Raw genomic sequence first — 72,089 nt, 5'->3', positions numbered from 1 at the left:
TAATAATTTCAATTCAATTATTTTTCATTTTATTTCATATATGATATGAAAGTATTCGAGCGTAATAATATAAATATTTAACTTTATTGAATTTTATTCTTTACCCACATATATTTTATGTAAATAGAAGAACAAACCCCAAAAAAAGTTAAATTAAAAAAAAAACGACTACATTATGTTAGGTATAGAAGAATAATCTCAATTAATAACATTTCACTATTAACAAAATTATTTCTATTTAAACCAACTGTAGCAAACCATGAATAAATTGTTTTGCTCTCTTTTATATATTACACTTAAATACTTTTATATTTATATGAAAAAATTTTCATATAAGTACTAAGTATGCAATTTCATACAAGTATTAAAATTTTCATACAAGTACTAATATCAAAGTTTCATACAACATATATGTTTTCTGCCACGTACACCTCACCAACCCGAAATCGTATGGAAAAAATCTTTTTAACCATATAAAAGTTTTAAATTCATATATACACAAGTAATTTATATCATTTTCTACGAGCATTATGCTTATAAGAAATATTACAACATCAAAAATAGCTTAACATTTTTTTATTTTTTTTTTTTTTTTTTGCATTTATATGAAAGTTATTTAGTTGTATGAATTCATACACTTAGTACTTATATGAAAATTAATTACTTGTATGAATTCATAAACTTAGTATCTATACGAAAATTATGTAGTATTTATATGAAAATTAATTAGTATTTACTAGCTGACCCGGCGAACTTCGCCCCGCCCAATTTTTATTTGAAATAGTTAAAACGCTTTTTGAACTCTGTTCAAGGCCATTTATTTGTATTGAATGTTAATATATTCAGGGAATAACGTCTCTGATCAATTTAAATATTTTTAGCGAAGTTCGTTCTTTGTTTCGTTTTGTAGCGTGTAAACAAATAAAGAAGATGGCTCTCCAACACGCGAACATGACACATACATACCTATGTATGTACATATAAAACTGAAAAATTTTGAACTTAAACGATAAATCGGTTTGAATCATTCGAATTCTCAGAATGAACATTTCCTCAATTTTAGATTTGCTGTGTTGTAGTAAACTATTCACTACAGTGAAATTATTATTTATGAATAAAGACGGAAACCTTAGTATATATCTGGTATAAAAATCCACGGGATTGAGATTTGAACTTGAGGTCAAAATTTTTAAAATTATTGATGAAAATTTTCGTAGAGTTGATAATACGCACAAATTTTCATAAAATAGTTCATTTTTGATTTTATATTCAAGTTTTTAACAAATAAGTTAATTACAAAATTGTTAGTTGATAACATGTAACATTTAATTTTATAATCTTAGGATAGATAATTCTTAATTTTTAATAGTAGTATTTATTTTTTTGAATTATAAACATTTTAATTTAACTTAGCACTAATTGGTGCACAATATTTTTGGTTAACCTGTCTCGAGCTAACACAAATAGATTTGATGGTTTTCCCACACGTGAGCATGCAACATATAATTGCCCATGGGATAAACATGGATTATCCAAATCTAACCCACAAATGGACATTTATTTATAATTTTACTCCATACTTATGTTGTGCTTAAGATAAAACAGGAAAATAGTGTTCAGTTCATACTTAGGTTATGCTTAACTGAAAATGGAAGGCTTAAGCAATGCTTAAATAACAGCTGATTTTTGTTTTGAATTTGCTTTGAATTTTCAGCGACATCTTTCGTAGCGTAGGGCAAGTGTCCGTTCGTTTGAACTCAATAACAGCTTATACTTTTCCTTCAGTTCCCATAGGTGCTCCGACTCGCTAGTGACGAAATTTGGGGTTCTTTTGTTGTTTTCATCAATTTTTTATATAATTTTCCTCGCAAATTTATGTATTGTCTGTTATAATTTAAATATTTCAAACATATTTTTATGAATGAATTTGTAAAACATATGTTGCCCATAACGTTGCCATATATCATAATAAAATTTTATAGAAATTAAGCATTGACTGTGAAACGCAAACGACTACTCAGTTTGCAACAATACTTAGCTAAGATTTTATTTAGGCACAACTTAAGTATGGACTGTGAAACCGGGCATTAGCCATACAAAATTCTATACCTAAATGCAAATAAATGAAATTTTCTTTTTGCATTTAGGAAATACATGCAGAAATCAACTCTGCGATTTCCTAAATTCCTCTGAAATCTCCCAAATTCGAGGAAGATTTACTGGAAAAGAGTGGCAGCATTACTTATTTGTCTGACCATACATATGTACATAACTTTATTTATTTCACGGATTGTATGTGATTTTTTCTTAAATTTAGAAAATTGGAAGTCATAGATTCGTATAACTTTACCACAAATAATATAAACTTCAAACAACGCATTTTCATTTAATGTTTTTAGCAAGTGGCAGCTTTTGTTATGACAGCCTAAATCCATGAAAATTTAGAAAGAAATGTAGCGCCATCTACTGTAACATAGCGCACTTAGCGCCACCAACTGGTGGATAGCTTTGCTAATAATAAACAAATAATTTGCAATATATAAATAATGCGACTATAAGGAGAGTTATAAACTATCCTATCTTTCAAGTTGGACCAAACTGCACAACAGTGTTAAAAATTTCATTAAAATCGGTTCAGTAGTTTAGGAGTCCATCGAAAACAAACAACGTGACACGTGATTTTTATATCTTCTTCTTCTTGACTGGCGTAGACACCGCTTACGCGGTTATAGCCGAGTCCAAAACAGCGCGCCACGCATCTCTCCTTCTGGCAGTTTGGCGCCAATTGGTTATTCCAAGCGAAGCCAGGTCCCTCTCCACCTGGTCCTTCCATCGGAGTGGAGGTCTCCCTCTTCCTCTGCTTCCACCAGCGGGTACTGCATCGAATACTTTCAGAGCTGGAGCACCTTCATCCATTCGAACAACATGTCCTAGCCAGCGTAGCCGCTGGTTTTTTATTCGCTGGACTATGTCTATGTCGTCGAATAACACATACAGCTCATTGTTCCATCGTCTGCGGTATTCTCCGTTGCCAATTCTTAAGGGACCATAAATCTTCCGCAAAACCTTTCTCTCGAAAACTCCTAGTGCCGTCTCATCGGATGTTGACATCGTCCACGCTTCTGCACCGTAAAGTAGGACGGGAATTATGAGAGACTTGTAGAGTTTGGTTTTTGTTCGTCGCGAGAGGACTTTACTTTTCAATTGCCTACTTAGTCCATAGTAGCACCTGTTGGCAAGAGTGATTCTGCGTTGGATTTCCAGGCTGACATTGTTATTGCTGTTAATGCTGGTTCCCAGGTAGACGAAATTATCTACAACTTCAAAGTTATGACTGTCAACAGTGACGTGGGAGTAAAGACGCGAATGCGCTAACTGTTTGTTTGATGACAGGAGATATTTCGTCTTGTCCTCGTTCACCACCAGACCCATTTTTACTTGTATGAATTCATAAACTTAGTACCTATATGAAAATTATTTAGTATCTATATGAAAATTATTTAGTATTTCTATGAAAATTATTTACTTGTATGAATTCATACAATAAGTATTAATATGAAAATTATTTACTTGTATGAATTCATACAATTAGTATTTATATGAAAATTAATTAGTACTTATATGCAAATATATCACCATGTGGTGTCGGCTCTTTACAGATGGGGACATCTAAAGCCAATATTAACGTGAGTACCTGCCGACGACGGCCTTACCTCACGGTGCTCAAAAGCACAGCGGATCAAATCAATGCGATGATCAGCGCCCCGAAAAATGCAATGCATTATTCAGTACCAATTGGCGTGTGGAATGGACACACTAAGCACCTTGGAGAGGTTCGAGGCCTATCTAAAACCTCTGCCGTACTTTGGGTCCGGCACCCGATTGCAACTCCACATTGAGTGACAAATATCACTCTCCCCGCATTCGGGTATTAAACCACAACCACCACGATACTCCCCGAGGGGCCAGTCCGCACGAGTAGGTTGGAGCGAACTCCAAGGGCTCCTACTCCCCGTGGTACCAGAATTAAGTCTCCGGTCAGACCTCGTAGCCAAAAAACTACTACCAGTTGAGCTTCCATACTGCTCTGGACTGGTGACCAGGGGTTGGACCCCATTCTCTCATCCAATACACACACAATACACACACCATTCACACAAAGAAACTATACTTAGTTTCCAGCTAATTGTCTTCGCCGCTTAAACACCTCACGCGCAAACACACCAAATAATTCTAATCGTTCGGCATCCCAACTAGTGGAGATCACACCACTAACATCTAACCGTCCATCAGTCCAACTAATCAATAACATGCACCCGATCCTCAACACGCGCCCCACACATACATTCCATTCCATCAGAGAGGTGCCTCTGATGCAAAAAAGCATTCAAAGAGGCCCATGCCCCGTAAGTAGGAAACCCAGACTCAGACAGAATCTGAAATCTGGGTTTTCCCCAACAAACCCAACATCCCGAATGTACTCATAAGTCACACGACCGTTAGGACTATTATCCCAACGGTCTTGCCACCTACTCCTAACCCTGTCATCTAGAAGCCTCTTGCTTCCTAGATATCCCAACCTCTCCACATCATCGTCAGAAATCCATTCATTCCGCAGCAATAACACACTCAAACCCCTCCTCAACCTGAAAGAAACAGCACGCTGTAAAACAATCAGGTCAAGAGGGGGCACACCCAATAAAACCTGCAACGCATCCGTAGAAACGGTGCGACATACAGGCAAACAGGCAAGCATCATGCAACGCTGTATAGAAAGAAGTTTTCGACGACGCGAAACCATCGTAGCCACCTTCCACCATATAAGAGATCCATAAGTGGCACAGGCCACAAACAAACCTCGATATATAGAGCGAACAGCCCGAGACCCCAATCACTCCGTAAAACGCGCCTGACACTACCAACAATCGCCTGCAGCCGCCGCTTCACATTCACTAAGTGTGGAGTAAAACACATTCTTTCACTCATGGTCAACCCCAGATATTTGACTTGCGTCACATACCTGATGCTGACCCCATTCACACGGACAACCGGTGGACGACCCGGTGACAGTCTACCCTTTAAGAGCATTGTCACCGTTTTATCCATCGATATGTCAACCGCCACACCCACACCCCAATTATGAGCAATCTCCAACAATTGCCCTCCTACCCTTTCAATCTCAGACCTCGAACAGCCTTCGACCAAAAGAAGTAGGTCATCCGCATACGCACAACACCTGCAGAGTGGTTCGAGCTGTCCAAGCAATGAGTCCATCATGAGGTTCCAAATATATGGACCACAGATGGATCCCTGCGGGCAGCCACGAACCACTCCAATCTCCACACTCCCATTCATACCAACGATAGAGGCTTTCCTGTCCGAAAAGGAGCTCCGCCAGAGACTAATTTCCGAACAGTTAAGTTCCTCTAGCCGTTGAATCACTCGATCCCAGATTAGGTAATCAAACGCCCCCTTGAAGTAAACAAATATGCCAAGGACATATTTGTTGGTATTCTCCCTCACAGCATTCTGAACATACATCCAGGCATCTTCTACACTGCTCACGTGGAAAATATCCCTCACAAATGCACTTATCATAAATGACCTCCATGTATTCCGGAATGAACTTCCACAAGCATTTGCACATCTCTCCGTTCAGACCATCAAAACCTGGAGACCGTTTAGACCTGACCAGGCCAAAGGCATATCCCAGCTCCCATCATCTAATGGAGGAACAGGTACCTCATGTGCATGGGGTGCCTGAACCTCAGCCCTGGGAAAGAACGCTCCTAACAGAACCCCAGCACACTCTCTCCACGTTGATAACACAGTGTCACCAACACGAAGAGAGGTGATATCCTCCCTCTTACGACCCCTGCAGATCTTATAGACCTGACCCCAGGGGTCATCCCTATTGTCATTCACAAAACTCCTCCACTGTTCTTCTTTAATTTTCACAATCATATCTTTATATTCATTCATCGCACAACTAAAATCATACCTAATCTGGGACAGCCTATCAGAATTGAACCGCCGAGCACGTTGAAACTTTCGTCTCAACCGCCGGACAGTCCTCCTCTTCAAGGTTAACTCATGCGTCCACCACTTAATTTTTCTAACCCTAAAACTTCCACACTTCCTGAACAATCTGTCATTCACACCCCACACCAACTCACACAGCCGAGCAATTTGCTCATCCAACTCCAGATCATCAAACACTCTAAGCGGTATTTCTAACACCGCTTCCCTTACACTCTGTCCATATCGGTTCCAGTCAATACCAGAGGTACGCCATCGCCGCAATGGACTCACACACACCAAAGGAGGGGAACGAGGAGCAACCACAATTTGGATCAAATTATGATCACTCAGACCCCACCCTCCTCTAACCTCCCACTTAAAATCAAACACTCTACTTGCTGCCTCATTCATAAGCGTCACGTCAATATCACTCACACCCCTAGGCCTATCAAACGTATACCACTCACTCGGCTCATTCAGAATGTGAAGGCCCTTAGCCAACACCCATTCATTCATTACCTCGCCTCGAACGTGGCTTTGATATCCAGACGAATGTCTGGATACCTTACTAAACCACATCGAGGACGAGGCATTCGCATCCAACCCTAGGACTAATGGGCTACCACTCGCCAGAAGTAGTAACTTATCCATATAGCCCAGGTAGGGCTCTAGGGGCTCGCTAAATTTGCAATACAAACTAGCGACAATCATTCTACCGTACTCCCCCTCTATAGACACACACACCCCCTGTTGTGACAAATCCAAGACTACACAATCGTAGCCGGAATCATTCACAACTATTGCAGCATTAACCCCAAGGTACGTAAAGACCCTAAAACCTCCAGGAAGACCCCGAACCACACCATTGGTGGCGTAAGGCTCCTGAAGTAAGGCAATGCCACACCCCCCCTCAATCATACAACCCCCCAACTCACACATAACGGCATACGATCAATGACAATTTAGCTGAAAAATCCCCCCCATCAGTGTCTGGAGAGGGCACGCTCAAAAACGCCACAGTAAATCGGGCAGACAGCTGACATCATAAGATGCCCAGCTGGCCTACCCTTAAATGCGCAGTTGCGACAATGGGGGGCATTGCCACAACCGGCAGCTCTATGTCCTTCTTGACCGCACCGCCTACAAACATCTGATTTGGCCCTACACTCAGCCACTCTATGGTCAAAACCCATACACCGGAAGCAGCCAGCAACTGGGCTATCCGGTCGAACCCTGAAGGAGAACCACTTTATGTAGCACCTTCCCGCCTCCAAAAGGGTGGACATTAATTTGTCCGACCCCTCAAGGACAACGTTGGTGCTACCATCAGCAGCCACCTTCCAGGGCCGACTGACCATCCGCACATCTGACTTTCGTGCCTCAGGGCTGATGTCCTGAAGGTTCAACCGAAAGAGCTCCTCCATGAAGTCATCATGAGGGATTTCGGTGTGAACCTTCTGAACCACAACCCGCGGACCCAACTTCCGGTTCACACTCACATCCAACCCCACCTCCCCGAACTTGGCATTATTCGCCACCTTTTCCCTCTCTAAAACAGAGGGGGTGTGAATAACCACCCCACCACCCTTAATCGGCTTCACCTCGTGTACACGCACTCCGAGGGAAGGTCCCACCTCCTTCACGACCTTCTTAATCACCTTCTTAGAGGAGGTGGTCGGGGCCTTGCTTCTCACCACCACCGACCAAGTCTCAACCGGCTTCGGCAATGCCGGAGCAATCGCCTCCAACACTGGCGCTGGAGGCGCACGCACCGACTCAGCCGGAGCCAAACCCACAACCGACCTCTTCGATTGGGGAATAGATCCCCCACAACCCCCCCTGAGAGCGTCAACCTGACCGCGAAGATGGGCATTCTCGGTTACTACCGTCATCAGAAGCGCCTCGTACTTCGAGGCAAGCTCCATCAGCCCCTTCGCAGTAGTGATCTCAAAGTCTTTAACCCCAAACACCAATGCGTTTAATTCCGCCGTCACTGCCTTCATGGCAGCAACATGGCTGATAGCGCCTCCCCCAACCACACCACCGTTTTCTCCACCCTCCTTAACAGAGCTAACAGGACACTCCTTTGCAGAAGTTAATGCGCTTCTTCCCCTTAATCCTCACTACACCTCCACTCTTGCTGACAATAGGGTGGACAACCACTTCTTCAGCGGTGTCACCCATATCAGCACAACTACTCCCATCCCCTAACATCACCAACGATGGCGATCCTATCCTAACCTTCCAACGCGGCGGGGACCCAACCGAAGGTCCAGTACCTTCATCAGCCGACGAGGTCTCCACTGCTAACGCTAGCTCTTTCCCCTCATTCCCAGCAGGGTGCTTAGCCCTTCTCCTCCGTGAGGGAAGCATTTCTACTTCCGGCCTTTCACCAGGCAGGCTGATCCGCCGGCAAAACACTGGCACAGAAGCCACTCGACCAGACAAGACTTGGAACAGCTGCTCTCAAGACACGTGTGACTGAACGCACTGAAGGAACTAACTATAAGAATAGAATCGTCCAGTAGCTGCTACCACCTAAGCTGTCGATTATTGCGATATCGCAAGGGCACAACTCACAACTCCAGCCAACGGTCTGGAACTGGTCACCCAATAAACCGCCGGACAGAACAAAGTCCCCGTAACGGCTCCAAGCCAACCGATGTGGAGCTGAACCAAATCGCACTGTAGGTCTAAGGTTAACAGCTACGAACGCAGTCTTAACAAAAATCAGCACCTTCAACACTCGGACAGACACCGGTACCCTTTGAGCAAAACCTGCCCAATCCCCCCGGAAACAAATGGCAACTCAGTACCAGACACTCAACACAACACTCACTGGCAGAAAAACCAAAAAGCAGAAAAACAACAAACACAGAAAACACTGAGACTCTATGAGAGTCAGCACCCACGCTAACAATGTGGGTAAACCACGTAAACCCCAAAAGGTACTACCTAACACGCGCCTACACACAAAAACTACTGTGCTCAAAAACACCTGTGCTCGAAAACACCTGTGCTCGAAAACACCTGTGCTCAAAAACACCTGTGCTCGAAAACACCTATGCTCAAAAACACCTGTGCACGAAAACACCTGTGCTCAAAAAACAACAAACGAAAAACAAATTATGTCACACAAAAAAAAAACACTTGCTCAAACAAATTTTCTTTTCACAAAAACAAATTCAAATTTCCAAAAATACACTCAACTACACGTATATAAATAAACACCTGCCGCAATGTAAACATTTTCAAAAGCCAGCTATGATATGCACACACAAACTAACAAATGAGAAAATCTACATACAATTGTATATATATTCAAACACTTGCAGTAATGTAAAAATACACAAAGCCAACTACAGAAAAAGTATACACGTACTGACAAACTTTATCTACACATACAATCGAACATATATTGAAAATGAAAATTTTTTATGAAAAACACACATATATACACACACGTATATATTAATATGTATGTGATTGGCGTTGCAACCGTTTAACCGGTTATAGCCGAATCGACGATAGTGCGCCACCTGTCTCTCTCCTTTGCAGTTCGGCGCCAGTTGGAGATCCCAAGTGTAACCAGGTCGCTCTCCACCTGGTCCCTCCAACGGAGTGGAGGCCTTCCCCTTCCTCGGCTTCCTCCGGCGGGTACTGCATCGAACACTTTCAGGGCTGGAGTGTTTTCGTCCATTCGGACAACATGACCTAGCCAGCGTAGCCGCTGTCTTTTTATTCGCTGAACTATGTCAATGTCGTCGTATAACTCGTACAGCTCATCGTTCCATCGTCTGCGGTATTCGCCGTTGCCAATGTTCTGAGGACCATAAATCTTGCGCAAAATTTTCCTCTCGAAAACTCCTAGTGTCGTCTCATCTGATGTTGACATCGTCCAAGCTTCTGCACCGTAAAGTTGCACGGGAATGATAAGCGACTTGTAGAGTTTGATTTTGGTTCGTCGAGAGAGGACTTTACTGTTCAATTGCCTACTCAGTCCAAAGTAGCACCTGTTGGCAAGAGTGATTCTGCGCTGGATTTCGAGGCTGACATTGTTCGTGTTGTTGATGCTGGTTCCCAGGTATACGAAATTATCTACGACCTCGAAGTTATGACTGTCAACAGTGACGTGGGAGCCAAGACGCGAATGCGCCGACTGTTTGTTTGATGACAGGAGATATTTCGTCTTGTCCTCATTCACCTCCAGACCCATTCGCTTCGCCTCCTTATCCATGCGGGAAAAAGCATATTAATATACTAATGCGTAAATATATACACAAATACTCAAAATGAATGTACTTACATCCAATGCTGAGGGCTCCCACACAAAAAACACCAATTCACAAAAAATTCACGACACAGAAAACGCACAGAAAGCAAAACACGTCTGAACAATCTGAAATTCTACAATCGAATGACAGATAGGGACAACGTCCGGTGGGATTAACGTGGGTACCTGCCGACGACGGCCTTACTCCACGGTGCTCAAAAGCACAGCGGATCAAATCAATGCAATGATCAGCGCCCCGAAAATGCTACGCATTATTCGGTACCAATTGGCGTGTGGAATGGACACACTAACCACCTTGGTGGGGTTGGAGGCCTATCTAAAACCTCTGCCGAACTTTGGGTCCGGCACCCGGTTGCAGTGCAACTCCACATTGAGTGATCAAAACACTCTTCCCGCAATCGGGTATTAAACCACAACCACCACGATACTCCCCGAGGGGCCAGTCCGCATGAGTAGGTTGGAGTGAACTCCAAGGGCTTCTACTCCCCGTGGTACCAGAATTAAGTCTCCGGTCAGACCTCGTAGTTGAAACTACTACCAGTTGAGCTACCATACTGCTCCGGACTGGTGACCATTTAAGTTAATGGTATAAAAAATTATACCTCCCCTACCCGATTTACAACTAATTGCCTACGCCGACTGAACAAAGCACGTGCAAACCTATCAAACGACCCTAAATGTTCGGCATTCCGACTATCCGAGATCACACCACAAACATCTAGCTGTCCATCAGTCCAGCTAATCCCCATACCCCCAAGGTACCTAATGTCCGAGTACATCGGGCATTCCGTTATGACATGCATCCAGTCCTCAGAGAGTGCCCCACATATACACTCCGGACTTTCGGAAATATTCCTCTGATGCAAGATTGCATTCAGAGGTCCATGCCCAGTAAGCAAGAAACCCAGACTCATACAGAATCTGAAGTCTGGGTTTTCCTCTACAAACCTAACATCCCGAATGTACTCGTAAGTCACTCGACCGTTAGGGCTATTGTCCCAACGGTCTTGCCACCTACTCCTAACACTATCATATAGAAGCCTTTTGCTCCTTAGATAGCCCTTCCTCGCAACATCCTCATCGGAAATCCAATTCGACAGCAATGAGACACTTAAGCCTCTTCTTAACCTAAATGCAACAGCACGCTGTATAACAATCAGGTCAAGAGGAGGCGCACCTAACAACACCTGTAACGCATCTGTAGAAATGGTGCCACATACAGGCAAACAGGCAACCATCAAACAATGTTGTATGGGGAGAAGTTTTTGGCGACCCCGGGCCTTAGATGCTAATTCCCACCATATAGCGGCTCCATATGTGGCACAGGCCACAAATAAGCCGCGATATATGGTACGAACCGCACGACGTTCGAGACCCCAATCACTCCTTAACACACGTTTGACCTTGCAGACAATTCCTAACAGACGCTCCTCCACGCTAACCAAGTGAGGAGTGAAACACATCCTTTCACCGATGGTCAATCCCAGATATTTGACTTGCGTCACATACCTGATATTGACCCCATTCATTCGGACAATAGGTGGACGAGCCGATGACAGTATGCCTTTTAAGAGCATTGTCACCGTTTTGTGAACCGATATTTCAACCCCCACACCTGTACCCCAATTGTGAACAATTTCTAAAAATCGTTCACCCTTTCGCTCTAACTCCAGCCGTGAACTACCTTCAACTAAGAGAAGGAGGTCGTCTGCATATGCACAACAACCACAAAGTACTTCAAGCTGGCCAAGCAGAGAGTCCATCATTAGGTTCCAAATATATGGACCACAGATGGATCCCTGTGGGCAGCCCCGTTCTACCCCAATATCCACGCTACCATTCATTCCAACGATAGAGGCTTTTCTGTCCGAAAAGTAGCTATGCCAGAGACTAATTTCCGGACAGCCCAGTTCCTCTAACCGTTGTATCACGCGATCCCAGATTAGGTAATCAAATGCCCCCTTGAAATCGACAAATATGCCAAGGACATATTTGTTGGCATTCTCCCGGACAGCACGCTGAACATACATCCAGGCGTCCTCTACGCTACGTCCCTTCCTAAAACCATACTGCCTATCCGACCTCAAATCCCGCGTTAGTTCCTGAAGCCTATCCACCATAACTCTCTCCAGTACTTTACCAAGCACTGGAAGAAGACTGATGCCCCGATAAGATCGTGGATCACTCCTAATCTTATCAGGTGACTTCAGGAGAGGAACAACCATAGCACTTTTCCACTCACGTGGAAAATATCCCTCACAAATGCACTTATCGTAAATGACCTCCAAGTATTCCGTAATGAACTTCCACAAGCTTTTGCACAACTCTCCGTTCAAACCATCAAGACCTGGGGACCGTTTAGACCTAACCAGGCTAAAGGCATATCCCAACTCCTCATCATCAAGTGGAGGAACCGGTACCTCTGTGCAAGAGGTGCCAGCTCCTCAGCCCTAGGAAAGAATGCTCCTAACAGAACCCCTGCACACTCACTCCATGTTGATAACACAGTGTCATCAACACGAAGAGAAGTGATGTCCTCCCTCCTACGACCCCTACAAATCTTTAGGACCTGACCCCACGGGGCATCCCTATGTTCATTAACGAACCCCTCCACTCCTCTTCTTTGATTTTTATAAGCATGTCCTTATACTCGTGCATCGCACAACTGAAATCGTTCCTAATCTGGGCCAACCTATCCGAATTTGACCGCCGAGCGCGTTGAAACTTCCGTCTCAATCGCCGGACAGCCCTCCTCTTCAGGGTTAACTCCTGCGTCCACCACTTAATTTTCCTAACCCTGAAATCTTTATACTTCTTCAACAACCTATCGTTCACTCCCCAGACCAATTCATACAACCGAGCAATTTGCTCGTCCACCCCCAGATTTTCAAACTCACTGAGCGGTATATCCAATACCGCTTCCCTAACACACTGTCCATATTGGATCAAGTCGATACCAGAGGTACGCCATCGCCGCAATGGACTTACATACGTCGAGGGAGGGGAATTAGGAGTAAACATAGTTTTAATCAAATTATGATCGCTCAATCCCCACCCTCCACTAATCTCCCACCTAAAACTGAACGCTCTATTTGCTGCCTCATTGATTAAGAACACATCAGTGTCGCTCCCCCCTCTAGGCCAATCAAATGTGAACCACTGGCTTGGCTCATTTAAGATGTGGAGACTGTTAGCAGCCACCCATTCGCCTAATGCCTGTCCCCGAGTGTAGCTCGAATATCTACGAGCCCATCGGGGAAACTTGCTACACCACATCGAGGATATGGCATTCGCATCCATCCCTAGGATAAATGGGCTACCACTCGCAAGTAGTAGGAGCTTATCCATGTATCGCAGATAGGGCTCTAAGGGTTCCCTAAACTTACAATACATACTAGCAACAATCAGCCTACCGAACTCCCCCTCTACAGAAACACATACACCCTCAATTAGAGGGACATCTAAAGCCAATATTAACGTGAGTACCTGCCGACGACGGCCTTACCTCACGGTGCTCAAAAGCACAGCGGATCAAATCAATGCGATGATCAGCGCCCCGAAAAATGCAATGCATTATTCAGTACCAATTGGCGTGTGGAATGGACACACTAACCACCTTGGTGAGGTTCGAGGCCTATCTAAAACCTCTGCCGTACTTTGGGTCCGGCACCCGGTTGCAATGCAACTCCACATTGAGTGACAAATATCACTCTCCCCGCATTCGGGTATTAAACCACAACCACCACGATACTCCCCGAGGGGCCAGTCCGCACGAGTAGGTTGGAGCGAACTCCAAGGGCTCCTACTCCCCGTGGTACCAGAATTAAGTCTCCGGTCAGACCTCGTAGCCAAAAAACTACTACCAGTTGAGCTTCCATACTGCTCTGGACTGGTGACCAGGGGTTGGACCCCATTCTCTCATCCAATACACACACAATACACACACCATTCACACAAAGAAACTATACTTAGTTTCCAGCTAATTGTCTTCGCCGCTTAAACACCTCACGCGCAAACACACCAAATAATTCTAATCGTTCGGCATCCCAACTAGTGGAGATCACACCACTAACATCTAACCGTCCATCAGTCCAACTAATCCCCATACCCCCAAGGTCCCTAATGTCCGAGTACATCGGGCATTCAGCAATAACATGCACCCAATCCTCAACACGCGCCCCACACATACATTCCATTCCATCAGAGAGGTGCCTCTGATGCAAAAAAGCATTCAAAGGCCCATGCCCCGTAAGTAGGAAACCCAGACTCAGACAGAATCTGAAATCTGGGTTTTCCCCAACAAACCCAACATCCCGAATGTACTCATAAGTCACACGACCGTTAGGACTGTTATCCCAACGGTCTTGCCACCTACTCCTAACCCTGTCATCTAGAAGCCTCTTGCTTCCTAGATATCCCAACCTCTCCACATCTTCGTCAGAAATCCATTCATTCCGCAGCAATAACACACTCAAACCCCTCCTCAACCTGAAAGAAACAGCACGCTGTAAAACAATCAGGTCAAGAGGGGGCACACCCAATAAAACCTGCAACGCATCCGTAGAAACGGTGCGACATACAGGAAAACAGGCAAGCATCATGCAACGCTGTATAGAAAGAAGTTTTCGACGACCCGAAACCATCGTAGCCACCTTCCACCATATAAGAGATCCATAAGTGGCACAGGCCACAAACAAACCTCGATATATGGAGCGAACAGCACGACGCCCGAGACCCCAATCACTCCGTAAAACGCGCCTGACACTACCAACAATCGCCTGCAGCCGCCGCTTCACATTCACTAAGTGTGGAGTAAAACACATTCTTTCACTCATGGTCAACCCCAGATATTTGACTTGCGTCACATACCTGATGCTGACCCCATTCACACGGACAACCGGTGGACGACCCGGTGACAGTCTACCCTTTAAGAGCATTGTCACCGTTTTATCCATCGATATGTCAACCGCCACACCCACACCCCAATTATGAGCAATCTCCAACAATTGCCCTCCTACCCTTTCAATCTCAGACCTCGAACAGCCTTCGACCAAAAGAAGTAGGTCATCCGCATACGCACAACACCTGCAGAGTGGTTCGAGCTGTCCAAGCAATGAGTCCATCATGAGGTTCCAAATATATGGACCACAGATGGATCCCTGCGGGCAGCCACGAACCACTCCAATCTCCACACTCCCATTCATACCAACGATAGAGGCTTTCCTGTCCGAAAAGGAGCTCCGCCAGAGACTAATTTCCGAACAGTTAAGTTCCTCTAGCCGTTGAATCACTCGATCCCAGATTAGGTAATCAAACGCCCCCTTGAAGTAAACAAATATGCCAAGGACATATTTGTTGGTATTCTCCCTCACAGCATTCTGAACATACATCCAGGCATCTTCTACACTGCTCACGTGGAAAATATCCCTCACAAATGCACTTATCATAAATGACCTCCATGTATTCCGGAATGAACTTCCACAAGCATTTGCACATCTCTCCGTTCAGACCATCAAAACCTGGAGACCGTTTAGACCTGACCAGGCCAAAGGCATATCCCAGCTCCCATCATCTAATGGAGGAACAGGTACCTCATGTGCATGGGGTGCCTGAACCTCAGCCCTGGGAAAGAACGCTCCTAACAGAACCCCAGCACACTCTCTCCACGTTGATAACACAGTGTCACCAACACGAAGAGAGGTGATATCCTCCCTCTTACGACCCCTGCAGATCTTATAGACCTGACCCCAGGGGTCATCCCTATTGTCATTCACAAAACTCCTCCACTGTTCTTCTTTAATTTTCACAATCATATCTTTATATTCATTCATCGCACAACTAAAATCATACCTAATCTGGGACAGCCTATCAGAATTGAACCGCCGAGCACGTTGAAACTTTCGTCTCAACCGCCGGACAGTCCTCCTCTTCAAGGTTAACTCATGCGTCCACCACTTAATTTTTCTAACCCTAAAACTTCCACACTTCCTGAACAATCTGTCATTCACACCCCACACCAACTCACACAGCCGAGCAATTTGCTCATCCAACTCCAGATCATCAAACACTCTAAGCGGTATTTCTAACACCGCTTCCCTTACACTCTGTCCATATCGGTTCCAGTCAATACCAGAGGTACGCCATCGCCGCAATGGACTCACACACACCAAAGGAGGGGAACGAGGAGCAACCACAATTTGGATCAAATTATGATCACTCAGACCCCACCCTCCTCTAACCTCCCACTTAAAATCAAACACTCTACTTGCTGCCTCATTCATAAGCGTCACGTCAATATCACTCACACCCCTAGGCCTATCAAACGTATACCACTCACTCGGCTCATTCAGAATGTGAAGGCCCTTAGCCAACACCCATTCATTCATTACCTCGCCTCGAACGTGGCTTTGATATCCAGACGAATGTCTGGATACCTTACTAAACCACATCGAGGACGAGGCATTCGCATCCAACCCTAGGACTAATGGGCTACCACTCGCCAGAAGTAGTAACTTATCCATATAGCCCAGGTAGGGCTCTAGGGGCTCGCTAAATTTGCAATACAAACTAGCGACAATCATTCTACCGTACTCCCCCTCTATAGACACACACACCCCCTGTTGTGACAAATCCAAGACTACACAATCGTAGCCGGAATCATTCACAACTATTTCAGCATTAACCCCAAGGTACGTAAAGACCCTAAAACCTCCAGGAAGACCCCGAACCACACCATTGGTGGCGTAAGGCTCCTGAAGTAAGGCAATGCCACACCCCCCCTCAATCATACAACCCCCCAACTCACACATAACGGCATACGATCAATGACAATTTAGCTGAAAAATCCCCCCCATCAGTGTCTGGAGAGGGCACGCTCAAAAACGCCACAGTAAATCGGGCAGACAGCTGACATCATAAGATGCCCAGCTGGCCTACCCTTAAATGCGCAGTTGCGACAATGGGGGGCATTGCCACAACCGGCAGCTCTATGTCCTTCTTGACCGCACCGCCTACAAACATCTGATTTGGCCCTACACTCAGCCACTCTATGGTCAAAACCCATACACCGGAAGCAGCCAGCAACTGGGCTATCCGGTCGAACCCTGAAGGAGAACCACTTTATGTAGCACCTTCCCGCCTCCAAAAGGGTGGACATTAATTTGTCCGACCCCTCAAGGACAACGTTGGTGCTACCATCAGCAGCCACCTTCCAGGGCCGACTGACCATCCGCACATCTGACTTTCGTGCCTCAGGGCTGATGTCCTGAAGGTTCAACCGAAAGAGCTCCTCCATGAAGTCATCATGAGGGATTTCGGTGTGAACCTTCTGAACCACAACCCGCGGACCCAACTTCCGGTTCACACTCACATCCAACCCCACCTCCCCGAACTTGGCATTATTCGCCACCTTTTCCCTCTCTAAAACAGAGGGGGTGTGAATAACCACCCCACCACCCTTAATCGGCTTCACCTCGTGTACACGCACTCCGAGGGAAGGTCCCACCTCCTTCACGACCTTCTTAATCACCTTCTTAGAGGAGGTGGTCGGGGCCTTGCTTCTCACCACCACCGACCAAGTCTCAACCGGCTTCGGCAATGCCGGAGCAATCGCCTCCAACACTGGCGCTGGAGGCGCACGCACCGACTCAGCCGGAGCCAAACCCACAACCGACCTCTTCGATTGGGGAATAGATCCCCCACAACCCCCCCTGAGAGCGTCAACCTGACCGCGAAGATGGGCATTCTCGGTTACTACCGTCATCAGAAGCGCCTCGTACTTCGAGGCAAGCTCCATCAGCCCCTTCGCAGTAGTGATCTCAAAGTCTTTAACCCCAAACACCAATGCGTTTAATTCCGCCGTCACTGCCTTCATGGCAGCAACATGGCTGATAGCGCCTCCCCCAACCACACCACCGTTTTCTCCACCCTCCTTAACAGAGCTAACAGGACACTCCTTTGCAGAAGTTAATGCGCTTCTTCCCCTTAATCCTCACTACACCTCCACTCTTGCTGACAATAGGGTGGACAACCACTTCTTCAGCGGTGTCACCCATATCAGCACAACTACTCCCATCCCCTAACATCACCAACGATGGCGATCCTATCCTAACCTTCCAACGCGGCGGGGACCCAACCGAAGGTCCAGTACCTTCATCAGCCGACGAGGTCTCCACTGCTAACGCTAGCTCTTTCCCCTCATTCCCAGCAGGGTGCTTAGCCCTTCTCCTCCGTGAGGGAAGCATTTCTACTTCCGGCCTTTCACCAGGCAGGCTGATCCGCCGGCAAAACACTGGCACAGAAGCCACTCGACCAGACAAGACTTGGAACAGCTGCTCTCAAGACACGTGTGACTGAACGCACTGAAGGAACTAACTATAAGAATAGAATCGTCCAGTAGCTGCTACCACCTAAGCTGTCGATTATTGCGATATCGCAAGGGCACAACTCACAACTCCAGCCAACGGTCTGGAACTGGTCACCCAATAAACCGCCGGACAGAACAAAGTCCCCGTAACGGCTCCAAGCCAACCGATGTGGAGCTGAACCAAATCGCACTGTAGGTCTAAGGTTAACAGCTACGAACGCAGTCTTAACAAAAATCAGCACCTTCAACACTCGGACAGACACCGGTACCCTTTGAGCAAAACCTGCCCAATCCCCCCGGAAACAAATGGCAACTCAGTACCAGACACTCAACACAACACTCACTGGCAGAAAAACCAAAAAGCAGAAAAACAACAAACACAGAAAACACTGAGACTCTATGAGAGTCAGCACCCACGCTAACAATGTGGGTAAACCACGTAAACCCCAAAAGGTACTACCTAACACGCGCCTACACACAAAAACTACTGTGCTCAAAAACACCTGTGCTCGAAAACACCTGTGCTCGAAAACACCTGTGCTCAAAAACACCTGTGCTCGAAAACACCTATGCTCAAAAACACCTGTGCACGAAAACACCTGTGCTCAAAAAACAACAAACGAAAAACAAATTATGTCACACAAAAAAAAAACACTTGCTCAAACAAATTTTCTTTTCACAAAAACAAATTCAAATTTCCAAAAATACACTCAACTACACGTATATAAATAAACACCTGCCGCAATGTAAACATTTTCAAAAGCCAGCTATGATATGCACACACAAACTAACAAATGAGAAAATCTACATACAATTGTATATATATTCAAACACTTGCAGTAATGTAAAAATACACAAAGCCAACTACAGAAAAAGTATACACGTACTGACAAACTTTATCTACACATACAATCGAACATATATTGAAAATGAAAATTTTTTATGAAAAACACACATATATACACACACGTATATATTAATATGTATGTGATTGGCGTTGCAACCGTTTAGCCGGTTATAGCCGAATCGACGATAGTGCGCCACCTGTCTCTCTCCTTTGCAGTTCGGCGCCAGTTGGAGATCCCAAGTGTAACCAGGTCGCTCTCCACCTGGTCCCTCCAACGGAGTGGAGGCCTTCCCCTTCCTCGGCTTCCTCCGGCGGGTACTGCATCGAACACTTTCAGGGCTGGAGTGTTTTCGTCCATTCGGACAACATGACCTAGCCAGCGTAGCCGCTGTCTTTTTATTCGCTGAACTATGTCAATGTCGTCGTATAACTCGTACAGCTCATCGTTCCATCGTCTGCGGTATTCGCCGTTGCCAATGTTCTGAGGACCATAAATCTTGCGCAAAATTTTCCTCTCGAAAACTCCTAGTGTCGTCTCATCTGATGTTGACATCGTCCAAGCTTCTGCACCGTAAAGTTGCACGGGAATGATAAGCGACTTGTAGAGTTTGATTTTGGTTCGTCGAGAGAGGACTTTACTGTTCAATTGCCTACTCAGTCCAAAGTAGCACCTGTTGGCAAGAGTGATTCTGCGCTGGATTTCGAGGCTGACATTGTTCGTGTTGTTGATGCTGGTTCCCAGGTATACGAAATTATCTACGACCTCGAAGTTATGACTGTCAACAGTGACGTGGGAGCCAAGACGCGAATGCGCCGACTGTTTGTTTGATGACAGGAGATATTTCGTCTTGTCCTCATTCACCTCCAGACCCATTCGCTTCGCCTCCTTATCCATGCGGGAAAAAGCATATTAATATACTAATGCGTAAATATATACACAAATACTCAAAATGAATGTACTTACATCCAATGCTGAGGGCTCCCACACAAAAAACACCAATTCACAAAAAATTCACGACACAGAAAACGCACAGAAAGCAAAACACGTCTGAACAATCTGAAATTCTACAATCGAATGACAGATAGGGACAACGTCCGGTGGGATTAACGTGGGTACCTGCCGACGACGGCCTTACTCCACGGTGCTCAAAAGCACAGCGGATCAAATCAATGCAATGATCAGCGCCCCGAAAATGCTACGCATTATTCGGTACCAATTGGCGTGTGGAATGGACACACTAACCACCTTGGTGGGGTTGGAGGCCTATCTAAAACCTCTGCCGAACTTTGGGTCCGGCACCCGGTTGCAGTGCAACTCCACATTGAGTGATCAAAACACTCTTCCCGCAATCGGGTATTAAACCACAACCACCACGATACTCCCCGAGGGGCCAGTCCGCATGAGTAGGTTGGAGTGAACTCCAAGGGCTTCTACTCCCCGTGGTACCAGAATTAAGTCTCCGGTCAGACCTCGTAGTTGAAACTACTACCAGTTGAGCTACCATACTGCTCCGGACTGGTGACCATTTAAGTTAATGGTATAAAAAATTATACCTCCCCTACCCGATTTACAACTAATTGCCTACGCCGACTGAACAAAGCACGTGCAAACCTATCAAACGACCCTAAATGTTCGGCATTCCGACTATCCGAGATCACACCACAAACATCTAGCTGTCCATCAGTCCAGCTAATCCCCATACCCCCAAGGTACCTAATGTCCGAGTACATCGGGCATTCCGTTATGACATGCATCCAGTCCTCAGAGAGTGCCCCACATATACACTCCGGACTTTCGGAAATATTCCTCTGATGCAAGATTGCATTCAGAGGTCCATGCCCAGTAAGCAAGAAACCCAGACTCATACAGAATCTGAAGTCTGGGTTTTCCTCTACAAACCTAACATCCCGAATGTACTCGTAAGTCACTCGACCGTTAGGGCTATTGTCCCAACGGTCTTGCCACCTACTCCTAACACTATCATATAGAAGCCTTTTGCTCCTTAGATAGCCCTTCCTCGCAACATCCTCATCGGAAATCCAATTCGACAGCAATGAGACACTTAAGCCTCTTCTTAACCTAAATGCAACAGCACGCTGTATAACAATCAGGTCAAGAGGAGGCGCACCTAACAACACCTGTAACGCATCTGTAGAAATGGTGCCACATACAGGCAAACAGGCAACCATCAAACAATGTTGTATGGGGAGAAGTTTTTGGCGACCCCGGGCCTTAGATGCTAATTCCCACCATATAGCGGCTCCATATGTGGCACAGGCCACAAATAAGCCGCGATATATGGTACGAACCGCACGACGTTCGAGACCCCAATCACTCCTTAACACACGTTTGACCTTGCAGACAATTCCTAACAGACGCTCCTCCACGCTAACCAAGTGAGGAGTGAAACACATCCTTTCACCGATGGTCAATCCCAGATATTTGACTTGCGTCACATACCTGATATTGACCCCATTCATTCGGACAATAGGTGGACGAGCCGATGACAGTATGCCTTTTAAGAGCATTGTCACCGTTTTGTGAACCGATATTTCAACCCCCACACCTGTACCCCAATTGTGAACAATTTCTAAAAATCGTTCACCCTTTCGCTCTAACTCCAGCCGTGAACTACCTTCAACTAAGAGAAGGAGGTCGTCTGCATATGCACAACAACCACAAAGTACTTCAAGCTGGCCAAGCAGAGAGTCCATCATTAGGTTCCAAATATATGGACCACAGATGGATCCCTGTGGGCAGCCCCGTTCTACCCCAATATCCACGCTACCATTCATTCCAACGATAGAGGCTTTTCTGTCCGAAAAGTAGCTATGCCAGAGACTAATTTCCGGACAGCCCAGTTCCTCTAACCGTTGTATCACGCGATCCCAGATTAGGTAATCAAATGCCCCCTTGAAATCGACAAATATGCCAAGGACATATTTGTTGGCATTCTCCCGGACAGCACGCTGAACATACATCCAGGCGTCCTCTACGCTACGTCCCTTCCTAAAACCATACTGCCTATCCGACCTCAAATCCCGCGTTAGTTCCTGAAGCCTATCCACCATAACTCTCTCCAGTACTTTACCAAGCACTGGAAGAAGACTGATGCCCCGATAAGATCGTGGATCACTCCTAATCTTATCAGGTGACTTCAGGAGAGGAACAACCATAGCACTTTTCCACTCACGTGGAAAATATCCCTCACAAATGCACTTATCGTAAATGACCTCCAAGTATTCCGGAATGAACTTCCACAAGCTTTTGCACAACTCTCCGTTCAAACCATCAAGACCTGGGGACCGTTTAGACCTAACCAGGCTAAAGGCATATCCCAACTCCTCATCATCAAGTGGAGGAACCGGTACCTCTGTGCAAGAGGTGCCAGCTCCTCAGCCCTAGGAAAGAATGCTCCTAACAGAACCCCTGCACACTCACTCCATGTTGATAACACAGTGTCATCAACACGAAGAGAAGTGATGTCCTCCCTCCTACGACCCCTACAAATCTTTAGGACCTGACCCCACGGGGCATCCCTATGTTCATTAACGAACCCCTCCACTCCTCTTCTTTGATTTTTATAAGCATGTCCTTATACTCGTGCATCGCACAACTGAAATCGTTCCTAATCTGGGCCAACCTATCCGAATTTGACCGCCGAGCGCGTTGAAACTTCCGTCTCAATCGCCGGACAGCCCTCCTCTTCAGGGTTAACTCCTGCGTCCACCACTTAATTTTCCTAACCCTGAAATCTTTATACTTCTTCAACAACCTATCGTTCACTCCCCAGACCAATTCATACAACCGAGCAATTTGCTCGTCCACCCCCAGATTTTCAAACTCACTGAGCGGTATATCCAATACCGCTTCCCTAACACACTGTCCATATTGGATCAAGTCGATACCAGAGGTACGCCATCGCCGCAATGGACTTACATACGTCGAGGGAGGGGAATTAGGAGTAAACATAGTTTTAATCAAATTATGATCGCTCAATCCCCACCCTCCACTAATCTCCCACCTAAAACTGAACGCTCTATTTGCTGCCTCATTGATTAAGAACACATCAGTGTCGCTCCCCCCTCTAGGCCAATCAAATGTGAACCACTGGCTTGGCTCATTTAAGATGTGGAGACTGTTAGCAGCCACCCATTCGCCTAATGCCTGTCCCCGAGTGTAGCTCGAATATCTACGAGCCCATCGGGGAAACTTGCTACACCACATCGAGGATATGGCATTCGCATCCATCCCTAGGATAAATGGGCTACCACTCGCAAGTAGTAGGAGCTTATCCATGTATCGCAGATAGGGCTCTAAGGGTTCCCTAAACTTACAATACATACTAGCAACAATCAGCCTACCGAACTCCCCCTCTACAGAAACACATACACCCTCAATTAGAGGGACATCTAAAGCCAATATTAACGTGAGTACCTGCCGACGACGGCCTTACCTCACGGTGCTCAAAAGCACAGCGGATCAAATCAATGCGATGATCAGCGCCCCGAAAAATGCAATGCATTATTCAGTACCAATTGGCGTGTGGAATGGACACACTAACCACCTTGGTGAGGTTCGAGGCCTATCTAAAACCTCTGCCGTACTTTGGGTCCGGCACCCGGTTGCAATGCAACTCCACATTGAGTGACAAATATCACTCTCCCCGCATTCGGGTATTAAACCACAACCACCACGATACTCCCCGAGGGGCCAGTCCGCACGAGTAGGTTGGAGCGAACTCCAAGGGCTCCTACTCCCCGTGGTACCAGAATTAAGTCTCCGGTCAGACCTCGTAGCCAAAAAACTACTACCAGTTGAGCTTCCATACTGCTCTGGACTGATGACCAGGGGTTGGACCCCATTCTCTCATCCAATACACACACAATACACACACCATTCACACAAAGAAACTATACTTAGTTTCCAGCTAATTGTCTTCGCCGCTTAAACACCTCACGCGCAAACACACCAAATAATTCTAATCGTTCGGCATCCCAACTAGTGGAGATCACACCACTAACATCTAACCGTCCATCAGTCCAACTAATCCCCATACCCCCAAGGTCCCTAATGTCCGAGTACATCGGGCATTCAGCAATAACATGCACCCAATCCTCAACACGCGCCCCACACATACATTCCATTCCATCAGAGAGGTGCCTCTGATGCAAAAAAGCATTCAAAGGCCCATGCCCCGTAAGTAGGAAACCCAGACTCAGACAGAATCTGAAATCTGGGTTTTCCCCAACAAACCCAACATCCCGAATGTACTCATAAGTCACACGACCGTTAGGACTGTTATCCCAACGGTCTTGCCACCTACTCCTAACCCTGTCATCTAGAAGCCTCTTGCTTCCTAGATATCCCAACCTCTCCACATCTTCGTCAGAAATCCATTCATTCCGCAGCAATAACACACTCAAACCCCTCCTCAACCTGAAAGAAACAGCACGCTGTAAAACAATCAGGTCAAGAGGGGGCACACCCAATAAAACCTGCAACGCATCCGTAGAAACGGTGCGACATACAGGCAAACAGGCAAGCATCATGCAACGCTGTATAGAAAGAAGTTTTCGACGACCCGAAACCATCGTAGCCACCTTCCACCATATAAGAGATCCATAAGTGGCACAGGCCACAAACAAACCTCGATATATAAAACGCGCCTGACACTACCAACAATCGCCTGCAGCCGCCGCTTCACATTCACTAAGTGTGGAGTAAAACACATTCTTTCACTCATGGTCAACCCCAGATATTTGACTTGCGTCACATACCTGATGCTGACCCCATTCACACGGACAACCGGTGGACGACCCGGTGACAGTCTACCCTTTAAGAGCATTGTCACCGTTTTATCCATCGATATGTCAACCGCCACACCCACACCCCAATTATGAGCAATCTCCAACAATTGCCCTCCTACCCTTTCAATCTCAGACCTCGAACAGCCTTCGACCAAAAGAAGTAGGTCATCCGCATACGCGCAACACCTGCAGAGTGGTTCGAGCTGTCCAAGCAATGAGTCCATCATGAGGTTCCAAATATATGGACCACAGATGGATCCCTGCGGGCAGCAACGAACCACTCCAATCTCCACACTCCCATTCACACCAAAAGTAGAGGCTTTCCTGTCTGAAAAGAAGCTCCGCCAGAGACTAATTGCCGAACAGTTAAGTTCCTCTAGCCGTTGAATCACTCGATCCCAGATTAGGTAATCAAACGCCCCTTTGAAGTCAACAAATATGCCAAGGACATGATTGGTATTCTCCCTCACAGCATTCTGAACATACATCCAGGCATCTTCTACACTGCGTCCTTTCCTGAACCCATACTGCCTATTCGACCTCAAATCCCGCGTTAGCTCCTGAACCCGTTCCACCATAACTCTTTCCAGCACTTTTCCAAGCACTGGAAGGAGACTGATGCCCCGATAAGAACGAGGTTCACTCCTGATCTTATCAGAAGACTTCAGGAGAGGAACAACCCTGGCACTTTTCCACTCACGTGGAAAATATCCCTCACAAATGCACTTATCATAAATGACCTCCAAGTATTCCGGAATGAACTTCCACAAGCATTTGCACATCTCTCCGTTCAGACCATCAAAACCTGGAGACCGTTTAGACCTGACCAGGCCAAAGGCATATCCCAGCTCCCCATCATCTAATGGAGGAACAGGTACCTCATGTGCATGGTGTGCCTGAACCTCAGCCCTGGGAAAGAACGCTCCTAACAGAACCCCAGCACACTCTCTTCACGTTAATAACACAGTGTCACCAACACGAAGAGAGGTGATATCCTCCCTCTTACGACCCCTGCAGATCTTATAGACCTGACCCCAGGGGTCATCCCTATTGTCATTCACAAAACTCCTCCACTCTTCTTCTCTAATTTTCACAATCATATCTTTATATTCATTCATCGCACAACTAAAATCATACCTAATCTGGGATAGCCTATCAGAATTGAACCGCCGAGCACGTTGAGACTTTCGTCTCAACCGCCGGACAGTCCTCCTCTTCAAGGTTAACTCATGCGTCCACCACTTAATTTTTCTAACCCTAAAACTTCCACACTTCCTGAACAATCTGTCATTCACACCCCACACCAACTCACACAGCCGAGCAATTTGCTCATCCACCTCCAGATCATCAAACACTCTAAGCGGTATTTCTAACACCGCTTCCCTTACACTCTGTCCATATCGGTTCCAGTCAATACCAGAGGTACGCCATCGCCGCAATGGACTCACACACACCAAAGGAGGGGAACGAGGAGCAACCACAATTTGGATCAAATTATGATCACTCAGACCCCACCCTCCTCTAACCTCCCACTTAAAATCAAACACTCTACGTGCTGCCTCATTCATAAGCGTCACGTCAATATCACTCACACCCCTAGGCCCATCAAACGTATACCACTCACTCGGCTCATTCAGAATGTGAAGGCCCTTAGCCAACACCCATTCATTCATTACCTCGCCTCGAACGTGGCTTTGATATCCAGACGAATGTCTGGATACCTTACTAAACCACATCGAGGACGAGGCATTCGCATCCAACCCTAGGACTAATGGGCTACCACTCGCCAGAAGTAGTAACTTATCCATATAGCCCAGGTAGGGCTCTAGGGGCTCGCTAAATTTGCAATACAAACTAGCGACAATCATTCTACCGAACTCCCCCTCTATAGACACACACACCCCCTGTTGTGACGAATCCAAGACTACACAATCGTAGCCGGAATCATTCACAACTATTGCAGCATTAACCCCAAGGTCCGTAAAGACCCTAAAACCTCCAGGAAGACCCCGAACCACACCATTGGTGGCGTAAGGCTCCTGAAGTAAGGCAATGCCACACCCCCCCTCAATCATACAACCCCCCAACTCACACATAACGGCATACGACCCCTGACAATTAAGCTGAAAAATCCCCCCCATCAGTGTCTGGAGAGGGCACGCTCAACAACGCCACAGTAAATCGGGCAGACAGCTCGCTCAACAACGCCACAGTAAATCGGGCAGACAGCTGACATCATAAGATGCCCAGCTGGGCTACCCTTAAATGCACAGTTGCGACAATGGGGGGCATTGCCACAACCGGCAGCTCTATGTCCTTCTTGACCGCACCGCCTACAAACAACTGATTTGGCCCTACACTCAGCCACTCTATGGTCAAAACCCATACACCGGAAGCAGCCAGCAACTGGGCTATCCGGTCGAACCCTTGAAGGAGAACCACTTTATGTAGCACCTTCCCGCCTCCAAAAGGAGTAGATAGGGTAGGAATCTCGTTAATCCATTCATGCGCGTCACTAATTAGATGACGAGGCATTTGGCTACCTTAAGAGAGTCATAGTTACTCCCGCCGTTTACCCGCGCTTACTTGAATTTCTTCACTTTGACATTCGGAGCTCTGGGCAGAAATCACATTGTGTCAACACCCGTTAGGGCCATCACAATGCTTTGTTTTAATTAGACAGTCGGATTCCCCAAGTCCGTGCCAGTTCTGAATTGATTGTTAATTGATAATCGTTATAATTAAATAAGAATATATATCTTGCGATATAATTCTTATAAAATTTTAGCAAGAAAGTTCTCAATTGGCTACGTAACTACTATCCGGGGAACAAGAACCGAAATTCTCTATTTACCCAGAACGAGTACATAAACCATGGTATTGCTTCCCAATCAAGCCCGACTATCTCAATCTTCAGAGCCAATCCTTATCCCGAAGTTACGGATCTAATTTGCCGACTTCCCTTACCTACATTATTCTATCGACCAGAGACTCTTCACCTTGGAGACCAGCTGCGGATATTGGTACGGCCTGTTGAGAAGTAAATGTCATGCTCTTCTAGTCCATCTACCATATCTCTCGTCGAAAGACTTGCATGGTAGTACGACTATAAAACAGAAAAGAAAACTCTTCCGATACCTCTCGACGGCTTCTTTATGGTCGTTCCTGTTGCCAGGATGAGCACAAGGCCCATTTTTAATAACAAACGGATACTCAACAGGTTACGGAATTGGAACTGTATTCCATTTCGTTCAAAATTATTCAAGTGTTTAATTACTATGAAGAAAACATAATATATTCTCAACAATTCATTAAAACTTTGAAAATTTTCGGCTTTCGCCTTGAACTTAGGACCGACTAACTCGTGATCAACCACTGTTCACACGAAACCCTTCTCCACTTCAGTCCTCCAAGGTCTCATTCGATTATTTGCTACTACCACCAAGATCTGTACCAATGGCGGCTCCATGCAGGCTTACGCCAAACACTTCTAAGCACACCATTATACCCTCCTACTCACTAAAGTTTCAAAATTTATAATCCAACCGAAATTGTATTATAAATCATGTACTTTAGCGGTAATGTATAGGTATACAACTTAAGCGCCATCCATTTTAAGGGCTAGTTGCTTCGGCAGGTGAGTTGTTACACACTCCTTAGCGGATTACGACTTCCATGTCCACCGTCCTGCTGTTTTAAGCAACCAACGCCTTTCATGGTATCTGCATGAGTTGTTAATTTGGGCACCGTAACATTACGTTTGGTTCATCCCACAGCGCCAGTTCTGCTTACCAAAAGTGGCCCACTGGGCACATTATATCATAACCTCAACCTTCATATCAAGAAAGGTGAGGTTCTTACCCATTTAAAGTTTGAGAATAGGTTAAGGTCGTTTCGACTCTAAGGCCTCTAATCATTCGCTTTACCAGATAAGATTATTTTACATAATATTTAAATGCACCAGCTATCCTGAGGGAAACTTCGGAGGGAACCAGCTACTAGATGGTTCGATTGGTCTTTCGCCCCTATACTCAATTCTGACAATCGATTTGCACGTCAGAACTGTTTCGGTCTTCCATCAGGGTTCCCCCTGACTTCAACCTGATCAAGTATAGTTCACCATCTTTCGGGTCACAGCATATATGCTCAAGGTACGCTCCAGTTAGATGTATAAATAATAATAAATTATCATTATACATAACTATATGGAACGCCCCGGGATTGAATTAATAGTAAAATATTTCACTAAAAATTAATCCCATTATATAAAAGTTAAGTTAATTTCGTCATTAGGTTTAATATAACCCAATGACTTGCACATATGTTAGACTCCTTGGTCCGTGTTGCAAGACGGGTCCCGAAGGTATCCTGAATCTTTCGCATTGTTAATCATATAAATGCATACAATTAATATTAAAATCAATGATAATAATATAATTGTAAAATTCAAAAGAATTTAAGCATTATATATGTAAAATCTGTCAACACTTTATCAAATCATCAGTATTTATTCTATGTTAATAAGCTAAAAGCAAATTAATTTGAATAAACTTAACACCAATGATCTTTTGATAAATATTTTATTATGTTAATAGATTACAATGTCCTTATATGAAAAAAATGCACACTATTACTATAATATTATAAATATCACAGTTATAATGATGAATTTTTCATAATGGATATTCAGGCTCATCGGGCTTAACCTCTAAGCAGTTTCACGTACTATTTAACTCTCTATTCAGAGTTCTTTTCAACTTTCCCTCACGGTACTTGTTTACTATCGGTCTCATGGTTATATTTAGTTTTAGATGGAGTTTACCACCCACTTAGTGCTGCACTATCAAGCAACACGACTCTTTGGAAATAACTTTCTAATAATCATTAACGTTATACGGGCCTGGCACCCTCTATGGGTAAATGGCCTCATTTAAGAAGGACTTAAATCGTTAATTTCTCATACTAGATATTAAGATATTCCATACACTGCATCTCACATTTGCCATATAGACAAAGTGACTTAGTGCTGAACTATTTTCTTTTCGCTCGCCGCTACTAAGAAAATCCTTGTTAGTTTCTTTTCCTCCCCTCATTAATATGCTTAAATTCAGGGGGTAGTCCCATATGAGTTGATGTTGTATAAAAATATTTATATTTATTTTATATTTTAACTTTTTGCTATTTTAAAGAAACATACATAATTATTTCTTAACACCAATAATTTTCTTAATAATAAATATTCAATCTTTTCATCCCGCGTACTACTTCATTATAACAACAATATTATTTTCTTGCTTTTTCACATTTAAGGCAATCCTAGAATAAAATAATTTAATATTTTATGCTAGACGTTCCTCTAAATGTATATATTATTTGAAATAATATTGAAATTTTATTGTTTTTGGGAATACTAAGATTCTTATTTTTTATAAAATTTCGTTCAAATATGAGGTGTTCAAGAATATATTTTCTATATTTCTTTTAATGCTATTAATATTATGGATTGAAAAATACAATCCAGTAATATACCATGTGCTTAAATTCTATTAATTGCCTAAAAGAATAAGCAACTAATTTAACATAGTCTTACAACCCTCAACCATATGTAGTCCAAGCAGCACTTTAAAATTAAATAAAGTACATAACAGCATGGACTGCAATATGCGTTCAAAATGTCGATGTTCATGTGTCCTGCAGTTCACACGATGACGCACAGTTAGCTGCGTTCTTCATTGACCCATGAGCCGAGTGATCCACCGCTTAGAGTGATAATTTTTTGTTTATTTTAATTTAACGTCAAGAGTTTTTAATTTTCATTCATAATCTTTCAATAAATTGTAATTTTCAACCCAAACATTTACAAGTTGCGCATGTCTTAGTCCATCAAAAACAGTAATTCCTTTTTTATTACATTTTAGTTAATTTCTATAAATTTTTAAGGAATTACACACGTTAATGAGAACAAATTAACTTATCATTTATATTATTTTCATAAATAATAAGTACAACTATATATGTTTAAAGGTTTGTTGCGTTCAAATACAATGTATCCGATATAATTTTTATTATACTACAATACAAGGAGTAAAAAAAAAGAAAAAAAAGAAAAACATTTAAATAAATGAATGAAAAGAAAAAAAAAATAATTTTTCTTTTTTATTCTTTTTTTGTTTGTTTGTTTTTTTATAATTTTTACGGATAGGAACACAATAATGATCCTTCCGCAGGTTCACCTAAGGAAACCTTGTTACGACTTTTACTTCCTCTAAATAATCAAGTTCGGTCAACTTTTGCGAAACAACCGTGAAACACAAGGCGTCACAGTGATCACGTCCGGAGACCTCACTAAATAATTCAATCGGTAGTAGCGACGGGCGGTGTGTACAAAGGGCAGGGACGTAATCAATGCGAGTTAATGACTCACACTTACTGGGAATTCCAAGTTCATGTGAACAGTTTCAGTTCACAATCCCAAGCATGACAGTGGTTCAGCGGTTTACCCGGACCTCTCGGTCTAGAAAATACACGTTGATACTTTCATTGTAGCGCGCGTGCAGCCCAGGACATCTAAGGGCATCACAGACCTGTTATTGCTCAATCTCGTTACTGCTAGACGCAATTTGTCCATTTAAGAAGCTAGTGTCCTTATAATGGGACAAACCAACAGGTACGGCTCCACTTATATAAACACATTCAAACACTTGCACATTCAAGATGAACTCATGAACGAAGGCTATATAAGCTTCAACACCATAATCCTGAAAGCATCTATTTAATATATTTGAGTCTCGTTCGTTATCGGAATTAATCAGACAAATCACTCCACGAACTAAGAACGGCCATGCACCACCACCCATAGATTCGAGAAAGAGCTATCAATCTGTCTTACACGCTTATGTTCGGACCTGGTAAGTTTTCCCGTGTTGAGTCAAATTAAGCCGCAGGCTCCACTCCTGGTGGTGAATAGAAGAACAAACCCCAAAAAAAGTTAAATTAAAAAAAACGACTACATTATCTTAGGTATAGAAGAATAATCTCAATTAATAACATTTCATTATTAACAAAATTATTTCTATTTAAACCAACTGTAGCAAACCAGGAATAAATTTTTTTGCTCTCATTTATATATTACACTTAAATACTTTTATATTTATATGAAAAAAATTTTCATATAAGTACTAAGTATGCAATTTCATACAAGTATTAAAATTTTCATACAAGTACTAATATCAAAGTTTCATACAACATATATGTTTTCTGCCACGTACACCTCACCAACCCGAAATCGTATGGAAAAAATCTTTTTAACCATATACAAGTTTTAAATTCATGTATACGCAAGTAATTTATATCATTTTCTACGAGCATTATGCTTATAAGAAATATTACAACATCAAAAATAGCTTCACATTTATTTTTCTTTTTTAATTTTTTGTACTTATATGAAAATTATTTAGTTGTATGAATTCATACACTTAGTACTTATATGAAAATTAATTACTTGTATGAATTCATAAACTTAGTATCTATACGAAAATTATGTAGTATTTATATGAAAATTAATTAGTATTTATATAAAAATTAATTGATATTTATATGAAAATTAATTACTTGTATGAATTCATACAATTAGTATTTATATGAAAATTAATTACTTGTATGAATATGAAAATTATTTACTTGTATGAATTCATAAACTTAGTATCTATATGAAAATTATTTAGTATTTATATGAAAATTATTTAGTATTTATATGAAAATTAATTAGTACTTATATGAAAATTATTTACTTGTATGAATTCATAAACTTAGTATCTATATAAAATTTATTTAGTATTTATATGAAAATTTTTTACTTGTATGAATTCATAAACTTAGTACCTATATGAAAATTATTTATTATCTATATGAAAATTATTTACTTGTATGAATTCGTACAATAAGTATTAATATGAAAATTATTTACTTGTATGAATTCATACAATTAGTATTTATATGAAAATAAATTAGTACTTATATGCAAATATATCACCATGTGGTTTCGGCTCTTTAATTAGAGGGACATCTAAAGCCAATATCAACGTGAGTACCTGCCGACGACGGCCTTACCTCACGGTGCTCAAAAGCACAGCGGATCAAATCAATGCGATGATCAGCGCCCCGAAAAATGCAATGCATTATTCAGTACCAATTGGCGTGTGGAATGGACACACTAACCACCTTGGTGAGGTTCGAGGCCTATCTAAAACCTCTGCCGTACTTTGGGTCCGGCACCCGGTTGCAATGCAACTCCACATTGAGTGACAAATATCACTCTCCCCGCATTCGGGTATTAAACCACAACCACCACGATACTCCCCGAGGGGCCAGTCCGCATGAGTAGGTTGGAGCGAACTCCAAGGGCTCCTACTCCCCGTGGTACCAGAATTAAGTCTCCGGTCAGACCTCGTAGTTGAAACTACTACCAGTTGAGCTACCATACTGCTCCGGACTGTTGACCATTTAAGTTGATGGTATAAAAATTATACCTCCTCCACCCGATTTTCAACTAATTGCCTACGCCGACTGAACAAAACACGTGCAAACCTATTATACGACCCTAAATGTTCGGCATTCCGACTATCCGAGAGCACACCACTAACATCTAGCTGTCCATCAGTCCAGCTAATCCCCATACCCCCAAGATCCCTAATGTCCGAGTACATCGGGCATTCCGCTATGATATGCATCCAGTCCTCAGAGTGTGCCCCACATATACACTCCGGACTTCCGGAAAGGTTCCTTTCATGCAAAAATGCATTCAAAGGTCCATGCCCGGTAAGCAAGAAACCCAGACTCATACAGAATCTGAAGTCTGGGTTTTCCTCTACAAACCTAACATCCCGAATGTACTCGTAGGTCAGCCGACCGTTAGGGCTATTGTCCCAACGGTCTTGCCACCTACTCCTAACACTATCACCTTTTGCTCCTTAGATAGCCCTCCCTCGCAACATCCTCATCAGAAACCCAATTTGACAGCAATGAGACACTTAAGCCTCTTCTTAACCTAAATGCAACAGCACGCTGTATAACAATCAGGTCAAGAGGAGGCGCACCTAACAACACCTGCAACGCATCTGTAGAAATTGTGCGACATACAGGCAAACAGGCAAGCATCAAACAACGTTGTATGAAAAGAAGTTTTTGGCGACCCCTGACCTTTGATGCTAATTCCCACCATACAGCGGCTCCATATGTGGCACAGGCCACAAATAAGCCGCTATATATAGTGCGAACCGCACGACGTCCGAGACCCCAATCACTCCTTAACACGCGTTTGATCTTGCCGGCAATTCCTAACAATCGCTCCTCCACGTAAACCAAGTGAGGGTTGAAACACATCCTTTCGCCGATGGTCAATCCCAGATAGTTGACTTGCGTCACATACCTGATATTGACCCCATTCATTCGGACAATCGGTGGACGAGCCGATGACAGTATGCCTTTCAAGAGCATTGTCACCGTCTTGTCAACCGATACGTCAACCCCCACACCTATACCCCAATTGTGAACAATTTCTAACAATCGTTCACCCTTCCGCTCTAACTCCAACCGTGAACGACCTTCAACTAGGAGAAAAAGATCGTCTGCGTATGCGCAACAACTACAAAGTGTCAATTTCTAACAATCGTTCACCCTTCCGCTCTAACTTCAACCGTGAACGACCTTCAACTAGGAGAAGAAGATCGTCTGCGTATGCGCAACAACTACAAAGTGTCTCAAGTTGGCCAAGCAGAGAGTCCATCATTAGGTTCCATATATATGGACCACAGATGGATTCCTGTGGGCAGCCCCGTTCTACCCCAATGTCCACGCTACCATTCATTCCAACGATAGAGGCTTTTCTGTCCGAAAAGTAGCTTTGCCAGAGACTAATTTCCGGACAGCCAAGTTCCTCCAATCGTTGAATCAACGAGGAATATGCCGAGGACATATTTGTTGGTATTCTCCCTAACGGCCCTCTGGATATAAAACCAAGCATCCTCTACGCTGCTTCCTTTCCTGAAACTGTACTGCCTATCCGACCGCAGATCCCGCGTTAGCTCCTGAAGCTGTTCCACCATAACCCTCTCCAGTACTTTACCAAGCACTGGAAGAAGACTGATGCCCCGATAAGATCGTGGATCACTCCTAATCTTATCAGGTGACTTCAGGAGAGGAACAACCCTAGCACTTTTCCACTCACGTGGAAAATACCCCTAATAAAAGCACTTATCGTAAATGACCTCCAAGTATTCCGGAATGAACTTCCACAAGCTTTTGCACAACTCTCCGTTCAAACCATCAAGACCTGGGGACCGTTTAGACCTAACCAGGCTAAAGGCATATCCCAACTCCCCATCATCAAGTGGAGGAACAGGTACCTCTTGTGCAAGAGGTGCCAGCTCCTCAGCCCTAGGAAAGAACGCTCCTAACAGAACCCCTGCACACTCACTCCATGTTGATAACACAGTGTCATCAACACGAAGAGAAGTGATGTCCTCCCTCCTACGACCCCTACAAATCCTTAAGACCTGACCATCCCTATGCTCATTGACGAACCCCTCCACTCCTCTTCTTTGATTTTTATAAGCATGGCCTTATACTCATGCATCGTACAACTGAAATCGTACCAATTCTGACAATCGATTTGCACGTCAGAACTGTTTCGGTCTTCCATCAGGGTTCCCCCTGACTTCAACCTGATCAAGTATAGTTCACCATCTTTCGGGTCACAGCATATATGCTCAAGGTACGCTCCAGTTAGATGTATAAATAATAATAAATTATCATTATACATAACTATATGGAACGCCCCGGGATTGAATTAATAGTAAAATATTTCACTAAAAATTAATCCCATTATATAAAAGTTAAGTTAATTTCGTCATTAGGTTTAATATAACCCAATGACTTGCACATATGTTAGACTCCTTGGTCCGTGTTGCAAGACGGGTCCCGAAGGTATCCTGAATCTTTCGCATTGTTAATCATATAAATGCATACAATTAATATTAAAATCAATGATAATAATATAATTGTAAAATTCAAAAGAATTTAAGCATTATATATGTAAAATCTGTCAACACTTTATCAAATCATCAGTATTTATTCTATGTTAATAAGCTAAAAGCAAATTAATTTGAATAAACTTAACACCAATGATCTGTTGATAAATATTTTATTATGTTAATAGATTACAATGTCCTTATATGAAAAAAATGCACACTATTACTATAATATTATAAATATCACAGTTATAATGATGAATTTTTCATAATGGATATTCAGGCTCATCGGGCTTAACCTCTAAGCAGTTTCACGTACTATTTAACTCTCTATTCAGAGTTCTTTTCAACTTTCCCTCACGGTACTTGTTTACTATCGGTCTCATGGTTATATTTAGTTTTAGATGGAGTTTACCACCCACTTAGTGCTGCACTATCAAGCAACACGACTCTTTGGAAATAACTTTCTAATAATCATTAACGTTATACGGGCCTGGCACCCTCTATGGGTAAATGGCCTCATTTAAGAAGGACTTAAATCGTTAATTTCTCATACTAGATATTAAGATATTCCATACACTGCATCTCACATTTGCCATATAGACAAAGTGACTTAGTGCTGAACTATTTTCTTTTCGCTCGCCGCTACTAAGAAAATCCTTGTTAGTTTCTTTTCCTCCCCTCATTAATATGCTTAAATTCAGGGGGTAGTCCCATATGAGTTGATGTTGTATAAAAATATTTATATTTATTTTATATTTTAACTTTTTGCTATTTTAAAGAAACATACATAATTATTTCTTAACACCAATAATTTTCTTAATAATAAATATTCAATCTTTTCATCCCGCGTACTACTTCATTATAACAACAATATTATTTTCTTGCTTTTTCACATTTAAGGCAATCCTAGAATAAAATAATTTAATATTTTATGCTAGACGTTCGTCTAAATGTATATATTATTTGAAATAATATTGAAATTTTATTGTTTTTGGGAATACTAAGATTCTTATTTTTTATAAAATTTCGTTCAAATATGAGGTGTTCAAGAATATATTTTCTATATTTCTTTTAATGCTATTAATATTATGGATTGAAAAATACAATCCAGTAATATACCATGTGCTTAAATTCTATTAATTGCCTAAAAGAATAAGCAACTAATTTAACATAGTCTTACAACCCTCAACCATATGTAGTCCAAGCAGCACTTTAAAATTAAATAAAGTACATAACAGCATGGACTGCAATATGCGTTCAAAATGTCGATGTTCATGTGTCCTGCAGTTCACACGATGACGCACAGTTAGCTGCGTTCTTCATTGACCCATGAGCCGAGTGATCCACCGCTTAGAGTGATAATTTTTTGTTTATTTTAATTTAACGTCAAGAGTTTTTAATTTTCATTCATAATCTTTCAATAAATTGTAATTTTCAACCCAAACATTTACAAGTTGCGCATGTCTTAGTCCATCAAAAACAGTAATTCCTTTTTTATTACATTTTAGTTAATTTCTATAAATTTTTAAGGAATTACACACGTTAATGAGAACAAATTAACTTATCATTTATATTATTTTCATAAATAATAAGTACAACTATATATGTTTAAAGGTTTGTTGCGTTCAAATACAATGTATCCGATATAATTTTTATTATACTACAATACAAGGAGTAAAAAAAAAGAAAAAAAAGAAAAACATTTAAATAAATGAATGAAAAGAAAAAAAAAATAATTTTTCTTTTTTATTCTTTTTTTGTTTGTTTGTTTTTTTATAATTTTTACGGATAGGAACACAATAATGATCCTTCCGCAGGTTCACCTAAGGAAACCTTGTTACGACTTTTACTTCCTCTAAATAATCAAGTTCGGTCAACTTTTGCGAAACAACCGTGAAACACAAGGCGTCACAGTGATCACGTCCGGAGACCTCACTAAATAATTCAATCGGTAGTAGCGACGGGCGGTGTGTACAAAGGGCAGGGACGTAATCAATGCGAGTTAATGACTCACACTTACTGGGAATTCCAAGTTCATGTGAACAGTTTCAGTTCACAATCCCAAGCATGACAGTGGTTCAGCGGTTTACCCGGACCTCTCGGTCTAGAAAATACACGTTGATACTTTCATTGTAGCGCGCGTGCAGCCCAGGACATCTAAGGGCATCACAGACCTGTTATTGCTCAATCTCGTTACTGCTAGACGCAATTTGTCCATTTAAGAAGCTAGTGTCCTTATAATGGGACAAACCAACAGGTACGGCTCCACTTATATAAACACATTCAAACACTTGCACATTCAAGATGAACTCATGAACGAAGGCTATATAAGCTTCAACACCATAATCCTGAAAGCATCTATTTAATATATTTGAGTCTCGTTCGTTATCGGAATTAATCAGACAAATCACTCCACGAACTAAGAACGGCCATGCACCACCACCCATAGATTCGAGAAAGAGCTATCAATCTGTCTTACACGCTTATGTTCGGACCTGGTAAGTTTTCCCGTGTTGAGTCAAATTAAGCCGCAGGCTCCACTCCTGGTGGTGAATAGAAGAACAAACCCCAAAAAAAGTTAAATTAAAAAAAACGACTACATTATCTTAGGTATAGAAGAATAATCTCAATTAATAACATTTCATTATTAACAAAATTATTTCTATTTAAACCAACTGTAGCAAACCAGGAATAAATTTTTTTGCTCTCATTTATATATTACACTTAAATACTTTTATATTTATATGAAAAAAATTTTCATATAAGTACTAAGTATGCAATTTCATACAAGTATTAAAATTTTCATACAAGTACTAATATCAAAGTTTCATACAACATATATGTTTTCTGCCACGTACACCTCACCAACCCGAAATCGTATGGAAAAAATCTTTTTAACCATATACAAGTTTTAAATTCATGTATACGCAAGTAATTTATATCATTTTCTACGAGCATTATGCTTATAAGAAATATTACAACATCAAAAATAGCTTCACATTTATTTTTCTTTTTTAATTTTTTGTACTTATATGAAAATTATTTAGTTGTATGAATTCATACACTTAGTACTTATATGAAAATTAATTACTTGTATGAATTCATAAACTTAGTATCTATACGAAAATTATGTAGTATTTATATGAAAATTAATTAGTATTTATATAAAAATTAATTGATATTTATATGAAAATTAATTACTTGTATGAATTCATACAATTAGTATTTATATGAAAATTAATTACTTGTATGAATATGAAAATTATTTACTTGTATGAATTCATAAACTTAGTATCTATATGAAAATTATTTAGTATTTATATGAAAATTATTTAGTATTTATATGAAAATTAATTAGTACTTATATGAAAATTATTTACTTGTATGAATTCATAAACTTAGTATCTATATAAAATTTATTTAGTATTTATATGAAAATTTTTTACTTGTATGAATTCATAAACTTAGTACCTATATGAAAATTATTTATTATCTATATGAAAATTATTTACTTGTATGAATTCGTACAATAAGTATTAATATGAAAATTATTTACTTGTATGAATTCATACAATTAGTATTTATATGAAAATAAATTAGTACTTATATGCAAATATATCACCATGTGGTTTCGGCTCTTTAATTAGAGGGACATCTAAAGCCAATATCAACGTGAGTACCTGCCGACGACGGCCTTACCTCACGGTGCTCAAAAGCACAGCGGATCAAATCAATGCGATGATCAGCGCCCCGAAAAATGCAATGCATTATTCAGTACCAATTGGCGTGTGGAATGGACACACTAACCACCTTGGTGAGGTTCGAGGCCTATCTAAAACCTCTGCCGTACTTTGGGTCCGGCACCCGGTTGCAATGCAACTCCACATTGAGTGACAAATATCACTCTCCCCGCATTCGGGTATTAAACCACAACCACCACGATACTCCCCGAGGGGCCAGTCCGCATGAGTAGGTTGGAGCGAACTCCAAGGGCTCCTACTCCCCGTGGTACCAGAATTAAGTCTCCGGTCAGACCTCGTAGTTGAAACTACTACCAGTTGAGCTACCATACTGCTCCGGACTGTTGACCATTTAAGTTGATGGTATAAAAATTATACCTCCTCCACCCGATTTTCAACTAATTGCCTACGCCGACTGAACAAAACACGTGCAAACCTATTATACGACCCTAAATGTTCGGCATTCCGACTATCCGAGAGCACACCACTAACATCTAGCTGTCCATCAGTCCAGCTAATCCCCATACCCCCAAGATCCCTAATGTCCGAGTACATCGGGCATTCCGCTATGATATGCATCCAGTCCTCAGAGTGTGCCCCACATATACACTCCGGACTTCCGGAAAGGTTCCTTTCATGCAAAAATGCATTCAAAGGTCCATGCCCGGTAAGCAAGAAACCCAGACTCTTACAGAATCTGAAGTCTGGGTTTTCCTCTACAAACCTAACATCCCGAATGTACTCGTAGGTCAGCCGACCGTTAGGGCTATTGTCCCAACGGTCTTGCCACCTACTCCTAACACTATCACCTTTTGCTCCTTAGATAGCCCTCCCTCGCAACATCCTCATCAGAAACCCAATTTGACAGCAATGAGACACTTAAGCCTCTTCTTAACCTAAATGCAACAGCACGCTGTATAACAATCAGGTCAAGAGGAGGCGCACCTAACAACACCTGCAACGCATCTGTAGAAATTGTGCGACATACAGGCAAACAGGCAAGCATCAAACAACGTTGTATGAAAAGAAGTTTTTGGCGACCCCTGACCTTTGATGCTAATTCCCACCATACAGCGGCTCCATATGTGGCACAGGCCACAAATAAGCCGCTATATATAGTGCGAACCGCACGACGTCCGAGACCCCAATCACTCCTTAACACGCGTTTGATCTTGCCGGCAATTCCTAACAATCGCTCCTCCACGTAAACCAAGTGAGGGTTGAAACACATCCTTTCGCCGATGGTCAATCCCAGATAGTTGACTTGCGTCACATACCTGATATTGACCCCATTCATTCGGACAATCGGTGGACGAGCCGATGACAGTATGCCTTTCAAGAGCATTGTCACCGTCTTGTCAACCGATACGTCAACCCCCACACCTATACCCCAATTGTGAACAATTTCTAACAATCGTTCACCCTTCCGCTCTAACTCCAACCGTGAACGACCTTCAACTAGGAGAAAAAGATCGTCTGCGTATGCGCAACAACTACAAAGTGTCAATTTCTAACAATCGTTCACCCTTCCGCTCTAACTTCAACCGTGAACGACCTTCAACTAGGAGAAGAAGATCGTCTGCGTATGCGCAACAACTACAAAGTGTCTCAAGTTGGCCAAGCAGAGAGTCCATCATTAGGTTCCATATATATGGACCACAGATGGATTCCTGTGGGCAGCCCCGTTCTACCCCAATGTCCACGCTACCATTCATTCCAACGATAGAGGCTTTTCTGTCCGAAAAGTAGCTTTGCCAGAGACTAATTTCCGGACAGCCAAGTTCCTCCAATCGTTGAATCAACGAGGAATATGCCGAGGACATATTTGTTGGTATTCTCCCTAACGGCCCTCTGGATATAAAACCAAGCATCCTCTACGCTGCTTCCTTTCCTGAAACTGTACTGCCTATCCGACCGCAGATCCCGCGTTAGCTCCTGAAGCTGTTCCACCATAACCCTCTCCAGTACTTTACCAAGCACTGGAAGAAGACTGATGCCCCGATAAGATCGTGGATCACTCCTAATCTTATCAGGTGACTTCAGGAGAGGAACAACCCTAGCACTTTTCCACTCACGTGGAAAATACCCCTAATAAAAGCACTTATCGTAAATGACCTCCAAGTATTCCGGAATGAACTTCCACAAGCTTTTGCACAACTCTCCGTTCAAACCATCAAGACCTGGGGACCGTTTAGACCTAACCAGGCTAAAGGCATATCCCAACTCCCCATCATCAAGTGGAGGAACAGGTACCTCTTGTGCAAGAGGTGCCAGCTCCTCAGCCCTAGGAAAGAACGCTCCTAACAGAACCCCTGCACACTCACTCCATGTTGATAACACAGTGTCATCAACACGAAGAGAAGTGATGTCCTCCCTCCTACGACCCCTACAAATCCTTAAGACCTGACCATCCCTATGCTCATTGACGAACCCCTCCACTCCTCTTCTTTGATTTTTATAAGCATGGCCTTATACTCATGCATCGTACAACTGAAATCGTACCTAATCTGGGCCAACCTATCCGAATTTGACCGCCGAGCGCGTTGAAACTTCCGTCTTAATCCTGCGTCCACCACTTTATTTTCCTAACCCTAAAATCCTTATAATTCTTCAACAACCTATCGTTCACTCCCCAGACCAATTCGTACAACCGAGCAATTTGCTCGTCCACCCCCAGATTTTCAAACTCACTAAGCGGTATGTCCAATACCGCTTCCCTAACACACTGTCCATATTGGTTCAAGTCGATACCAGAGGTACGCCATCGCCGCAATGGACTTACATACGTCGAGGGAGGGGAATTAGGAGTAACCATAATTTTAATCAAATTATGATCGCTCAATCACCACCCTCCACTAATCTCCCACCTAAAACTGAACGCCCTATTTGCTGCCTCATTGATCAAGGACACGTCAATGTCGCTCCCCCCTCTAGGACCATCAAATGTGTACCACTCGCTTGACTCATTTAGGATGTGGAGACTGTTAGCAGCCATCCACCCCGAATGTGGCTCCGATATCTGTACGCCCATCGAGAAAACTTGCTAAACCACATCGAGGACGTGGCATTCGCATCCATCCCTAGGATAAATGGGCTACCACTCGCAAGTAGTAGTAGCTTATCCATGTATCGCAGATAAGGCTCTATAGGTTCCATAAACTTACAATACATACTAGCAGCAATCAGCCTACCGAACTCCCCCTCTACAGAAACACATACACCCTCTTGTGACGAATCCAAAACTATGCAGTCATAGCTTGGGTCAGTCACAACTATTGCAGCAGTACACCCAAGGTCCGTGAAGACCCTGAAACCCCCAGGAAGACCACTTACCATTCCAAAATTGGTGGCGTATGGCTCCTGGAGTAAGGCGATGCTGCATCCACTATCTAAAATACAACGCCCTAACTCACACATGACGGCGTAGGACTTCTGACAATTTAATTGTAAAATACCCCCCATTAGTGTCTAGCTAGGGCACGCTCGACAATGCCGCAGTAGACTGGGCAATCGCAGTTGCGACAATGCAGTGCAGTACAACGTTAGTTGTACGGTCAGCCTCCACCTTCCAGGGGCGACTCACTATCCTCATGTCCGAGGTTTTAGCCTCTGGACTGACCTCCTGAAGGTTCAGACGGAAGAGCTCCGTCATGAACTCGTCAGGAGTAATCTGTGTGGGCACCCCTTGCACCACAACTCTCGGCCCCGTCTTTTTGTTTACGGTCAGCCTCCACCTTCCAGGGGCGACTCACTATCCTCATGTCCGAGGTTTTAGCCTCTGGACTGACCTCCTGAAGGTTCAGACGGAAGAGCTCCGTCATGAACTCGTCAGGAGTAATCTGTGTGGGCACCCCTTGCACCACAACTCTCGGCCCTGTCTTTTTGTTTACGGTCAAGCTAAGACCGACCTCTCCAAATTTGGCATTATTTGCCACTTTCTTCCTTTCCACAACAGAGCGGGTGCGGATGACCACACCACCACTCTTAATGGGTTTCACCTCGTGTACACGTACACCGAGGGAAGGTCCCACCTCATTAACTACTTTGTTTATAACTTCCTTGGAGGAAGCTACAGGAGCCTTGCTCCTTACTACGACCGACCAGGTCTCAACTGCCTTTGGCAGCGTTGGCGCTATTGCTTCCAGCACGGGTGCTGGAGGGGCAGGCGCCGAAGCCCCAGGAGCAGTCCTTGCTCCACCTGAAGAGACGGATGGTCAGCCACGACAGCTGTTACAGCTTTCATTGCTGCAACATGGCAGACAGCGTTACCCCCAACTACGGACCCTTTCCGTACCTCAAAAACTCCCTCCCCTACCCCACTAACCTTCTTTTTACCACCTACGACATCTTTAGCGGCGCCCTTACTCCCGGCTGCTTTCTTGGGGTTGACCACTGCTTCTGTCATTCCCCCTCTCCCTGCTTCACTTCCGCATTCTCCCTCGCTTCCGCTATCGTCAGACTTCACCAGCGGTGGTGAGCCGACCCGCTCTTTCCTGCGCTTGGGTGGCCTCGGACGTGGTCCCACACCATCCATCGTGGATAAAAACCCGACCGTTGCGGGTTTGCCGAATGCACTGCATTGTCGCAGCGGGCAGCTCTGTGGCCTTCCTGACCACATCTGCGGCAGACGTCGGATTTGACCTTGCACTCCGCTACTCTGTGGTCAAATCCCATACACCGGAAGCATCCGGCTACAGGGGTATCCGCACGAACACGGAAGGAGAACCACCTGATGTAACACCTTCCCGCCTCTAAGAGGGCAGACATTAATTTGTCTGTGCCCTCAAGTACAACGTTAGTTGTACGGTCAGCCTCCACCTTCCAGGGGCGACTCACTATCCTCATGTCCGAGGTTTTAGCCTCTGGACTGACCTCCTGAAGGTTCAGACGGAAGAGCTCCGTCATGAACTCGTCAGGAGTAATCTGTGTGGGCACCCCTTGCACCACAACTCTCGGCCCTGTCTTTTTGTTTACGGTCAAGCTAAGACCGACCTCTCCAAATTTGACATTATTTGCCACTTTCTTCCTTTCCACAACAGAGCGGGTGCGGATGACCACACCACCACTCTTAATGGGTTTCACCTCGTGTACACGTACACCGAGGGAAGGTCCCACCTCCTTAACTACTTTGTTTATAACTTCCTTGGAGGAAGCTACAGGAGCCTTGCTCCTTACTACGACCGACCAGGTCTCAACTGCCTTTGGCAGCGTTGGCGCTATTGCTTCCAGCACGGGTGCTGGAGGGGCAGGCGCCGAAGCCCCAGGAGCAGTCCTTGCTCCACCTGAAGAGACGGATGGTCCCCCACGACAGCTGTTACAGCTTTCATTGCTGCAACATGGCCGACAGCGTTACCCCCAACTACGAACCCTTTCCGTGCCTCAAAAACTCCCTCCCCTACTCCACTAACCTTCTTTTTACCACCTACGACATCTTTAGCGGCGCCCTTACTCCCGGCTGCTTTCTTGGGGTTGACCACTGCTTCTGTCATTCCCCCTCTCCCTGCTTCACTTCCGCATTCTCCCTCGCTTCCGCTATCGTCAGACTTCACCAGCGGTGGTGAGCCGACCCGCTCTTTCCTGCGCTTGGGTGGCCTCGGACGTGGTCCCACACCATCCGTCGTGGATAAAAACCCGACTGTTGCGGACTCGGAATCCTCGCCCTCCGCACGCGCCTTGACTCCTTTCCTCCGTGGTGGAGCCATATCCACCTACACTGGCTGGTACTCTCTTGTACCTGCACCAACAACACCACAGAGAACAAACACTCGCGATTAGTACAACACAAAGCGCTAAAAGTACACTTCCACTACCTGCACTGAACAAAGGTTTGTTAATGGCAGATGCCACTATACCCGCACTGCTGAGAAATCCCACACTTTGTTCACTAACACACACAAGTTAATGGTCTAAGCCACTATCCGCACACACTTTGGGAATACACACGATGTGTATAATCCCTCACGTACCTGCTTACTGTGTCTATTTTCACAACAGGCTACCGAAAAACCGGAAAAACCGAAAAATTCTTTCGCTTGAAACACTGAAAATCACTTTAAAAATCGCTTTTAAAAACTCGCAATGATGCGCAAACGCGTCCGGTCACTTCGAGGTTCTACAAACAACTCCAATTAGAGGGACATCTAAAGCCAATATTAACGTGAGTACCTGCCGACGACGGCCTTACCTCACGGTGCTCAAAAACACAGCGGATCAAATCAATGCGATGATCAGCGCCCCGAAAAATGCAATGCATTATTCAGTACCAATTGGCGTGTGGAATGGACACACTAACCACCTTGGTGAGGTTCGAGGCCTATCTAAAACCTCTGCCGTACTTTGGGTCCGGCACCCGGTTGCAATGCAACTCCACATTGAGTGACAAATATCACTCTCCCCGCATTCGGGTAGTAAACCACAACCACCACGATACTCCCCGAGGGGCCAGTCCGCACGAGTAGGTTGGAGCGAACTCCAAGGGCTCCTACCCCCGTGGTACCAGAATTAAGTCTCCGGTCAGACCTCGTAGTTGAAACTACTACCAGTTGAGCTTCCATACTGCTCTGGACTGGTGACCAGGGGTTGGACCCCATTCTCTCATCCAATACACACACAATACACACACCATTCACACAAAGAAACTATACTTAGTTTCCAGCTAATTGTCTTCGCCGCTTAAACACCTCACGCGCAAACACACCAAATAATTCTAATCGTTCGGCATCCCAACTAGTGGAGATCACACCACTAACATCTAACCGTCCATCAGTCCAACTAATCCCCAAACCCCCAAGGTCCCTAATGTCTGAGTACATCGGGCATTCAGCAATAACATGCACCCAATCCTCAACACGCGCCCCACACATAAAATCCATTCCATCAGAGAGGTGCCTCTGATGCAAAAAAGCATTCAAAGGCCCATGCCCCGTAAATAGGAAACCCAGACTCAGACAGAATCTGAAATCTGGGTTTTCCCCAACAAACCCAACATCCCGAATGTACTCATAAGTCACACGACCGTTAGGACTATTATCCCAACGGTCTTGCCACCTACTCCTAACCCGTTTAACCAAACATAGTTTTTATATTTTACAATAATCCATTATGTTAATTTTTGTATATTTCAATTGCTTTTCAGTATATTGTAATAGTCGTTTGATAACAATCTATAACACTACCTTATGTTCTCAATGAATAATGAGAAATAAAGTACTTTGCGTTCAAAAATCTGTATCTTTATGTTAAGATTCTCTCTAACAACTATACAATATACCATTATCTATTAATTTTTGTATATTTCAATTGTTTTTCAGTATATTGTAATAGTCGTTTGATAACAATCTATAACACTACCTTATGTTCTCAATGAATATTGAGAAATAAAGTACTTTGCGTTCAAAAAAAATGTTTTCTTATATTCAATTAATTTATGAAAATTCTTAAAAAACTGTTAAAAATAATATATATATAACAAGTATAAATAACATAAATATTTATATATTACATATATTATACTAGCTGACCCGGCGAACTTCACCCCGCCCAATTTTTATTTGAAATAGTTAAAACGCTTTTGAACTCTGTTCAAGGCCATTTATTTGTATGGAATGTTAATATATTCAGGGAATAACGTCTCTGATCAGTATAAATATTTTTGGCGAAGTTCGTTCTTTGTTTTGTTGTGTAGCGTGTAAACAAATAAAGAAGATGGCTCTGCAACACGCTAACATGACACATACATACCTATGTATGTACATATGAAACTGTAAAATTTTGAACTTAAACGATAAATCGGTTTGAATCATTCGAATTCTCAGAACGAACATTTCCTTCTTTTTTAGATTTGCTGTGTTGTAGTAAACTATTCACTACAGTGAAATTATTATTTATGAATAAAGACGGAAACCTTAGTATATACATATCTGGTATAAAAATCCACGGGATTGAGATTTGAACTTGAGGTCAAAATTTTTAAAATTATTGATGAAAATTTTCGTAGAGTTGATAATAGGCACAAATTTTCATAAAATTTGTTTTAACAAATAAGTTAATTGTATGTATGTGATTGGCGTTGCAACCGTTTAGCCGGTTATAGCCGAATCGACGATAGTGCGCCACCTCTCTCTCTCCTTCGCAGTTCGGCGCCAGTTGGAGATCCCTAGTTTAACCAGGTCGCTCTCCACCTGGTCCCTCCAACGTAGTGGAGGGCTTTCCCTTCCTCGGCTTCCTCCGGCGGGTACTGCATCGAACACTTTCAGTGCTGGAGTGTTTTCGTCCATTCGGACAACATGACCTAGCCAGCGTAGCCGCTGTCTTTTTATTCGCTGAACTATGTCAATGTCGTCGTATAACTCGTACAGCTCATCGTTCCATCGTCTGGGGTTCTCGTATTTGGGGTTCTTTTGTTGTTTTCATCAATTTTTTATATAATTTTCCTCGCAAATTTATGTATTGTCTGTTATAATTTAAATATTTCAAACATATTTTTATGAATGACATTTGTAAAACATATGTTGCCCATAACGTTGCCATATATCATAATAAAATTTTATAGAAATTAAGCATTGACTGTGAAACGCAAACGACTACTCAGTTTGCAACAATACTTAGCTAAGATTTCATTTAGGCACTTAAGTATGGACTGTGAAACCGGGCATTAGCCATACAAAATTCTATACCTAAATGCAAATAAATGAAATTTTCTTTTTGCATTTAGGAAATACATGCAGAAATCAACTCTGCGATTTCCTAAATTCGTCTGAAATCTCCCAAATTCGAGGAAGATTTACTGGAAAAGAGTGGCAGCATTGCTTATTTGTCTGACCATACATATGTAAATAACTTTATTTATTTCACGGATTGTATGTGATTTTTTCTTAAATTTAGAAAATTGGAAGTCATAGATTCGTATAACTTTACCACAAATAATATAAGCTTCAAACAACGCATTTTCATTTAATGTTTTTATCAAGTGGCAGCTTTTGTTATGACAGCCTAAATCCATGAAAATTTAGAAAGAAATGTAGCGCCATTTACTGTAACATAGCGCACTTAACGCCACCAACTGGTGGATAGCTTTGCTAATAATAAACAAATAATTTGCAATATATAAATAATGCGACTATAAGGAGAGTTATAAACTATCCTATCTTTCAAGTTGGACCAAACTGCACACAGTGATAAAAATTTCATTAAAATCGGTTCAGTCCATCGGAGTCCATCGAAAACAAACAACGTGACACGTGATTTTTATATCTTCTTCTTCTTGACTGGCGTAGACACCGCTTACGCGGTTATAGCCGAGTCCAAAACAGCGCGCCACGCATCTCTCCTTCTGGCAGTTTGGCGCCAAATGGTTATTCCAAGCGAAGCCAGGTCCCTCTCCACCTGGTCCTTCCATCGGAGTGGAGGTCTCCCTCTTCCTCTGCATCGGCGGGTACTGCATCGAATACTTTCAGAGCTGGAGCACCTTCATCCATTCGAACAACATGTCCTAGCCAGCGTAGCCGCTGTTTTTTTATTCGCTGGACTATGTCTATGTCGTCGAATAACACATACAGCTAATCGTTCCATCGTCTGCGGTATTCTCCGTTGCCAATTCTTAAGGGACCATAAATCTTCCGCAAAACCTTTCTCTCGAAAACTCCTAGTGCCGTCTCATCGGATGTTGACATCGTCCGCGCTTCTGCACCGTAATGTAGGACGGGAATGATGAGAGACTTGTAGAGTTTGGTTTTTGTTCGTCGAGAGAGGACTTTACTTTTCAATTGCCTACTTAGTCCATAGTAGCACCTGTTGGCAAGAGTGATTCTGCGTTGGATCTCCAGGCTGACATTGTTATTGCTGTTAATGCTGGTTCCCAGGTAGACGAAATTATCTACAACTTCAAAGTTATGACTGTCAACAGTGACGTGGGAGCCAAGACGCGAATGCGCTGACTGTTTGTTTGACGACAGGAGATATTTCGTCTTGTCCTCGTTCACCACCAGACCCATTTTTACTTGTATGAATTCATAAACTTAGTACCTATATGAAAATTATTTAGTATCTATATGAAAATTATTTAGTATTTCTATGAAAATTATTTACTTGTATGAATTCATACAATAAGTATTAATATGAAAATTATTTACTTGTATGAATTCATACAATTAGTATTTATATGAAAATTAATTAGTACTTATATGCAAATATATCACCATGTGGTGTCGGCTCTTTACAGATGGGGACATCTAAAGCCAATATTAACGTGAGTACCTGCCGACGACGGCCTTACCTCACGGTGCTCAAAAGCACAGCGGATCAAATCAATGCGATGATCAGCGCCCCGAAAAATGCAATGCATTATTCAGTACCAATTGGCGTGTGGAATGGACACACTAACCACCTTGGAGAGGTTCGAGGCCTATCTAAAACCTCTGCCGTACTTTGGGTCCGGCACCCGATTGCAATGCAACTCCACATTGAGTGACAAATATCACTCTCCCCGCATTCGGGTATTAAACCACAACCACCACGATACTCCCCGAGGGGCCAGTCCGCACGAGTAGGTTGGAGCGAGCTCCAAGGGCTCCTACTCCCCGTGGTACCAGAATTAAGTCACCGGTCAGACTTCGTAGTTGAAACTACCACCAGTTGAGCTTCCATACTGCTCTGGACTGGTGACCAGGGGTTGGACCCCATTCTCTCATCCAATACACACACAATACACACACCATTCACACAAAGAAACTATACTTAGTTTCCAGCTAATTGTCTTCGCCGCTTAAACACCTCACGCGCAAACACACCAAATAATTCTAATCGTTCGGCATCCCAACTAGTGGAGATCACACTACTAACATCTAACCGTCCATCAGTCCAACTAATCCCCATACCCCCAAGGTCCCTAATGTCCGAGTACATCGGGCATTCAGCAATAACATGCACCCAATCCTCAACACGCGCCCCACACATACATTCCATTCCATCAGAGAGGTGCCTCTGATGCAAAAAAGCATTCAAAGGCCCATGTCCCGTAAGTAGGAAACCCAGACTCAGACAGAATCTGAAATCTGGGTTTTCCCCAACAAACCCAACATCCCGAATGTACTCATAAGTCACACGACCGTTAGGACTATTATCCCAACGGTCTTGCCACCTACTCCTAACCCTGTCATCTAGACGCCTCCTGCTTCCTAGATATCCCAACCTCTCCACATCATCGTCAGAAATCCATTCATTCCGCAGCAATAACACACTCAAACCCCTCCTCAACCTGAAAGAAACAGCACGCTGTAAAACAATCAGGTCAAGAGGGGGCACACCCAATAAAACCTGCAACGCATCCGTAGAAACGGTGCGACATACAGGCAAACAGGCAAGCATCATGCAACGCTGTATAGAAAGAAGTTTTCGACGACCCGAAACCATCGTAGCCACCTTCCACCATATAGGAGATCCATAAGTGGCACAGGCCACAAACAAACCTCGATATATGGGGCGAACAGCACGACGCCCGAGACACCAATCACTCCGTAAAACGCGCCTGACACTACCAACAATCGCCTGCAGCCGCCGCTTCACATTCACTAAGTGTGGAGTAAAACACATTCTTTCACTCATGGTCAACCCCAGATATTTGACTTGCGTCACATACCTGATGCTGACCCCATTCACACGGACAACCGGTGGACGCCCCGGTGACAGTCTACCCTTTAAGAGCATTGTCACCGTTTTATCCATCGATATGTCAACCCCCACACCCACACCCCAATTATGAGCAATCTCCAACAATTGCCCTCCTACCCTTTCAATCTCAGACCTCGAACAGCCTTCGACCAAAAGAAGTAGGTCATCCGCATACGCACAACACCTGCAGAGTGGTTCGAGCTGCCCAAGCAATGAGTCCATCATGAGGTTCCAAATATATGGACCACAGATGGATCCCTGCGGGCAGCCACGAACCACTCCAATCTCCACACTCCCATTCATACCAACGATAGAGGCTTTCCTGTCCGAAAAGAAGCTCCGCCAGAGACTAATTTCCGAACAGTTAAGTTCCTCTAGCCGTTGAATTACACGATCCCAGATTAGGTAATCAAACGCCCCCTTGAAGTCAACAAATATGCCAAGGACATATTTGTTGGTATTCTCCCTCACAGCATTCTGAACATACATCCAGGCATCTTCTACACTGCGTCCTTTCCTGAACCCATACTGCCTATTCGACCTCAAATCCCGCGTTAGCTCCTGAAGCCGTTCCACCATAACTCTTTCCAGCACTTTTCCAAGCACTGAGACTGATGCCCCGATAAGAACGAGGATCACTCCTGATCATATCAGGAGACTTCAGGAGAGGAACAACCCTGGCACTTTTCCACTCACGTGGAAAATATCCCTCACAAATGCACTTATCATAAATGACCTCCAATTATTCCGGAATGAACTTCCACAAGCATTTGCACATCTCTCCGTTCAGACCATCAAAACCTGGAGACCGTTTAGACCTGACCAGGCCAAAGGCATATCCCAGCTCCCCATCATCTAATGGAGGAACAGGTACCTCATGTGCATGGGGTGCCTGAACCTCAGCCCTGGGAAAGAACGCTCCTAACAGAACCCCAGCACACTCTCTCCACGTTGATAACACAGTGTCACCAACACGAAGAGAGGTGATATCCTCCCTCTTACGACCCCTGCAGATCTTATAGACCTGACCCCAGGGGTCATCCCTATTGTCATTCACAAAACTCCTCCACTCTTCTTCTTTAATTTTCACAATCATATCTTTATATTCATTCATCGCACAACTAAAATCATACCTAATCTGGGATAGCCTATCAGAATTGAACCGCCGAGCACGTTGAGACTTTCGTCTCAACCGCCGGACAGTCCTCCTCTTCAAGGTTAACTCATGCGTCCACCACTTAATTTTTCGAACCCTAAAACTTCCACACTTCCTGAACAATCTGTCATTCACACCCCACGCCAACTCACACAGCCGAGCAATTTGCTCATCCAACTCCAGATCATCAAACACTCTAAGCGGTATTTCTAACACCGCTTCCCTTACACTCTGTCCATATCGGTTCCAGTCAATACCAGAGGTACGCCATCGCCGCAATGGACTCACACACACCAAAGGAGGGGAACGAGGAGCAACCACAATTTGGATCAAATTATGATCACTCAGACCCCACCCTCCTCTAACCTCCCACTTAAAATCAAACACTCTACTTGCTGCCTCATTCATAAGCGTCACGTCAATATCACTCACACCCCTAGGCCTATCAAACGTATACCACTCACTCGGCTCATTCAGAATGTGAAGGCCCTTAGCCAACACCCATTCATTCATTACCTCGCCTCAAACGTGGCTTTGATATCCAGACGAATGTCTGGATACCTTACTAAACCACATCGAGGACGAGGCATTCGCATCCAACCCTAGGACTAATGGGCTACCACTCGCCAGAAGTAGTAACTTATCCATATAGCCCAGGTAGGGCTCTAGGGGCTCGCTAAATTTGCAATACAAACTAGCGACAATCATTCTACCGAACTCCCCCTCTATAGACACACACACCCCCTGTTGTGACGAATCCAAGACTACACAATCGTAGCCGGAATCTTTCACAACTATTGCAGCATTAACCCCAAGGTACGTAAAGACCCTAAAACCTCCAGGAAGACCCCGAACCACACCATTGGTGGCGTAAGGCTCCTGAAGTAAGGCAATGCCACACCCCCCCTCAATCATACAACCCCCCAACTCACACATAACGGCATACGACCTCTGACAATTAAGCTGAAAAATCCCCCCCATCAGTGTCTGGAGAGGGCACGCTCAAAAACGCCACAGTAAATCGGGCAGACAGCTGACATCATAAGATGCCCAGCTGGCCTACCCTTAAATGCGCAGTTGCGACAATTGGGGGCATTGCTACAACCGGCAGCTCTATGTCCTTCTTGACCGCACCGCCTACAAACATCTGATTTGGCCCTACACTCAGCCACTCTATGGTCAAAACCCATACACCGGAAGCAGCCAGCAACTGGGCTATCCGGTCGAACCCTGAAGGAGAACCACTTTATGTAGCACCTTCCCGCCTCCAAAAGGGCGGACATTAATTTGTCCGACCCCTCAAGGACAACTTTGGTGCTACCATCAGCAGCCACCTTCCAGGGCCGACTGACCATCCGCACATCTGACTTTCGTGCCTCAGGGCTGATGTCCTGAAGGTTCAACCGAAAGAGCTCCTCCATGAAGTCATCATGGGGGATTTCGGTGTGAACCCTCTGAACCACAACCCGCGGACCCAACTTCCGGTTCACACTCACATCCAACCCCACCTCCCCGAACTTGGCATTATTCGCCACCTTTTCCCTCTCTAACACAGAGGGGGTGCGAATAACCACCCCACCACCCTTAATCGGCTTCACCTCGTGTACACGCACTCCGAGGGAAGGTCCCACCTCCTTCACGACCTTCTTAATCACCTTCTTAGAGGAGGTGGTCGGGGCCTTGCTTCTCACCACCACCGACCAAGTCTCAACCGGCTTCGGCAATGCCGGAGCAATCGCCTCCAACACAGGCGCTGGAGGCGCACGCACCGACTCAGCCGGAGCCAAACCCACAACCGACCTCTTCGATTGGGGAATAGATCCCCCACAACCCCCCCTGAGAGCGTCAACCTGACCGCGAAGATGGGCATTCTCGGTTACTACCGTCATCAGAAGCGCCTCGTACTTCGAGGCAAGCTCCATCAGCCCCTTCGCAGTAGTGACCTCAAAGTCTTTAACCCCAAACACCAATGCGTTTAATTCCGCCGTCACTGCCTTCATGGCAGCAACATGGCTGATAGCGCCACCCCCAACCACACCACCGTTTTCTCCACCCTCCTTAACAGAGCTAACACTACACTCCTTTGCAGAAGTTAATGCGCTTCTTCCCCTTAATCCTCACTACACCTCCACGCTTGCTGACAATAGGGTGGACAACCACTTCTTCAGCGGTGTCACCAATATCAGCACAACTACTCCCATCCCCTAACATCACCAACGATGGCAATCCTATCCTAACCTTCCAACGCGGCGGGGACCCAACCGAAGGTCCAGTACCTTCATCAGCCGACGAGGTCTCCACTGCTAACGCTAGCTCTTTCCCCTCATTCCCAGCAGGGTGCTTAGCCCTTCTCCTCCGTGAGGGAAGCATGTCTACTTCCGGCCTTTCACCAGGCAGGCTGATCCGCCGGCAAAACACTGGCACAGAAGCCACTCGACCAGACAAGACTTGGAACAGCTGCTCTCAAGACACGTGTGACTGAACGCACTGAAGGAACTAACTATAAGATTAGAATCGTCCAGTAGCTGCTACCACCTAAGCTGTCGATTATTGCGATATCGCAAGGGCACAACTCACAACTCCAGCCAACGGTCTGGAACTGGTCACCCAATAAACCGCCGGACAGAACAAAGTCCCCGTAACGGCTCCAAGCCAACCGATGTGGAGCTGAACCAAATCGCACTGTAGGTCTAAGGTTAACAGCTACGACCGCAGTCTTAACAAAAATCAGCACCTTCAACACTCGGACAGACACCGGTACCCTTTGAACAAAACCTGCCCAATCCCCCTGGAAACAAATGGCAACTCAGTACCAGACACTCAACACAACACTCACTGGCAGAAAAACCAAAAAGCAGAAAAACAACAAACACAGAAAACACTGAGACTCTATGAGAGTCAGCACCCACGCTAGCAATGTGGGTAAACCACGTAAACCCCAAAAGGTACTACCTAACACGCGCCTACACACAAAAACTACTGTGCTCAAAAACACCTGTGCTCGAAAACACCTGTGCTCGAAAACACCTGTGCTCGAAAACAACTGTGCTCGAAAACACCTGTGCTCGAAAACACCTGTGCTCAAAAACACCTGTGCACGAAAACACCTGTGCTCAAAAAACAGCTGTGCTCAAAAAACAACAAACGAAAAACAAATTACGTCACACAAAAAAAAAACACTTGCTCAAACAAATTTTCTTTTCACAAAAACAAATTCAAATTTCCAAAAATACACTCAACTACACGTATATAAATAAACACCTGCCGCAATGTAAACATTTTCAAAAGCCAGCTATGATATGCACACACAAACTAACAAATGAGAAAATCTACATACAATTGTATATATATTCAAACACTTGCAGTAATGTAAAAATACACAAAGCCAACTACAGAAAAAGTATACACGTACTGACAAACTTTATCTACACATACAATCGAACATATATTGAAAATGAAAATTTTTTATGAAAAACACACATATATACACACACGTATATATTAATATACTAATGCGTAAATATATACACAAATACTCAAAATGAATGTACTTACATCCAATGCTGAGGGCTCCCACTCAAAAAACACCAATTCACAAAAAATTCACGACACAGAAAACGCACAGAAAGCAAAACACGTCTGAACAATCTGAAATTCTACAATCGAATGACAGATAGGGACAACGTCCGGTGGGATTAACGTGGGTACCTGCCGACGACGGCCTTACTCCACGGTGCTCAAAAGCACAGCGGATCAAATCAATGCAATGATCAGCGCCCCGAAAATGCTACGCATTATTCGGTACTAATTGGCGTGTGGAATGGACACACTAACCACCTTGGTGGGGTTGGAGGCCTATCTAAAACCTCTGCCGAACTTTGGGTCCGGCACCCGGTTGCACTGCAACTCCACATTGAGTGATCAAAACACTCTTCCCGCAATCGGGTATTAAACCACAACCACCACGATACTCCCCGAGGGGCCAGTCCGCATGAGTAGGTTGGAGCGAACTCCAAGGGCTCCTACTCCCCGTGGTACCAGAATTAAGTCTCCGGTCAGACCTCGTAGTTGAAACTACTACCAGTTGAGCTACCATACTGCTCCGGACTGGTGACCATTTAAGTTAATGGTATAAAAAAATTATACCTCCCCTACCCGATTTACAACTAATTGCCTACGCCGACTGAACAAAACAAACATATCAAACGACCCCACATATACACTCCGGACTTTCGGAAATGTTCCTCTGATGCAAGATTGCATTCAGAGGTCCATGCCCAGTAAGCAAGAAACCCAGACTCATACAGAATCTGAAGTCTGGGTTTTCCTCTACAAACCTAACATCCCGAATGTACTCGTAAGTCACTCGACCGTTAGGGCTATTGTCCCAACGGTCTTGCCACCTACTCCTAACACTATCATATAGAAGCCTTTTGCTCCTTAGATAGCCCTCCCTCGCAACATCCTCATCGGAAATCCAATTCGACAGCAATGAGACACTTAAGCCTCTTCTTAACCTAAATGCAACAGCACGCTGTATAACAATCAGGTCAAGAGGAGGCGCACCTAACAACACCTGTAACGCATCTGTAGAAATGGTGCGACATACAGGCAAACAGGCAACCATCAAACAATGTTGTATGGAGAGAAGTTTTTGGCGACCCCGGGCCTTAGATGCTAATTCCCACCATATAGCGGGTCCATATGTGGCACAGGCCACAAATAAGCCGCGATATATGGTACGAACCGCACGACGTTCGAGACCCCAATCACTCCTTAACACACGTTTGACCTTGCAGACAATTCCTAACAGACGCTCCTCCACGCTAACCAAGTGAGGAGTGAAACACATCCTTTCACCGATGGTCAATCCCAGATATTTGACTTGCGTCACATACCTGATATTGACCCCATTCATTCGGACAATCGGTGGACGAGCCGATGACAGTATGCCTTTTAAGAGCATTGTCACCGTTTTGTGAACCGATATTTCAACCCCCACACCTGTACCCCAATTGTGAACAATTTCTAAAAATCGTTCACCCTTTCGCTCTAACTCCAGCCGTGAACTACCTTCAACTAAGAGAAGGAGGTCGTCTGCATATGCACAACAACCACAAAGTACTTCAAGCTGGCCAAGCAGAGAGTCCATCATTAGGTTCCAAATATATGGACCACAGATGGATCCCTGTGGGCAGCCCCGTTCTACCCCAATATCCACGCTACCATTCATTCTAATTTCCGAACAGTTAAGTTCCTCTAGCCATTGAATCACTCGATCTCAGATTAGGTAATCAAACGCCCCCTTGAAATCAACAAATATACCAAGGACATATTTGTTGGTATTCTCCCTCTCAGCATTCTGAACATACATCCAGGCATCTTCTACACTGCGTCCTTTCCTGAACCCATACTGCTTATTCGACCTCAAATCCCGCGTTAGCTCCTGAAGCCGTTCCACCATAACTCTTTCCAGCACTTTTCCAAGCACTGGAAGGAGACTGATGCTCCGATAAGAACGAGGATCACTCCTGATCTTATCAGGAGACTTCAGGAGAGGAACAACCCTGGCACTTTTCCACTCACGTGGAAAATATCCCTCACAAATGCACTTATCATAAATGACCTCCAAGTATTCCGGAATGAACTTCCACAACCATTTGCACATCTCTCCGTTCAGACCATCAAAACCTGGAGACCGTTTAGACCTGACCAGGCCAAAGGCATATCCCATCTCCCCATCATCTAATGGAGGAACAGGTACCTCATGTGCATGGGGTGCCTGAACCTCAGCCCTGGGAAAGACCGCTCCTAACAGAACCCCAGCACACTCTCTCCACGTTGATAGCACAGTGTCACCAACACGACGAGAGGTGATATCTTCCCTCTTACGACCCCTGCAGATCTTATAGACCTGACCCCAGGGGTCATCCCTATTGTCATTCACAAAACTCCTCCACTCTTCTTCTTTAATTTTCACAATCATATCTTTATATTCATTCATCACACAACTAAAATCATACCTAATCTGGGACAGCCTATCAGAATTGAACCGCCGAGCACGTTGAAACTTTCGTCTCAACCGCCGGACAGTCCTCCTCCTCAATGTTAACTCATGCGTCCACCTCTTAATTTTTCTAACCCTAAAACTTCCACACTTCCTGAACAATCTGTCATTCACACCCCACACCAACTCACACAGCCGATCAATTTGCTCATCCACCTCCAGATCATCAAACACTCTAAGCGGTATTTCTAACACCGCTTCCCTTACACTCTGTCCATATCGGTTCCAGTCAATACCAGAGGTACGCCATCGCCGCAATGGACTCACACACACCAAAGGAGGGGAACGAAGAGCAACCACAATTTGGATCAAATTATGATTACTCAGACCCCACCCTCCTCTAACCTCCCACTTAAAATCAAACACTCTACTTGCTGCCTCATTCATAAGCGTCACGTCAATATCACTCACACCCCTAGGCCCATCAAACGTATACCACTCACTCGGCTCATTCAGAATGTGAAGGCCCTTAGCCAACACCCATTCATTCATTACCTTGCCTCGAACGTGGCTTTGATAGCCAGACGAATGTCTGGATACCTTACTAAACCACATCGAGGACGAGGCATTCGCATCCAACCCTAGGACTAATGGGCTACCACTCGCCAGAAGTAGTAACTTATCCATATAGCCCAGGTAGGGCTCTAGGGGCTCGTTAAATTTGCAATACAAACTAGCGAAAACCATTCTACCGAACTCCCCCTCTATAGACACACACACCCCCTGTTGTGACGAATCCAAGACTACACAATCGTAGCCGGAATCATTCACAACTATTGCAGCATTAACACCAAGGTCCGTAAAGACCCTAAAACCTCCAGGAAGACCCCGAACCACACCATTGGTGGCGTAAGGCTCCTGGAGTAAGGCAATGCCACACCCCCCCTCAATCATACAACCCCCCAACTCACACATAACGGCATACGACCCCTGACAATTAAGCTGAAAAATCCCCCCCATCAGTGTCTGGAGAGGGCACGCTCAACAACGCCACAGTAAATCGGGCAGACAGCTGACATCATAAGATGCCCAGCTGGCCTACCCTTAAATGCACAGTTGCGACAATGGGGGGCATTGCCACAACCGGCAGCTCTATGTCCTTCTTGACCGCACCGCCTACAAACATCTGATTTGGCCCTACACTCAGCCACTCTATGGTCAAAACCCATACACCGGAAGCAGCCAGCAACTGGGCTATCCGGTCGAACCCTGAAGGAGAACCACTTTATGTAGCACCTTCCCGCCTCCAAAAGGGCGGGCTGACCATCCGCACATCTGACTTTCGTGCCTCAGGGCTGATGTTCTGAAGGTTCAACCGAAAGAGCTCCTCCATGAAGTCATCATGGGAGATTTCGGTGTGAACCCCCTGAACCACAACCCGCGGACCCAACTTCCGGTTCACACTCACATCCAACCCCACCTCCCCGAACTTGGCATTATTCGCCACCTTTTCCCTCTCTAAAACAGAGGGGGTGCGAAAAACCACCCCACCACCCTTAATCGGCTTCACCTCATGTACACGCACTCCGAGGGAAGGTCCCACCTCCTTCACAACCTTTTTAATCACCTCCTTAGAGGAGGTGGTCGGGGCCTTGCTTCTCACCACCACCGACCAAGTTTTAACCGGCTTCGGCAATGCCGGAGCAATCACCTCCAACACAGGTGCTGGAGGCGCACGCACCGACTCAGCCGGAGCCAAACTCACAACCAACCTCTTCGATTGGGGAATAGATCCCCCACAACCCCCCCTGAGAGCATCAACCTGACCGCGAAGATGGGCATTCTCGGTTACTACCGTCATCAGGAGCGCCTCGTACTTCGAGGCAAACTCCATCAGCCTCTTCGCGGTAGTGACCTCAAAGTCTTTAACCCCAAACACCAATGCGTTTAATTCAGCAGCCACTGCCTTCATGGCAGCAACATGGCTGATAGCGCCTCCCCCAACCACACCACCATTTTCTCCACCCTCCTTAACAGAGCTAACAGGACACTCCTTTGCAGAAGTACCCTTAATGCGCTTCTTCCCCTTAATCCTCACTACACCTCCACGCTTGCTGACAATAGGGTGGACAACCACTTCTTCAGCGGTGTCACCCATATCAGCACAACTACTCCCATCCACTAACATCACCAACGATGGCGAACCTATCCTAACTTTCCTACGCGGCGGGGACCCAACCGAAGGTCCAGTACCCTCATCAGCCGACGAGGTCTCCACTGCTAACGCAAGCTCTTTCCCCTCATTCCCAGCAGGGTGCTTAGCCCTTCTCCTCCGTGAGGGAAGCATTTCTACTTCCGACCTTTCACCAGGCAAGCTGATCCGCCGGCAAAACACTGGCACAGAAGCCACTCGACCAGACAAGACTTGGAACAGCTGCTCTCAAGACACGACTCCAGCCAACGGTCTGGAACTGGTCACCCAATAAACCGCCGGACAGAACAAAGTCCCCGTAACGGCTCCAAGCCAACCGATGTGGAGCTGAACCAAATCGCACTGTAGGTCTAAGGTTAACAGCTACGAACGCAGTCTAAACAAAACTCAGCACCTTCAACACTCGGACAGACACCGGTACCCTTCGAGCAAAACCTGCCCAATCCCCCCGGAAACAAGTGGCAACTCAGTACCAGACACTCAACACAACACTCACTGGCAGAAAAACCAAAAAGCAGAAAAACAACAAACACAGAAAACACTGAAACTCTATGAGAGTCAGCACCCACGCTAACAATGTGGGTAAACCACGTAAGCCCCAAAAGGTACTACCTAACACGCGCCTACACACAAAAACTACTGTGCTCGAAAACACCTGTGAAAATATACATACATACATGAGAAAATATACATACAATTGTATATATATTCAAACACTTGCAGTAATGAAAAACTAGTCATAGCCAACTACAGAAAAAGTATACACGTAGTAACAAACTTTATCTACACATACAATCGAACATATATTGAAAATGAAATTTTTTTATGAAAAACACACATATATACACACACGTATATATTAATATACTAATGCGTAAATATGTATGCAAATGCGCTAAAAAACTACCACAAATCACAAACTAATACACAAATACTCAAAATGAATGTACTTACATCCAATACTGAGGGCTCCCACACAAAAAACACCAATTCACAAAAAATTCACGACACAGAAAACGCACAGAAACGAAAACACGTCTGAACAATCTGAAATTCTACAATCGAATGACAGATAGGGACAACGTCCGGTGGGATTAACGTGGGTACCTGCCGACGACGGCCTTACTCCACGGTGCTCAAAAGCACAGCGGATCAAATCAATGCGATGATCAGCGCCCCGAAAATGCTACGCATTATTCGGTACCAATTGGCGTGTGGAATGGACACACTAACCACCTTGGTGGGGTTCGAGGCCTATCTAAAACCTCTGCTGTACTTTGGGTCCGGCACCCGGTTGCACTGCAACTCCACATTGAGTGACCAAAGTCACTCTCCCCGCATTTGGGTATTGAACCACAACCACCACGATACTCCCCGAGGGGCCAGTCCGCATGAGGACAGATAGGGACATCTAAAGCCAATATTAACGTGAGTACCTGCCGACCACGGCCTTACCTCACGGGGCTCAAAAGCACAGCGGATCAAATCAATGCGATGATCAGCGCCCCGAAAAATGCAATGCATTATTCAGTACCAATTGGCGTGTGGAATGGACACACTAACCACCTTGGTGGGGTTCGAGACCTATCTAGAACTTCTGCCGTACTTTGGGTCCGGCACCCGGTTGCAATGCAACTCCACATTGAGTGACAAATATCACTCTCCCCGCATTCGGGTATTAAACCACAACCACCACGATACTCCCCGAGGGGCCAGTCCGCACGAGTAGGTTGGAGCGAACTCCAAGGGCTCCTACTCCCCGTGGTACCAGAATTAAGTCTCCGGTCAGACCTCGTAGTTGAAACTACTACCAGTTGAGCTTCCATACTGCTCTGGACTGGTGACCAGGGGTTGGACCCCATTCTCTCATCCAATACACACACAATACACACACCATTCACACAAAGAAACTATACTTAGTTTCCAGCTAATTGTCTTCGCCGCTTAAACACCTCACGCGCAAACACACCAAATAATTCTAATCGTTCGGCATCCCAACTAGTGGAGATCACACCACTAACATCTAACCGTCCATCAGTCCAACTAATCCCCATTCCCCCAAGGTCCCTAATGCCCGAGTACATCGGGCATTCAGCAATAACATGCACCCAATCCTCAACACGCGCCCCACACATACATTCCATTCCATCAGAGAGGTGCCTCTGAATCAAAAAAGCATTCAAAGGCCCATGCCCCGTAAATAGGAAACCCAGACTCAGACAGAATCTGAAATCTGGGTTTTCCCCAACAAACCCAACATCCCGAATGCACTCATAAGTCACACGACCGTTAGGGCTATTATCCCAACGGTCTTGCCACCTACTCCTAACCCTGTCATCTAGAAGCCACTTGCTTCCTAGGAAGCAATATATATTTTATTTTTTTCAATACATAATAATATAAAATACTTAATCCAAATTATTACTATTAAACTTAATTAATAATGTTAAACTTAGATTTTTCTTCTTATTATCTATATATATAAAATTAAGTGGCAAAACTTCCTGTTCGCATACTCCTCCTAGACGGCTTACCCGATTTCAATGAAATTTTCAGGGGTGATTGGGGTCTGTGTGGAGGGTGCACATAAGAAATTTAATGTGTGTATCAGTGCACGTTTTGCAAAAAAAAAAAATGAATTTGCAAGAACATTACTATATTCCGAAATACCACAATATTTCACTTGGAATGCTTCATTGAATACATTTCAACGACGAAAGCAAGGGGAGCGTGTTGACGGTTAGCCAAAGGTCCGTAAAACCGATGCCATAGGACGAATTTAAACCATCCATCCGAACATCGTCTTTCAACGTGCGCGGACCAAGATCATTTGATGATTTGAAAACTGTTGACAGTCAGTTGTGTGCGACGTATCGTGAAGCGATTGCAATTGTTAGAAGATGATATGCATTGGGACACCGCCATAATAATATCTACATGCCTTCCAAAAGTCAAATCCGCAAGAACTATGGAATAAGTACAAAGACTGCATGACCGAGGACTTATTAATTTTGGCGCGAAATCGAGCATCGGACGCAGACTTGCTATATACATTACAAATGTATAATGATGCTTTGATATTGGTTGAAGATCTGTGCCTTACAATTGCGAATAAGGCATTAGCGCAACTTGGCATAACTGCGCCCAATCGTTCAGCGATTGATATGCTTGACCATGAGCTTCAATGTGAACAACAAAACGATTGCAATGAATTGTGTGCTTTCATACAAGCTAACATTACCAAATTGAATATTCAGCAGAAAATGCTTATGATAAGATTATACGAGCGGTTGACAATAACGCCGGTGGATTCTACTTTCTGGATGCGCCCGGTGGTATAGGGAAAACGTTTCTGATCTCTTTGATTCTTGCTACTATACGGTCACAGCAGAAAATTGCGCTGGCAATTGCTTCGTCAGGCATCGCTGCTATTCTACTTGATGGCGGCCGAACAGCACATTCTGCGTTGAAATTACCGTTGAACATCCAAGTCGTGGAAACACCAACGTGCAACATATCGAGGAATTCAGCAATGACAAAAGTTTTGCGAGGAGCTGGAATAGTTCTATGGGATGAGTGCCCAATGGCTAACAAAAAGTCATTAGAAGCTTTCAATAGAACAATGCAAGATTTACGCCAAAAGCAATAACTTTTTGGCGGAGCATTAGTCTTATTATCTGGCGATTTTCGGCAAACTTTGCCAGTCATTCCTCGATCAACTCCTGCCGACGAAATAAACGCATGTTTAAAATCGTCAGTTTTGTGGAGACATGTTCAAAGGCTGACTCTTACCATCAACATGCGAGTCCAATTGCAAAACGATCGATCCGCAGCGGCGTTTTCGAAGCAGTTGTTGGACGTTGGCGAAGGCAAAATACCAATCGATGATACCGGTTTGAACACATTGCCGAACAACTTTTGTACACTTTTACAATCGAAAGAAGAATTGATTGAAAGTGTATTTCCGAATATTGTTCAACACTATCAAAGCCACGATTATTTAAGTGAATGCGCAATATTGGCACCGAAAAATGTACACATCAACGAAATCAATTTTGCCATTCAATAAAAACTGCCAGGAGAAGCTACAACATATACATCGATTGATAGCGTTTTGAATCAAGATGAAATAGTCAATTATCCAACAGAATTCTTGAATTCTTTGGATCCCCCGGTCTGCCACCGCATAGTTTGGTCCTGAAAGTCGGTTCACCCATTATACTTCTACGACATCGAAGGATCAAAAAGCAACGTCGCTATGAACGCTTGGCCGCCACAAGCCAGTTATCCCTGTGGTAACTTTTCTGACACCTCTTGTTAAAAACTCTTTAAACCAAAAGAATCGATAGGCCGAGCTTTTGTTGTCTCTGTGTGTACTGAACACCGAGATCAAGTCAGCATTTGCCCTTTTGCTCTATGTGTGGTTTCTGTCCGCACTGAGCTGGCCTTGGGACACCTCCGTTATTATTTGAGAGATGTACCGCCCCAGTCAAACTCCCCACCTGACAATGTCCTTGAATTGGATCATACCTGAGTGTTGGAGTTATACCAAATTTTAATTATAACAATAACACCGAAATGCTATCATTTCATTAAAATATGTTTACAATTATATAACAAACTCGTGGTACTTTGATCAAGAAGCTTGCATCAAAACCCAATACCATAAGATATATAAATATACCCATATAATGGCTAAGCAATGATACACGTTCCACTTAATCAAGTAAGTAAGGAAACAATAAGAGTAGTGGTATTTCATTGTTGATACATAACCGAAATTATATATCTCCCACTTATGCTACACCTCTTATGTCTCCTTACACTGCCAGACTAGAGTCAAGCTCAACAGGGTCTTCTTTCCCCGTTAATTATTCCAAGCCCGTTCCCTTGGCTGTGGTTTCGCTAGACAGTAGATAGGGACATCTAAAGCCAATATTAACGTGAGTACCTGCCGACCACGGCCTTACCTCACGGTGCTCAAAAGCACAGCGGATCAAATCAATGCGATGATCAGCGCCCCGAAAAATGCAATGCATTATTCAGTACCAATTGGCGTGTGGAATGGACACACTAACCACCTTGGTGGGGTTCGAGGCCTATCTAAAACCTCTGCCGTATTTTGGGTCCGGCACCCGGTTGCAATGCAACTCCACATTGAGTGACAAATATCACTCTCCCCGCATTCGGGTATTAAACCACAACCACCACGATACTCCCCGAGGGGCCAGTCCGCACGAGTAGGTTGGAGCGAACACCAAAGGCTCCTACTCCCCGTGGTACCAGAATTAAGTCTCCGGTCAGACCTCGTAGCCAAAAAACTACTACCAGTTGAGCTTCCATACTGCTCTGGACTGGTGACCAGGGGTTGGACCCCATTCTCTCATCCAATACACACACAATACACACACCATTCACACAAAAAAACTATACTTAGTTTCCAGCTAATTGTCTTCGCCGCTTAAACACCTCACGCGCAAACACACCAAATAATTATAATCGTTCGGCATCCCAACTAGTGGAGATCACACCACTAACATCTAACCGTCCATCAGTCCAACTAATCCCCATACCCCCAAGGTCCCTAATGTCCGAGTACATCGGGCATTCAGCAATAACATGCACCCAATCCTCAACACGCGCCCCACACATACATTCCATTCCATCAGAGAGGTGCCTCTGATGCAAAAAAGCATTCAAAGGCCCATGCCCCGTAAGTAGGAAACCCAGACTCAGACAGAATCTGAAATCTGGGGTTTTCCCCAACAAACCCAACATCCCGAATGTACTCATAAGTCACACGACCGTTAGGACTATTATCCCAACGGTCTTGCCACCTACTCCTAACTCTGTCATCTAGAAGCCTCTTGCTTCCTAGATATCCCAACCTCTCCACATCATCGTCAGAAATCCATTCATTCCGCAGCAATAACACACTCAAACCCCTCCTCAACCTGAAAGAAACAGCACGCTGTAAAACAATCAGGTCAAGAGGGGGCACACCCAATAAAACCTGCAACGCATCCGTAGAAACGGTGCGACATACAGGCAAACAGGCAAGCATCATGCAACGCTGTATAGAAAGAAGTTTTCGATGACCCGAAACCATCGTAGCCACCTTCCACCATATAGGAGATCCATAAGTGGCACAGGCCACAAACAAACCTCGAAATATGGAGCGAACAGCACGACGCCCGAGACCCCGATCACTCCGTAAAACGCGCCTGACACTACCTACAATCGCCTGCAGCCGCCGCTTCACATTCACTAAGTGTGGAGTAAAACACATTCTTTCACTCATGGTCAACCCCAGATATTTGACTTGCGTCACATACCTGATGCTGACCCCATTCACACGGACAACCGGTGGACGCCCCGGTGACAGTCTACCCTTTAAGAGCATTGTCACCGTTTTATCCATCGATATGTCAACCCCCACACCCACACCCCAATTATGAGCAATCTCCAACAATTGCCCTCCTACCCTTTCAATCTCAGACCTCGAACAGCCTTCGACCAAAAGAAGTAGGTCATCCGCATACGCACAACACCTGCAGAGTGGTTCGAGCTGTCCAAGCAATGAATCCATCATGAGGTTCCAAATATATGGACCACAGATGGATCCCTGCGGGCAGCCACGAACCACTCCAATCTCCACACTCCCATTCATACCAAAAATAGAGGCTTTCCTGTCCGAAAAGAAGCTCCGCCAGAGACTAATTGCCGAACAGTTAAGTTCCTCTAGCCGTTGAATCACTCGATCCCAGATTAGGTAATCAAACGCCCCCTTGAAGTCAACAAATATGCCAAGGACATGATTGGTATTCTCCCTCACAGCATTCTGAACATACATCCAGGCATCTTCTACACTGCGTCCTTTCCTGAACCCATACTGCCTATTCGACCTCAAATCCCGCGTTAGCTCCTGAAGCCGTTCCACCATAACTCTTTCCAGCACTTTTCCAAGCACTGAAAGGAGACTGATGCCCCGATAAGAACGAGGTTCACTCCTGATCATATCAGGAGACTTCAGGAGAGGAACAACCCTGGCACTTTTCCACTCACGTGGAAAATATCCCTCACAAATGCACTTATCATAAATGACCTCCAAGTATTCCGGAATGAACTTCCACAAGCATTTGCACATCTCTCCGTTCAGACCATCAAAACCTGGAGACCGTTTAGACCTGACCAGGCCAAAGGCATATCCCAGCTCCCCATCATCTAATGGAGGAACAGGTACCTCATGTGCATGGGGTGCCTGAACCTCAGCCCTGGGAAAGAACGCTCCTAACAGAACCCCAGCACACTCTCTCCACGTTAATAACACAGTGTCACCAACACGAAGAGAGGTGATATCCTCCCTCTTACGACCCCTGCAGATCTTATAGACCTGACCCCAGGGGTCATCCCTATTGTCATTCACAAAACTCCTCCACTCTTCTTCTTTAATTTTCACAATCATATCTTTATATTCATTCATCGCACAACTAAAATCATACCTAATCTGGGATAGCCTATCAGAATTGAACCGCCGAGCACGTTGAGACTTTCGTCTCAACCGCCGGACAGTCCTCCTCTTCAAGGTTAACTCATGCGTCCACCACTTAATTTTTCTAACCCTAAAACTTCCACACTTCCTGAACAATCTGTCATTCACACCCCACACCAACTCACACAGCCGAGCAATTTGCTCATCCACCTCCAGATCATCAAACACTCTAAGCGGTATTTCTAACACCGCTTCCCTTACACTCTGTCCATATCGGTTCCAGTCAATACCAGAGGTACGCCATCGCTGCAATGGACTCACACACACCAAAGGAGGGGAACGAGGAGCAACCACAATTTGGATCAAATTATGATCACTCAGACCCCACCCTCCTCTAACCTCCCACATAAAATCAAACACTCTACTTGCTGCCTCACGTCAATATCACTCACACCCCTAGGCCCTTCAAACGTACACATATCACTCTGCTCATTCAGAATGTGAAGGCTCTTAGCCAACACCCATTCATTCATTACCTCGCCTCGAACGTGGCTTTGATATCCAGACGAATGTCTGGATACCTTACTAAACCACATCGAGGACGAGGCATTCGCATCCAACCCTAGGACTAATGGGCTACCACTCGCCAGAAGTAGTAACATATCCATATAGCCCAGGTAGGGCTCTAGGGGCTCGCTAAATTTGCAATACAAACTAGCGACAATCATTCTACCGAACTCCCCCTCTATAGACACACACACCTGTTGTGACGAATCCAAGACTACACAATCATAGCCGGAATCATTCACAACTATTGCAGCATTAACCCCAAGGTCCGTAAAGACCCTAAAACCTCCAGGAAGACCCCGAACCACATCATTGGTGGCGTAAGGCTCCCGAAGTAAGGCAATGCCACACACACCCCCCCCGCCCCCCCCCCCCCCCCGCTCAATCATACAACCCCCCAACTCACACATAACGGCATACGACCCCTGACAATTAAGCTGAAAAATCCCCCCCATCAGTGTCTGGAGAGGGCACGCTCAACAACGTCACAGTAAATCGGGCAGACAGCTGACATCATAACATGCCCAGCTGGCCTACCCTTAAATGCACAGTTGCGACAATGGGGGGCATTGCCACAACCGGCAGCTCTATGTCCTTCTTGACCGCACCGCCTACAAACAACTGATTTGGCCCTACACTCAGCCACTCTATGGTCAAAACCCATACACCGGAAGCAGCCAGCAACTGGGCTATCCGGTCGAACCCTTGAAGGAGAACCACTTTATGTAGCACCTTCCCGCCTCCAAAAGGAGTAGATAGGGACATCTAAAGCCAATATTAACGTGAGTACCTGCCGACGACGGCCTTACCTCACGGTGCTCAAAAGCACAGCGGATCAAATCAATGCGTTGATCAGCGCCCCGAAAAATGCAATGCATTATTCAGTACCAATTGGCGTGTGGAATGGACACCATAACCACCTTGGTGAGGTTCGAGGCCTATCTAAAACCTCTGCCGTACTTTGGGTCCGGCACCCGGTTGCAATGCAACTCCACATTGAGTGACAAATATCACTCTCCCCGCATTCGGGTATTAAACCACAACCACCACGATACTCCCCGAGGGGCCAGTCCGCACGAGTAGGTTGGAGCGAACTCCAAGGGCTCCTACTCCCCGTGGTACCAGAATTAAGTCTCCGGTCAGACCTCGTAGTTGAAACTACTACCAGTTGAGCTTCCATACTGCTCTGGACTGGTGACCAGGGGTTGGACCCCATTCTCTCATCCAATACACACACAATACACACACCATTCACACAAAGAAACTATACTTAGTTTCCAGCTAATTGTCTTCGCCGCTTAAACACCTCACGCGCAAACACACCAAATAATTCTAATCGTTCGGCATCCCAACTAGTGGAGATCACACCACTAACATCTAACCGTCCATCAGTCCAACTAATCCCCATACCCCCAAGGTCCCTAATGTCCGAGTACATCGGGCATTCAGCAATAACATGCACCCAATCCTCAACACGCGCCCCACACATACATTCCATTCCATCAGAGAGGTGCCTCTGATGCAAAAAAGCATTCAAAGGCCCATGCCCCGTAAGTAGGAAACCCAGACTCAGACAGAATCTGAAATCTGGGTTTTCCCCAACAAACCCAACATCCCGAATGTACTCATAAGTCACACGACCGTTAGGACTATTATCCCAACGGTCTTGCCACCTACTCCTAACTCTGTCATCTAGAAGCCTCTTGCTTCCTAGATATCCCAACCTCTCCACATCATCGTCAGAAATCCATTCATTCCGCAGCAATAACACACTCAAACCCCTCCTCAACCTGAAAGAAACAGCACGCTGTAAAACAATCAGGTCAAGAGGGGGCACATCCAATAAAACCTGCAACGCATCCGTAGAAACGGTGCGACATACAGGCAAACAGGCAAGCATCATGCAACGCTGTATAGAAAGAAGTTTTCGATGACCCGAAACCATCGTAGCCACCTTCCACCATATAGGAGATCCATAAGTGGCACAGGCCACAAACAAACCTCGAAATATGGAGCGAACAGCACGACGACCGAGACCCCAATCACTCCGTAAAACGCGCCTGACACTACCAACAATCGCCTGCAGCCGCCGCTTCACATTCACTAAGTGTGGAGTAAAACACATTCTTTCACTCATGGTCAACCCCAGATATTTGACTTGCGTCACATACCTGATGCTGACCCCATTCACACGGACAACCGGTGGACGCCCCGGTGACAGTCTACCCTTTAAGAGCATTGTCACCGTTTTATCCATCGATATGTCAACCCCCATACCCACACCCCAATTATGAGCAATCTCCAACAATTGCCCTCCTACCCTTTCAATCTCAGACCTCGAACAGCCTTCGACTAAAAGAAGCAGGTCATCCGCATACGCACAACACCTGCAGAGTATTTCGAGCTGCCCAAGCAGTGAGTCCATCATGAGGTTCCAAATATATGGACCACAGATGGATCCCTGCGGGCAGCCACGAACCACTCCAATCTCCACACTCCCATTCATACCAACGATAGAGGCTTTCCTGTCCGAAAAGAAGCTCCGCCAGAGACTAATTTCCGAACAGTTAAGTTCCTCTAGCCGTTGAATCACTCGATCTCAGATTAGGTAATCAAACGCCCCCTTGAAATCAACAAATATACCAAGGACATATTTGTTGGTATTCTCCCTCACAGCATTCTGAACATACATCCAGGCATCTTCTACACTGCGTCCTTTCCTGAACCCATACTGCCTATTCGACCTCAAGTCCCGCGTTAGCTCCTGAAGCCGTTCCACCATAACTCTTTCCAGCACTTTTCCAAGCACTGGAAGGAGACTGATGCCCCGATAAGAACGAGGATCACTCCTGATCTTATCAGGAGACTTCAGGAGAGGAA

At 44.5% G+C, this 72,089-nt stretch overlaps 3 pseudogenes; all 3 read right to left on the bottom strand.

The window, feature by feature from the left end:
• Positions 1 to 27,726: 27,726 nt before the first annotated feature.
• On the bottom strand, positions 27,727 to 30,476 carry LOC128923422 (large subunit ribosomal RNA; annotated as a pseudogene).
• A 451-nt stretch (positions 30,477 to 30,927) lies between these two features.
• On the bottom strand, positions 30,928 to 31,106 carry LOC128923199 (5.8S ribosomal RNA; annotated as a pseudogene).
• A 6,441-nt stretch (positions 31,107 to 37,547) lies between these two features.
• Positions 37,548 to 37,726, bottom strand: LOC128923198 (5.8S ribosomal RNA; annotated as a pseudogene).
• Between the last annotated feature and the right edge of the window lie 34,363 nt (positions 37,727 to 72,089).

This window comes from Zeugodacus cucurbitae, chromosome X, assembly GCF_028554725.1.
Source record: "Zeugodacus cucurbitae isolate PBARC_wt_2022May chromosome X, idZeuCucr1.2, whole genome shotgun sequence".
NCBI lineage: Eukaryota > Metazoa > Arthropoda > Insecta > Diptera > Tephritidae > Zeugodacus > Zeugodacus cucurbitae.
The sequence above is the reverse complement of the archived record's forward strand: the minus strand, read 5'-3'. Positions and strand labels throughout refer to the sequence as shown.